Source organism: Bubalus kerabau, chromosome 4, assembly GCF_029407905.1.
Source record: "Bubalus kerabau isolate K-KA32 ecotype Philippines breed swamp buffalo chromosome 4, PCC_UOA_SB_1v2, whole genome shotgun sequence".
NCBI classification, from domain to species: Eukaryota; Metazoa; Chordata; class Mammalia; order Artiodactyla; family Bovidae; genus Bubalus; species Bubalus kerabau.
The window spans coordinates 108,849,670-108,921,758 of NC_073627.1; the positions used below are offsets into that span (position 1 = coordinate 108,849,670).

At 42.3% G+C, this 72,089-nt stretch overlaps 1 protein-coding gene across 11 annotated transcripts; it reads right to left on the bottom strand.

Annotated features, from left to right (window-relative positions):
• Positions 1-4,410: 4,410 nt before the first annotated feature.
• Positions 4,411-56,422, bottom strand: DMRT2 (doublesex and mab-3 related transcription factor 2). Of its 11 annotated transcripts, XR_008713569.1 has the most exons (8): positions 56,015-56,154; positions 54,657-55,216; positions 52,899-53,001; positions 32,448-32,508; positions 26,121-26,243; positions 18,433-18,492; positions 6,798-6,959; positions 4,411-4,977 (listed from the first exon to the last, which is right to left on the bottom strand). XR_008713569.1 is itself a non-coding variant. In XM_055578224.1 (5 exons), exons 2-5 carry the CDS (start codon positions 55,170-55,172, stop codon positions 26,228-26,230), a joined length of 696 nt encoding a protein of 231 aa, XP_055434199.1. In that variant the 5' UTR covers positions 55,173-55,216; positions 56,015-56,154; the 3' UTR covers positions 25,663-26,227. The 11 variants fall into 11 exon arrangements, 8 of the variants coding, with proteins under 8 accessions (XP_055434199.1, XP_055434197.1, XP_055434198.1 ...); XR_008713568.1 differs by lacking the exon at positions 4,411-4,977 and having other exon boundaries at positions 6,659-6,959; XR_008713570.1 differs by lacking the exons at positions 4,411-4,977; positions 18,433-18,492 and having other exon boundaries at positions 6,659-6,959.
• Positions 56,423-72,089: the final 15,667 nt, after the last annotated feature.

Genomic DNA, 72,089 nt, shown 5'->3' on the forward strand with positions numbered 1-72,089 from the left:
TGGATTGTAGCCCACCAGGCTCCTCAGTCCATGGGATTTTCCAGACATGAATACTGGAGTGAATTGCTGTTTCCTTCTCCAAATATACCACATTGGGAGGGAACTAGATGTCCCAGGATATTTTTCTTTGCATTGCTATTCCAGGAAAGCATGCTATTTCCTCAGTTCTCCCCTGGCCCATACCAGCAGATCCTTTGCCTCCTACTTCCAGCCACCAGCCAGGCTCACTGTGTCACTGTGACTGCTGCCTCTGCAAGACTGAGACACTCACACTTCAAGATGAGGGGGCTGGATTTCCTTTTGGCTGTGCTTGGACCTAGGCTAGGAATCCCTGCTGATGAGGGACAACTTCATATGCTTTATAACAAATTTCATCCTCAAAGCAATTGTCTGCATAGATCGGAGCCCACTGAAGTTGCTTGTACAGAGGGGAAAAAAAGAGAAACCTCTCTGAAGTTATAAAAGTGCTATACAAATGCCAAATGAATTCATGCCATAAGATTTACAGTCACCTTTATTAGTTATTGTGCTCAGAGGTAGGAAAGCTAGACAAGCACTGGTTTTGAGGTCAGGGAACCTGAGTCAAGTCCAGCCCTGGAAGGAAGTAGCTTTGTGACTTTGGGTGAGTCATTTCACCTCTTGAGTCTCAGTTTCACTGTGTGTTAACAGTTGGGCTATATACACTCAAAGATGCCCCCCAGCACCACTGGCCCCTGAGCTAATGTCTTATGATCCCATATTCTTTTCTCTCAGTTGCCTGCCAGTAAATTACCTGCTTTGGAAGATGTATTAATTCTTAGGCCACTAGGGTACGATTTAGCACATTCCTGATACAATAAATCAAATGTCCTTCTTTCCCTGAGCATCAACCTTGCATTTATTTTTTTTTACATCACTCGGGCCATGGAGGATTATGAAAGAGCAGGTGCCTCCAGGGTTAACAGCAGGGTGAATCCTGGAGCTGGAACCTCTGACTCTGGCTCTCTCATCAGTTTTCCGGGTGAACTGGAATCACTGTTCTGAAACTTATTCATTTATAAAGTGAGAAATAAGGGCTCCTATGAAGCAGTATCACTTAAAATCCAAATGGGGGACTGGAAGATGTGATGGCTGGGGAACTATACGCAAAGTTCTCTCCCCTCATTCATTCATTCAGTCCCTATACCCAGGACTACGTAATTTCTGGAACCTAGTGCAAATGAAAATGCTATATCTCTCTTTTTTTTTTTTTTTTTAAAGGTGGGGGGATATTATTAAAAGCTCTGAAATAAAAGATATTTTGTGTTCTATAATCTCTCTTGATCTGTCATAAGGGTTTTTTGTTATTTAATGCTGTACTCCCTCAGGCATAGGAATACTTTCAGGGAATTAAGACCCACATGGACATCATGGTGACCTGGAGCATGCATGTCAGTTTCCCCTTCCACCAGAGCAGGCTAGAGATACTACGCTATAGCAATGGTCTCAGAAGCCAGGCATTTCTCCTCCCCAGGACCTGCTATCTCAATCCATGGTAGGTAGGCATGGCTAGGAAGCCCTGGGTATATGGTCAAGAGGCTTACACCCACTAGATGACCTGCAAAATGCACAGTGGTGGTGCCAGCCCAGGGCAGTGATGGCCACCAGCATGCCCTGCTCTAAGACATGGTGGGAAACGTGGGGCCGGGAAAAGGAAGACGAGAAGGACACCATGTAGGGCCCTGGGTAAGGGGAACAGGAAGTCAAGACTCCCTCCTAGGGAGGCTGTAGGAGGTGAGACCAACAGCAAGCCACCACTCCAAGCTGCTAGCAAATGTTCAACTGTCCCATCAACCTCCCCTCCAAAACACAAATTCAAAGATACGATTACAAAGTATATCTAGACCATGACCACAGAACATCAAACCCCAAGCACTTCTGCACGGTTTTTAAGTCCAGGAAATGCATCCTTCTCATATCTGGAGAGCCCAGATTCTCTCACATCCCCAGGTCTTACATGAAATCCCTTCGTGCCTAGTGGGCCTGACAAACTCCTAACCATCCTTCAAAATCCATGAGGGCATCAGCTCTCCTGTAAAAGCTTTTCTGCCTGCTGTGCCCTAGGCCGCTGAATCTACTCCCCACTGTATCCTCGCATTATCTCAGGCATACTTCTAATACTATATTGTCAAATGTCATCTGCATTGATTTATTTCAGTCTATCCTTCCCAAGCGCCTGTAAGGAATCTGAAGGCAAGGCCTATAGATTATTCATTTTTCTAAAGCACAGTGCTCTGCTCTCTGTCTTTTGCAGCAGTAGGGTTCTGGGATGGCTTGGTCACTGCTCATTGTGTGTGTGTTTGCTGAAAGTCTGTGGCCGATAAGTTTGGGATCCCTTCTCTGGGCTCCCTGGGGCCTGGCAGGTGCTCTGTGCTCAAACGGCCCTCCTTCGGCTTGCACTAGCACAGCACATTCCTCAGAGGCCTGCATTCGCCTCCCCCTGGATTTCCAGTCCAGGGGGTGATCCTGCAGCCCTCAGTTTCTGCCTCGTCATGCCGAGGATACCCATCCTGATTGTGCAGCCAGTATTTCTCCAAGGGAGTTTCTGCTCGTTTTCATGCCACACACAGGAGCTAAAACAGATTTCAGACACACAGACTCCAGAAAACCAAGTCAGACCAGGGCTACAACAAGGCACAACCTTAGGAGGTGAAGTATTTCCATCAAAGTCTAAGTACATGGTGGCCTGTGGAGTTAGTTATGCAGTGCCCAACCTGCACATCTGTAAGCAGTAACCCAGACTCCAGGCTTCCTCTGCCTGATCCCATCACAGTGATGATTTTTTCAGATATAGAGGGCTTCCTATAAGTCTCCTCCTTTCCATCTTCCTCTCAGACCATGTAACATGTTCCTTCTTCAGGATTCTGACCTAGATGGCCAATAGAGCCATGTGTGTGTTATTTGCTCAGTCATGTTCAACTCTTTGCAACCCCATGGACTGTAGCCCACTAGGCTCCTCTGTTCAGGGAATTCTCCAGGCAAAAATAGTGGAGCGGGATGCTACTGTCTTCTCCAGGGGATCTTCCTGACCCAAGGGTCAAACCCCAGTCTCACGCATTACAGGCTTATTCTTTACCATCTGAGCCACCAAAGCATTAATTAATAGACCCATAACCCAAGTGATTAAATGCTATTCTGCTTCCGCATCCCTGTCTCCCTCCCCCACAGACCAACAAGGAAGAAGGGACAAGCATTCTGTTTCTTCCAATCTGTCTGCTGCTGCTCCTGCTGCTGCTGCTGCTGCTGCTAAGTCGCTTCAGTTGTGTCCAACTCTGTGCAACCCCATAGACAGCAGCCCACTAGGCTCCTCTGTCCCTGGGATTCTCCAGGCAAGAATACTGGAGTGGGTTGCCATTTCCTTCTCCAATGCATAAAAGTGAAAAGTGAAAGTGAAGTCACTCAGTCGTGCCCAGCTCTTAGCGACCCCATGGACTGGAGCCTACCAGGCTCCTCCGTCCATGGGATTTTCCAGGAGTGGGGTGCCATTGCCTTCTCCGAATCTGCCTGCACCTCCCCACTATATGTTTCCTCATGGAGACTACACCTTAAAGTAAAGGGGTGGCTTTTCTACATTACAAAGGAAATCTCTGGTCATCAGGCTTACAGCCTATTGTAGGAGTAAGGAAATTGACAAAGTAGTAGGAGGCAACAGAGGATGAGATGGTTGGATGGCAGCATAGACTCAATGGACATGAGTCTGAGCAAACTCTGGGAGATAGTGATGGACAGGGGAGGCTGGGGTGCTACAGGCCATGGGGTCACAAAGAGTCAGACATGACTTTGCTGCTGAACAACAACAAAAGGAAATTGAGGAATGCCTTCTCTAATGTTGCCTCAATTAAGCATATTGCTTTGCTCTGGACTACTCTGCATGTCAAAAACTGATTGCGGAAAGGTACCCTTAAGGCATCAGGGTGAGCGGTAGACTATGGCCTGGCTGCCTCGGTTCTATGACCTTGTAGGACTACTGTGAGGATGGAGTTAACACAGATAAAACACAGAAGAGTACCTCACAACCACTACGCACTATGAAAGTAGTGGCTGCTATTTCAGGTATACTTTGATTGCACTTTATGATACTTCGCAGATACAGGTTTGTGGCAACCTTCCATTTGTCAGATGATGGAAAACATTTTTTAGCAATTAACTATTTTTAATTAAGGTATGGAGTTTTTTTAAGACATAATGCTATCTTATACTTAACAGACTACAGTATAGTGTAAATACAACTTTTACATGAAGTGGGAAACCAAAAAAATTGGGTAACTCTCTTTATTGTGATTCTTGCTTTATTGCTGTGGTCTGGAATGGAACCCATAAGATCCCTGAAACATGCCTGTATTGGCTTTTGTCTTCTCTTAGCTTCTCTGCTATAACTTTCCTATCATCTGAGGCAAATGGATGCCCCTGGCACAACAGAGGTAAGTCATGCCAGAAACAATGCAAAAGAGAATTGGATATTTCAAATAGCATCTCTCCCCATTACATGCATTTCATTTAACATTCCAGATTTAAACGGCAGCAGTGGAGCAGCTTTGTGGAATAGCCAAAAACACACACATCTAATTTGCAGCAACATGAATGGACCTGTAGGTTGTCATCCTAAGTGAAGTCAGACTGAGAAAGACAAATAGCATATTATATCAATTACACATGGAATTTAAAAAAATACAAATGAATTTATTTACAAAACAGAAATAGACTCACAGACTCAGGAAACAAACTTATGGATACCAAAGGGAAAATGTAGGGGGAGGGATAAATTGGGAGCCTGAGATTGACATATATTATTGTTGTTGTTTAGTAACTAAGTTGTGTCCAACTCTTTGTGACCGCATGGACTGTAGCCTGTCAAGCTCCTCTGTCCATGGGATTTCCCAGGCAAGGGTACTGGAGTGGGTTACCATTTCCTTCTCCAGAGGATCTTCTTGACCCAGGAATCAAACTTACATCTCCTGTCTTGGGCAAGAGAGTTCAAAATAGATTACCAACAAGGACCTACTTAACACAGAGAACTCTGCTCAACATTCTATAACCTAAATGGGGAAATAATTTTAAAAAGAATAGATATATGTATATGTTTAACTGAATCACTTCACTATTCACTTGAAACTAACCCAACACTGTTAATCAACTATATTCCAATATAAAATAAAAGTTTTTAAAAGTGAGGTTGTCATGCATATATATGGAATTTAGAAAGACAGTAATGACAACCCTATATGCAACACAGCAAAAAACACACAGAAGTAAAGAACAGACTTTTGGACTCTGTGGGAGAAGGTAAGGGTGGGATGATTTGAGAGAATAGCATTGAAACATGTATATTACCATATGTCAAACAGGTGACCAGTGCAAGTTTGATGCATGAAGCAGGGCACTCAAAGCTAGTGCTCTCAGACAACCCAGAGGGATGGGATGGGGAGGGAGGTGGAAGGGTGTTCAGGATGGGGGGACACATGTACACCCATGGCTGATTCATGTCTATGTATGGCAAAAACCACCACAATATTGTAAAGTAATCAGCCTCCAATTAAATAAATTTTTTTTAAAAGCAAGGTTGTCAAAAACTCTTCCTTTCCTTTCCTTTCCCTTTCCTCCTCCCCTCTTTCTACACACTCCCTCTTCTACCTCTCTATTTCTCTCTTTCCAACAAAAGCCTACTCTACAGACAGTCTTTATCAGTCTGGTAGAGACAGTGGAGAAAAAAAAAAGAAACCACAGACACTGAATCCTACAAAACAGAGCTATCGTCATAATTAAATGAGATTATATATACTATTGATCCCCATTATCACAGATTCTCCTGCTCACTAGAATTTGTAACCCCAAAGTTAATACTTATGGCACTTCTATAGTCATTCATGAACATTTACAGCACAATGAAAAGTGAGTTACCCCAAGCACACAGACCCAGCTGAGGACAAACAAGGCCACACTCTGCCTACTTATTAGAGCTCTCATACTGAAAACAAGTGTCTTTTCAGGGTATACTTAGTGTGCCAGGCTTTTCTCATTTTTGTTTCTGATTTTGCTGTTTAAAATGGGCACTCGCCGACCCAAGCATAGTACTGCAGTGCTGTCTAGTATATTCCTAAATGCAAGAAGGATGTACGTTACAGAGAAATACATGTTAGACAAGTGTCATTCAGGCATGAGTTATGGTGCCACTGGCTGTGAGTTCAATATTGATAAGCCAACTATATACATTAAATAAGGGATCTTTAAACAGAAGCACAAAACAGGGTGAATATTGCTTGGTTGGTAAAAATATTTTGATTAGAGACTCACAGGAACCCAACTCTCTAGCAACTGCTCTCAGCAACTTTATAGAAGAGCCATGAAAAATGTGAATCAACTTATATCCATAAATGTGTGTATATGTGTATGTGTGTGTGTGTTGTGGATAGAGATACAAAATGTACAGCTGGCCCTTGAGTAATGCTGGGGTTAAGGGCACCATCTTCAGAGTTGATAATCCAGCCAGCCCCCTCCATATACGGGGTTCTGCATCTGCAGATTCATCCATCTATAGATCAAGTAGTACTGTGGTACATATTTAGTGAAAAAAAAGTTCTCATGAAAATGCGTTTCAAACCCATGTTGTTCAAGGGTCCACTGTAGGTAAGTACACATACATATGTATATACAAATGTCTGGCAAGCAAAAGGTAGTCAACACATAATCGGTATCATTAAACAGATTTCAAGATGAAAAAAACGAAGCTTTACGAACGTCAGATCCCTTATCCAAGGCTGTCCAGGTACCCATGGTAATACCTGTTCTACTTCTCTGTTGTCACATAACAAACATTCCCACACGGAGTGGCATGAAACCACCACCACCGTTATTTTGCTCATGGATGTGGCAGGTCACAACCTCTGACAGGATACATGGGCGATGACATGTATCCACTTCATGATGTCTGGTTTCTTCCATTTCTACCAAGATACAAAGGACTGTTAAAGAGGAAAAATATTCTGGTACAGGCCATTATGTGAAGATTTTTATCTAGGCCCAGATTCTTCCATGTGATGGAGAAACATAATTATGAAACAATACAAAAGACAGATTTCAAAGACAATATGGGTGAATGTGGTTCTGAATCAAAGCACAGACACCTCTATAGAGATACGTTGCTATTTCTTTAATTGCAAGATTGCCTGTTGTAATCCCTCCTTATAAAGAGATGGTAGCAAGTTGGGACATTCATGCCCCTAGAAACACTCACTTTGAAACACAGATGCAAATGGATTACCTTCCCGCAAAGCCCAAAGTAAAATACGCCTTATGCCAGGTGATGGATTAGAATATTCCAGCATGGGTTTATGTTGTCAGCCCCTATCAATACAGCACCAATCAGAAGAGATTAGTCTGGCATTGTCAAGATTCTTGTCCAACAATTGTAGTTTAGAATTTAAAAGTGTGCTGTCTCACTTTCTATCAACTTCACTGTTAAGTAATATTGAATAAATAGAGAATAAATTGTATGCAGAGAATAATTTTTTGACATGCAAGTTTAACGATAACAAAGAAAACCTTTTAAGATGTCACTGCATTCAAATAAGAAAACCTGTCTTTTATCACTTTGACCACGTGTATGTAGATGTTTAAGAATTCAAAAACCTCCTGGTAAAGTTTCTAATTTTTTAAAAGATGACATTAACTCATGAAGGAAAGAAAATTCACCTTTCTCCAATTTAATCTACACATGCTTTAGAATATTTGATACTTTGATTCATGTTCTTCCTAGTCTCACCTTTACAAAGAGTCAGTAAAATATATACCTGTACTAACAGAAATTGGTTATCTTGTATCAAGAAGTTCCTTAATCCCTTTGAAGCTTTAGAAGTTGAACTCTGGCCCCTGAAGGGGCAGATTTGGGTCATTCTACAAACTTCTGTCCAGACATAACACAAAAAATATCTCCTTATTCTGGCTACAGATGAGAAGATACTTCCCTTGACTGCCAGAATCTTAACCAAAAATTTAAAAAAAAAAAAAAAAAGTCAGCCTTGTGGCTTCAGTCTGATCCAATACCATTTATTATTAAAAACTTTTATGGCTCCTCTCCCAGAGAAGAGGGTCTCACCTACTTAACTTGTTCTAGAAGGCCCCTTCTGATCCAATCCTGGCTTCGCCTCCCACTGCTACTCATTCCCGTTCCAACTAGGAAGCCTGAATCCTGGCCACAATGAGCTGCTGTTGTTCTCCAAACATCTCCACGGTCTTTGGGGCCATCTCACTCTTGTTCTCTCTGCCTAGAACTCCCTTCCTCTACTTTTTCAGCAAAAAAGTGACTACCTCTAAAGACTTCCCCATCCAGCTCTTACACACTATACAAACACACACACAACCTCACAGGTAGTTCACTAGTCTCCTCCTGGATCACCAAACTTCTCCAGTACAAGTGTTTATCACACTGTTGTAAGAATCTCTCTCCATCTCTAGAAACAATTTACTTGCAACCCCCAGCACCTAGTAAAGCACCACTCAGCCTTCCCTTGGAAAATATTTACTGTGCATCTCTAATATCTCCTGCCAAGTTCCCTAGGGTCATCCTGAGGGTGATGGGGTCCACAATGGATCAATCACAAAGATCTCTTCTTCTTGACAATGTTGAGATGAAACATCCGCTTAAAATGAACAACATGGGCCACTTGGGAAGTTTCAGAGCTCAAAGGAATATTTGGAATCACCTAGTGCTGCTCAACTCTCATCTATAAAGATAAGGAAACTGAGGTCTACAGAAAGGAAGCAATATGCTGATAAGAGATATGGTGAATTAGCCACAGTTTTAAAGCTAAAACTCACATCCCCTGACTCCTACCAGGTTCAGTGGTTCCCTCACCACCACTCCACCATGATACCTGCTCCCAGTAGTTCTGAACCACTTCTAAATATCACATCTACCTCACAGGATGAAAATACAAAATGTAAAAGAATGTGCCTCCAATTTTCACAGTCACTCCAATAGTCACTTTCACAAAGGACAAAGAATAATATCAATTAAGATCACCAGTTGTATGTGACAGGAACCAACCCTGAACAAATAGAGATTAAACTGCATGCAGAGAATAATTTTTTGACATGCAAGTTTAACTATAACAAAGGAATCCTTTTAAGACGTCACTGCATTCACATAAGAAAATGTGTCTTTTATCACTTTGACCATGTATAAGTAGACATTTGGCTAATTTGAGCAGAAAAGGAATTAACTAAGAAGACTGAGGGAATTTCAGAGAGTTCCCAGGAAATCTGAAGAATTGGGATCAGAAAGCAGGTAGAAAGAAGGGAGACTGGGAAGCCAGAAAGTAGCCAAAACTCGTACCACAGGAACACTGCGGAGGAATGCTGCTGCCAGCCCAGCCACTGGACAAGTGCAGCTGATCACTGGCCAGCGGCACTGGTCAAGGCCACAGTCACCCTGTACACTGGATGTTGCTACAGCTTCCCCTGCTTCCATGATGAGTTCTCCAAGGTCCCTCCACCTTTATATCATTCGTGCTAGCTTTAAAGTCTGGGTAGAATGTCTTGATCAAGCCTGAGTACACTGGTAAGTCAGGCACCCAGGCCTCATGGCCAGGAGAAGCTGCCTACAAAGGATGCCGCAATTTAGTGGCTTAAAAATTATTATCTCTTCCAGATCTGGGGTTGACCGGGCTCAGCAAGGCACCTCTTACTTGAGGTCTCCCCGTGTCCTGAGATCAGATGCCAATTAGCACTGCCCTCATCTTAAGGGTGGACTGGACAGACACCTAGGGTGGTCGCCTCAATGCTGGCAGGCGCTCCTGGCTGCAGACCAGAATAACCATCCGGGGCCTCTTTGTGTGGTTCGGGGTCCTCACATCATGGTAGCTGAGTTCTGAGAGGAAGCGTCCCAAAAGCCAAGTGTTCCAAGAGATAAAAGGCCCGTCATGTCAGACTCTGAAGTCACACAGTATCACTTCTATCATATGCTATCGGTTGCAAGTGAGCCATGTGTCCAGCCCTCCAGGTTCAAGAAGAGGGAACCACACAAGAATGGGAAGGCTGGGAGGCATAACTTATGGTTTTTAAGACCAGCTACCACACAGAGGAAAGCAAGGTCTGGCCTTTGGTAATCTTTTGGTAGGGGAAGGGGAGAAATGGTGACAGCACGCAGAAATGTGCAGTGCTAGGTAACCAAAAACACTGCAAAGCCATTCCATGCTATAATAAATACAGAATTTCTTCATGGGCATAGGGGTTCACTCACAGAAAGTTAAAGTACCATCACAAATAAGTGCTTTAGGACATTTTGAGTAGAAATGGGGAAAGCCATCTGTACCCACACACACACTTGTTCCCTCCTGGGTGGTATCCAGTGCCCAGCGCCAAGGACTCTTCCACCTCAGCTATCAGGACTCTGCACAACTGCCCCAACTTGCTCCAAGCAAAGCCAGCCCTCTCACAAGTCCTACTGCAGGTTCATCTGCTGGTCCTGGGCAGTCTGAAACTATGGTCAAAAGAGACTGTCTCATCTGTACATGGCAGGAAAAGAAGAAAAGAAAGAGGAGGAGGGGAAAAGAAGAAAAGAGGAAAGAGGCAGAAGAATCTAAAGGATTAGCTTGAAAAGGAAGTGGACCAAGAAAAATCTAGTTGTCCTTGTACCTGTCCCAACCAGACTTTAAATTTTCTTGAAGTTTCATTTTTAATTTAGAGCCAAAAATAACAGCCTCTTGATAAAGTGATAGAAACATGAATATTGCTTTCTTGGAAGAGTACAGAACTTCCAAAAAAAGTCAGGGTGGTATCTGGAAGAAGCAATGTGGGAAAAAAAAAAAAAAAAAGCTGTGTATCCCTGTCATTTGGCCACCTTCCCCACTCCATTGCCCAGTGTGAGAGAATTTCCCAGCCACAGTGAAGCTACACTTCCACTCCTCTGTTGATGCGTTTACAGCCATTATTTCAATAAGCATCTATACGATGAGAGAATTCTGGGTTCTGAGGCAAAGGCTGTCAGTCAAAAGCTCTCAGCAGATGTGCTGGAGAAGGGATAGTTGTTCCAATCATGTTCCAAGAAAGATTCCTATCCTAAAGTGCTTATATAAATGAATGAAAGGTGATATACAAAAATGCCAACAACAGCTATTTAGGGTGGCAAAGTTATTCATGATAATACCCTTATCTGTGTTCAATGTTTCTGAAATAAATTCTACCAGATAAGATACTTTATGGGTTGACTTGTGTCCTCTGAAAAGATGCTGAAGTCCTAATCCCCAGTACCAGTAAGTGTGACCTTGTTTGGTAATAGGGTCTTTGCAGATAATCTAGTTAAGATGACATCATTAAGGTAGGCTCCAAGCCAACATGATTTTGACCTCACAAAAAGGGGAAATCTGAACACAGATAGGTATAGAGAGAAGACACAGGAAGAGTGCCATCTATAAACTGAGGAATGCCTGAGGATGCCAGGAGAAGGCCGTGGAACAGATATTCCCCCACAGCCTTAAGAACCAATCCTACCTACATTAGGATTTAGGACTTCTAGCCTCTAGGACTGTGAGATAATAAAATTTCTGTTGTTTCAAGCCACTCAGTTTGTTATGGCATCCTAGGAAACTGTTATAACTTTCATGATTAAATTTTTAAAATCTTTAAACATTTAAAATGTTTAAAATCTAAAGATGAGTTTTTCTTTTTCAACAAATAGCAATTAAAAAGACATTTTGAGAAAGCAATGTTTATTATGGCTGGAGATTAGAAGAAGAAAGGGAAAATGGGCAGGGAAAAGGGAAGGCTAGAAAGCCCTAGAGTGTATATTTGGAGTGTTTTAAAGGCAGAAGGAAACCATTTGGAGATTATAAGAAGAGGTATGCCCTCAGGTATGATTTGTGTTATTAGAAAACCAATTCGGGGACTTCCCTGGTAGTCTCACGGTTGGGAGTCCACCTTGCAATGTGGGAGACATGGGTTCGGACCCTGGTCAAGGAACAAAAGCCCCCACATGCTGCAGAGCAACCAGGCCCACACACTGCAACAAGTGAGCCCACAGACCATAACTAGAGCATCTGTGAGCCACGGTGGAGGATCCCACATGACACAACCAAGATCCTGCGGGCTGTAACTAAAACCCAATGCAGCCAAATAAATATTTTTAATGTACGATTTATGGTATATCAGTTATGCCTCATCAAAACTGATTTTTAAAAAAAGAAAAGAAAACCCATTCTGTGTGGAGAATGAATAGATTTAAGAAAACCAAGACTACAGTCAGGAAGGCCAGTTAGGAGATTGTTAAAATGAACTAGGCCATCCATGATGATGGTCTGGATAGGATGGAACCAAAGAAAATGAGAAGTAGATAACCAAGAAATACATTTAGGATGTTGAACTAATGAAACTCAGTGACTGACAGGTCATGAGGGTGAGAGAGAGTCGAAAATGACATTCTAGCTTCTGGGTTTTGCAGCTGGTTGGGTAGCAAACCTGCGTTGTCTGCTCTCTGATTCAATGCACATCAAGAGATCATCACTGTTGACTGACTCAACCTGTCATTCACAAGGTTAAGTCCAAGTCTCCCTCTCTGGGACACTCCAGTGAACCTCGCTGTTCACTCTCCATAAAGAAGCCAGTATCACAGTCCAGGGCCACACTCGGCCAACCTGCCGTAACACCCTGCAGCAGCTGAGGGTAGCAGATGCTAGGGCCAAACTCTGGCCGTTGAGTCCTGGCTCTGACACTCCGGACCTTGGGCGAGTTCCCCAACTTCTTTGTGCCTCGGTTCTCTCCACTAAAAACCGATGCTGCTAATCATATCCACCTCATCAATTATGTTAATGAATGAGTCAACATACAATGGAGTGCCTCAAACAATAGCCTGACTCACAATAATATGCCCTAAATAAAATTCGTCATTTTGATGAAGGTGATGCTACTATTACTTACACAAACCCGAAGTCCCCAAATGTTGATCTGTGACAGTTTCGGTCTGCTGCAAAATTATTAGTTTAACATTTCTGTCTTTCCTTTGGGAAGGATTATCCTATCTCTGGGGTTATAGCCTTCAAAATTGGTCAAAGGAGAAATCACAAGGAAAAATAGAATGTATTGAGATGAATGAAAAAATACAACATACCAATTTTTACTGGATATGACCAGTGATTAGAGGGAAATACATAGCTGAAATAATAGACTATACTGAAAAAGATCTAAAAACAATGTATCTCCCACCTTAAGAAACAGGAAATAGTGAAACTAAACCCAAATACAGCAGAATGAATAAAATAAAAATTAGTATACAAGGAAATAAAAAAATTCTAATAGAGAAAAAAATCACTGACACAAAAAGGTGGGTTTTGAAAAGAATTTACAAACCTTTAGCTAGACTCACCATGATGAAAATGAAGATGAGTTACTATTTCAGAAATTAAAGAGGCAAGACCATTACTGACAGAATGTGTGTGTGTTTATAAAATGAACAACTATAAAAAATTAGACAACTTAGATGAAATGGACAAATTCTTATACAACTACTGACACTAACAAGAATTAGAAAATCTCAAAAAATCAAGTAAAGAGAGTGAATCATTAATTTTAAAAAAAACCCACAAAAAAAGCCCAGGTCCAGATGGCTTCACTGATGAATTCTATCAAATATTTAAACAAGTGTTTATAACAATCCCTCACAAACCCTTCCCAAAAAACAGAATTGGAAGCAACAATTAACAACTCATTCAGTGAGACCAGTACATCCAGATTCTAAAACCCAATACTGGATGAAGTTGTCACAAAGAAAAAACTTTAGACCCACATTTTATGAATATAGATACAAAAATCTTCATCAAAATACTAGCAAAATGAATCTAGAAACACATACAGAAGATTATATTCATATATAATGGTCAAGTGGAGTTTATCCCTTGAATGCAAGGTTGTTTAACAACCAAAAAAAGATCAACACAATATACCACAATCATGCCAATAAAGGACAAAAATGGCATGACCATCTCAATAAATGGAGAAAATCATTCACAAAATTCAACAAACCTTCATGATAGAAACAGTCAACAAATCAGGAATATGAGGAAACGTCTTCCACCTGATCAACGGCAACTACAAAAAAAACCTGCACCTAAAAATTACACTTAATTGTGAAAGGCTGAATGCTTTCCCCTGTAAGATTACAGACAAGACAAAAATGACTACTTCTATTCGACACCGTACTGGAGATTCTAGCCAAGACAATTAGTCAGTAAAGTGACATATTAGAAAGGAAGAAATGAAGCTCTGTATTCACAATGAACATAATATTGTCTATGAAAAAATCCTATCTAATCTGCTAAAAAGCCTTTAGAACTAAAGAACAAGTCAAGCAAGATTTTTAGAATAAAAGATCAATATACAAAAGAAATCAGTCATAATTCTACAGAGTAGCAATGAGCAACCCAAACATGAAGAGAATTTCATTTACAACAGTATCAAAAAGATAACTAGATCTAACATAAGAAATACAAAACATATTCCCAAAACTTCAAGGTTGTTGAAGGAAATTTAAGAAGACCTCAATAAAAGGAAGTCAATAAACTTCCTCAATAAAAGGAATTAAAAAATAAATAATAAAGAACAGGAAAGCAAAGGTACAAGAAATAGCAGCTCTAATTTATTTCTCTATGAGAGTCTTAGGTCTCCTTAAATGTTTTCCTGTTTTGGCTCTTCAAATCCAACCTAAGCTAAAGTGAAGAGGTATGGTAGATGCTGTTACACATACGCACAGTTCCCAAAGACCCTAGTAGGGTAAAGACCAAAAGGAAGCAAAACTAAAAGAAGATAAAAAAGGAGAGCTGGGTTTGATCCCTGGTTTGGGAAGATCCCCTGGAGAAGGGAATGGCAACCCACTCCAATATTCTTGCCTGGAGAATTCCATGGACAGAGAAGAGCCTGGTGGGCTACAATCCATGGGGTCGCAAAGAGTCAGACACGACTGAACGACTTTCATTTATTCACTCAATAAAAGGAAAGATATTTCACACTCAGATCAGAAGACATAATACTGTTAGGATGGCAATACTTTATACAAATTGAACAGACTCAATACAGTCTCTACCAAAATCCCAGCTGGCTTCTTTGTATAAATTGACAACTGATTCTAAAATTCATACAGAAATTCAAGGGACCCAGAATACCCAAAACAATCTTGAACAAAGTTGAGAGACTTACACTTGGCAATTTCAAAACTTACCACACAAAGCTACAATAATCAAGATAGTGTGGCACATTCATTTCAGTGGAACATAACTGAGAATCCAGAAATAAGTCCTCATGTTTATGTCAACTGATCATAGACAAAAGTACCAAGTCAATTTTATAGAAAGGAAAATCTTCAACAAATGATGCTAGGAAAATACATGGAAAAGAGTTGGACCCTTACCTCATACCATATAAATAAAATATACCCAACTAGAAAATGTTTGGGCTTCCCTTGTGACTCAGTTGGTAAAGAATCCACCTGCAATGCAGGAGACCTGGGTTCGATCCCTGGGTTGGGAAGATCCCCTGGAGAGGGAATACCCACTCCAGTATTCTGGCCTGGAGAATTCCATGGACTGTATAGTCCATGGGATCACAAAGAATCAGACATGACTGAGCAAATTTCACTTTCAGAAAATATTTTCACCAGTTATTTTGTTAGTCCTTAAGGGAAATGTGAATCAAAATAACTTCACACCCATTCAGTTCAGTTCAGTTCAGTCATTCAGTCATGTCCGACTCTTTGTGACCCCATAAATCACAGCACACCAGGCCTCCCTATCCATCACCAACTCCCGGAGTTCACTCAGACTCATGTCCATCGAGTCAGTGATGCCATCCAGCCATCTCATCCTCTGTCATCCCCTTCTCCTCCTGCTCCCAATCCCTCCCAGCATCAGGGTCTTTTCCAGTGAGTCAGCTCTTTGCATGAGGTGGCCAAAGTATTGGAGTTTCAGCCTCAGCATTAGTCCTTCCAATGAACACTCAGGACTAGTCTCCTTTAGGATGGACTGGTTGGATCTCCTTGCAGTCCAAGGGACTCTCAAGAGTCTTCTCCAACACCACAGTTCAAAAGCATCAATTCTTCGGTGCTCAGCTTTCTTCACAGTCCAACTCTCACATCCATACATGACCACTGGAAAAACCATAGCCTTGACTAGACGGACCTTTGTTGGCAAAGTAATATCTCTGCTTTTTAATATGCTATCTACGTTGGTCATAGTTTTCCTTCCAAGGAGTAAGCATCATTTAATTTCATGGCTGCAATCACCATCTGCAGTGATTTTGGAGCCCAAAAATATAAAGTCTGACACTGTTTCCACTGTTTCCCCATCTATTTCCCATGAAGTGATGGGACCAGATGCCCATTAGGACTGCTAAAATTTAAAAGACAACAATAGTATGTGTTGGCAAAGATAACAGAAAAATTAGAACTCCCATTCATTATTGGTGGGAAAGTAAAAATAGTATAGTCATTTTGAAAGAGAGTCTGGCAGTTCTACAAATGGTTAAACAGAGTTGTCATATGAGCCAGCAATTTTACTCCTTGGTATGCATCCAATAGAAATGAAAGTGTTTATTCACATTAAAAAAAAAAAACTTACACATGACTACTTATGGCAATAAGCCAAAAGACAGAAAAAATCCAAGTATCCATCATTTGATGAATAAATAAATACGGCATATCCATACAAAACAGTATTACTTGGCATTAAAAAATGAAAGTTTTAACACAAGCTAGAACTTGGATGAAACTTTGAGAACATTATATGAGTAAAAGAAGCTACTCACAAAATGTCACATACTATATGATTCCATTTTTATGAAGTACCTTAAATAGGTCAACCTACTGGTGGCTCAGATGGTAAAACGTCTGCCTACAATGCAGGGGACCCAGGTTCAATCCCTGGGTCAGGAAGACCCCCTGGAGAAGGGAATGGCTACCCATTCCAGTATTCCTGCCTGGAGAATTCATCGTCAGAGGAGCCTGGTGGGCTACAGTCCATGGGGTCATAAAGAGTCAGACACGACTGAGCAACTAACACTTTCACTTTTCACTTTCACAGAGAAATTATATATCTAGATATAGATTTATTTAGATAGAGCCTACTAATGGGTACAGGATTTTTTTTAAGTCATTAAAAATGTTCCAAACTTATACTGTGGTGATGGTTACACACTGAATATAATAAAAAGCTACTGAATTACAAATTTTAAATGAGTGTATGGTACATGAATCTTATCAACTGTTTTGTGTCCCCTCAAAATTCCTATGTTGAAGCCCTAATTCCTCATATAATGGTATTTGGTGGTGGAGTCTGTGAGGGAATTAGGTTTAGATGAGGTCATGAGGGTGAGGCCTCCAAGATGGGATTAGTGTCCATATGAGAAGATGCTCTCTGCTATGTGAGGACAGCTAAAAAAGCTGCCACTAGAGAGCTCTCATCAGACACATAATCTGCTGGCACCTTAATCCTGGACATTCCAGCTCCCAGAACTTTCAGATAGAAATGTCTGCTATTTAAGCCACTACCCGCCCCCCACTCCCACGCCAGTCTATGGTATTTTGTTAAAGCAGCCTGAGCTAAGACAGGGAGTTACCTCAATGAAGGTTTTTGTTTGTTTGTTTTTTAATGAAGAACCACTTGAGTAACAAAGGAAGAGAAACTCACTCTACCATACAGAGAGTTTTCAAGCAAAGACACAGGACAGAAATACTCAAGAGGCCCATGGGACTAGAGCAGTTAGCGAGGAATACTTAATCGGAGAAAACATTGAAAATATAAGTTTGTATCTGACTCACTGGCCCTCAAATGGCAGGCAGAGATGTTCTCTGTTTCCAGAGCAATGAAGGGGGACACGTGGATGTTACATTATCTCTGCAACATTTCCTCCCCCAAATAAACAGAGCAGTTTGCTTTTGAAAGCAAACCACCATGAGCTGTGACTAGGGTCGAATTGTCTTTCAGAAATAGAGGACTTAGTAAAACAATCTCCTTACTAACAAATACATTCCCATAGTAGTTTTAGGTTTGTTTATTTTCCCCTTAGCACAGCTGCCCAAGTTCTTCCAACCCACTCTTTACCATATGGATGAACATCCCTGAACGCTCCACTATGAGCACCCTGAGTTGTGTTTGCACTGAAAATGGCTGAAACAAAGTATCTGAGTGAGTGAAAGAAATCTGCTCTCCTCACCCCTTTATTCCCACCCCCCAGTACTAAACTATATTGGCTTCATTTTCTTCTCTCTCTCCTAAGAAATACCACCAGTCGTAAATATTGTAGCTGTCCCCTAGACTCCAACTGACATTTCATGCAAAATTCATTTTAGAGAACATCTACCTTTTAGTGATTTATAACCAAAGTGTTAGGGATTTCAGAAAGCGCAAGATTTGAAATACAACCAAACAAAGACCTCACCTTGTCAGTCACCGTGCACTCTTTTTCCGGTGGGTGGTGGTGCATTGGAAACTTATTGTTCTGAAATTAGAAACAGAGCAAAACCTCTATGTTCTTGTGAAAGGGATTTAACTGTCATTATATGAAAGATAGAGAGGAACATTCTTGCCTGCCTTGCTATCAACCTGAGGGCTAGATATTTCACTACATCTTAGGGGACCCCAATTATAACTGAGGAAAAGATGCAACTACAGTCAACTTCACGGCAATTTTCACAAGAGATGCTTTGATAGAAGGAGTCCTGTGGGGAAAGCAGGGGTGAAAAGTGGAGATGGAGCCTGGAAACTCAAGTCTAGGCCTTCTTGTTTCCAGTTTTGATGCTAAACCAAGTAACTTTTGGCTTATTATTTAGCTGCCCTGTCCCACAGTCCTCACTTACAGAATGGAGATCAAACTAACCTATCTTGTGCCGCACAGAAGCATTAGTTTAGAAAAAAAGAAAAAGCATAAACATCAAAAATTCTGTACAAAGAAGCTATGTCATACAAAGATGCTTTAAGCCATGCAAACACACTTCAAGAGGAGTTTGGGGTGTAACGGGAATAACTATTTTCATATATACCTACACACCCACTCTCACTTTTTATAAAGAACCAAGAATCTCAATTAAGATGTTCAAAAACTACCAGCTATAATGTGTTTTCATACAACCTTCTCAACCTTGTCTGTCACTTTAAATATTTAGCCATTTTAAAAAAAAGCACTTGAACACCTGTGATACACAGAGACTATTTCATTTCCCTACTAGAAAAACAATCGAGTGAATTTAAATAAATCAGCTCAATGTATCTCCAGCAATGGCCCAGCTGCCTGGTTATTTGTCCCTGACTTGTCATTAGATTCAAGTTATCCCTGCCCAGAAGATTTATCTATCAAAAGTACAATGTGTTGTTGGCATTCTTTGGAATAAGAACATCTGAAAAGCTATACAAGGAAAGGGGAAGTGACTTTGCTATAACTAAAAGACAACCTCTGTTTACACAGATTCCCAGTTCACTGTCCCCCTGCTCCTCCACGATATCCCGGCTCCTAGCCTCCACCCCCTCACCGCCCATTTCCAGCACCCCCCCACCCCCATGCTCAGAACAAAATGCTGTCATGCAGTGGTTCTCTCAGTGAGGTCCCTGGACCAGCAGCGTCAGAATCACCTGGGAATCCGTTAGAAACTTAGAAATGCAGATTCTCAGGCCCCGCCCATGATGTTCTAATCAGGAATTTCTGGGTCTGAGTGGGACCCAGAAATCTGTGGCTGGCCGATCTCTCTCAGAGATTCTGATGCTCTCCCATTTGAGAACCACTGCTGCAGCATAAAACAGTCATACAACTGCTCCAGTCACATCCGTCTCCAATCTTCTTACCCACACAATCTCATAGCTACTACTCTAGGACCATTGCAAGTCACCTTAATTTGGACATTATTTTTTTACATTGATAAAGCAGCTATAAACCTACCCAGAAACTTTAAGTTGTTTGGGCTATGCTAGGCTTTTGGGTTTTTTCCTTCTTTTATAATTAGACCATCACATATGCTAAGCAAAGACATCAATATCCCTCAGAAGAAGGAGCTGAGATCCTCACATGCACTCTCTCCAAGCAAGTAGGCCAGAATAATTTCTTCAGTTCTTGTCATGCAAGCATCTTCTCAGCAAGATGTGAGCCGAGCAAGGAAGAAAGCAAGGAAGCCCGCACTATGGAGAGCCTCTTCCACCCACAGGCGTCACCTAGTGGGCAGTGCTGAGACGGAAGTGGCCTCAGAGTGCTCACCACAGGCCTGACACCTGGCGACCTGGCTGCAACCACTGAGACCTCATTTTGCAGCAGAATGACTCAGGCCATGGGGACAGGCCAGGCTGGCTGCAAAGAGGGGTGGGCAGTTCTAATCACAGTGTTTAGTTACCCTGATGTCAACTGTGAAGATGAAAAAGTATTTTTAAAGAATATATTTAAATATACCTTATTTGAAAGCAAGACCTGAGATTGCAAGACAAGGCAGCTTCCAGGTTTCAGATGCAAAGACTATCAAGATAAAGACACACATCTCTGGCTTGGCTCTAGCTAAAGTAACACAGCCCTGGTTTTTCTATCAGGGTGTGTCCTGTAAAAACTCTGGACTAGGCGGTCTACTTTGTTCCAAAATTTTAGGATGCTGCAATTCCCCCAGGATGCCCTGATGTGGGTATTAATCTATGACTCCCAGGCCCTCGAGATCCCTAAACCATGGTCCCCACCTTCTGCCTCTTTGATTCTGCCGCTGGATCCAGCCACCATGCAGCTCTCTCCCTCCATGACTCATGGGCGCTGTAAACTCGGTTTTACAGTGCCACTAAGACCCTACTCAAGTCAAGTGAATGAGGGCAGAGCACTGCTAACTGTAGCAGGACTGTTTTATAGGAAAGGCTGGCATGACTCTCACAACGGTGAGAGCGGGGCTCCCATGTGGTCAGATTGGGCCTGATTAAACAGCAGGCTTTCCATGTGCACTGCCGCTCACACGTTTCATCGGGGATGGCTGTGTCAAATACTTATGGAACTGCCAATTTTAATTTTCAGTGCTGCAAAACACCACTCTCCACCCCTCAAATTCTCAGGTTAGAAAGGAAGCGAGTTGCTGTCTTTATGCTTTGAGAATTGTTTAATATTTGAAGAGAAACCGGTAAAAAATCTTCATAGAAAGGTGGCTAAATTTCAGCAGGCTGGAATACTGGAGCTGTGAGCACCCGTGATTGGGCAACAGGGTGACCCCCGACCCACGGAGAGGAAACCTGGGAAACCGCCTGTGACCCAAACAGCCTCATACTTCAGTGAGAGAGGAGAGCAGGGCTCGACGGAGGAAACTGGGTACCCCCATGCCAGCCCCACACTTCCTTGAGCAAATGACCTCTCTTTCTCAGTTTCCATTTCCTTATTTCTGAAAGGGGGAGAAAATTATCTTGAGGAATAGGAGGTGTTTGATTAATATCTTTCTAAGTAGTAGATAGTAATAAAATAATCCACTTGCATTCACCCCTTGAGGAAAGAAATATTAGCAGTATCTTTGAAATCCCTATATGCCCATCTCTGTGCTCCACCTAGAAAATTATCAACTATTCTTCTTATGCTCTGAGGTCTGCCCCGTCAACCAGATGAACTGGCTTAGCACTTCACAGACCAGCACTATTTTATTCACTGGCCAAGTAAAAATCATAAGAGGCTTCAAAAAAAGGGCTTCACTTCAGTTGTGAACACTCCCATTCCTGCACGCTTTGGCCCCAGTGCATTTCTAACCTTTATCTGGTTTTTGACATACTGCCTCATTTTAAGCACAATTTTTCCTTGGTTTCTGACCCACAGCTTCTGGGATCTTTCTGATCTAACCCGTGCTTTACCCCAGCCCTCTCAGTTCCAACTTGACTTAGCTTCCCCAACCCTGAATTCAGTTGCCACCTCTGTGCAAGGTCTCAATATGATGCATTATGAGAGGGGGCAGTGAGCTCTGCTCATGCTGAATGGACTGAGGGCAACAGGAGGCAAGGTGGGAGAAAGGATGCTTGGAAAACAGATTATGAACCCAGAGACACAAGCGATAAATCTTCCCTCTGGTGTGATGACAGTGAAAAGTTAACCTGACTGCAATACCATTAAGATAGTGTCAGGTTGAGAATCTACCATTCCAGACTAAAAGGCCATGTTTTTATAAGAAATTGCAAAACTCTGCACAGGTGTGTTGTGGTTTCAAGATACAGTGAGAGAGTGTCATAGCACAATAAAAAATGGATGTTTCTTTCCTTTCCACATTCACTTGCTCCATCTCTCCCCTCTCTCTATCAATCTTCCCCAGGCCAACAACTCATTCATATGTCCTTGGAGCCATTTATATGGTGCCGAGTCCACACAGCCAAGTGAAACCATCTGGTCCACAGTAATGAGACCTATTTTCTATTCTCAGCATCCCAGGACATACCAAGAAAGGAAGAGACCTGGCCTGGGCCCAAGTGATGTTTGCAACACACCAGCAATATGATAAGCCTAACTACTAAATATAAGTCAGGACCCAAATTAAGGAGCTAATAGTTCATACGGGGTCAGTTAAAGTCATGTAATTTATTAAGCCCTATGGAAATAGTTCTCGCAGTGTGGCTCTCAGACCACCAGCATCAACATCACCTGACAACTTGTTAGAACTACAAACTCTCAGCCTCCTCCAAAGCCTACTAGATCAGAAATTTGGTAGGGGGCAATTGTTGCTTCAACAAGCCTTTCAGATGACTGATGACCAGTACAATTTGCAACCCTCTGCTCTACAGCTGAGTTTCTCAAACTAAGCACTGACATTTTGAAGCAGATAATTAATGTTGTGGATGCTGTCCTGTGCGTGGAAGGATGTTGGGGAGCATCCCTACTAGGTGCCAGCAGGAACTTACCCCCAGTCACGACAATAAAAAAGTGTCTCCAGTCATTGTGAAATGTTCCCGAAGAACAAAATAGCCCCCAGTTGAGAACTACTGCTTTATGGAAAAGTGTTCCCTGATGTGAAAAGAATTATTAAAGACAATATCACTACAGGATGTTAATAACAGTGCACAACACAAGGGCATACAGTTATTCTCTTCTAAAATATTTAAGGGAGACAAAAGTCTGCACAGACTCTAAAAGAGTAACAAATCAATCAAGCTCTTGGAAAAATTCTACTTCCTGGTAATCTCTGAATTATGGAGTAACAGGTGACTACTATCTTATTCTCTGTACATTTTTTGTTTTCAAGTGTTGCATTCCATATGTGTGGTATAACCAGAGCAGAACAGAGGACTTAAAAGACATAAAAGAAAAATGACTGGGATAAACACTGAGGTGTTTTTAATTCAAATATTTCTTCCTTCACTTTAGCAAAGGAAGTATGAGTCCAAAATGACACTTGCACTTTCTTGCCAAAACTGCTCTCATCTGACATTCAAAGGGGGAAACTAAAATGTGTACACAGTGCATATTACCTGCCACCTGCCTGCCTTTATAAATCGCCTACTGCTTTCACATACATCTTGTTTATCACAACAATCCTTTAAAGAGTCTGAAGCCCCAAGTTTCGTCTACTAGTAAGTTTCATATTGTTAAATTTTAGTGTCAAATGATATTCCAACAATTTTCTCCATCATAACTAAGAAGCTTTGCTGTTCGTGGTTTCCCAGCCCCTAGGACAGACTCACAGTCTAGACCCTTGCTAAACCAAGCATACTTTCCAGACAAACAGCACAAGCATCACCCAGGAAGTATTTGCAGTGTAGAATCTTGGGGTCACTTAAAACCTCATTGGTCAGAATCCATATTTTAGCAAAAATCCTCCTGGTCACATTAAATTTGACCATCACTGACTTGGACCAGGGAGTTGATAGTCATCTAAAGGCTAGCGTTAATATCTTATTTATTCATATTTCCCAATCCGTAGCACCTTCTGGTATTTTCTCAATGTATCAGGTTTTTTTCTTGTTGCGACAACAAATTATCGGGAGTTTAGTGGACATAAGCAAAAAAATACATAAATGTATATATGTATATATATATATATATGCTTATAGTTTTGAAGGTCATCCAAAATGGGTTTCACTAGACCAACAGCAAGGCGTTGTCACGGCGACATGCCTTCTGGAGGCTGTAAAAAAGAATCCATTCCCCTTGCTTTTGGGCTTCTAGAGGCTACCTGCCTTCCATGGCTTATGGCTCTCCTCTTAGACTTCAAAGCTAGCAGCTCTTCAGATCCTTCTTTCTCCTCCCCCTTCACTTACAAGGACGCTTGTGATTACACTGAGCCACCTGGCTGCTCTCCCCATCTCAAGCTCATTAACTTAATTATACCAGCAAAATACAAAGTAGTCGATTCACAAATTCTAGGGATCACAAGGACAATTTTTTTTGAGGAGGTAGGGATTATTTTTTTTCTATGACACTTGATAAATGTTTGCTGAACAAATGCTGATGAGATGTGGAAAAAAGGGAACCCTCATATATTGTTGGGAATGTAAATTGGTGCAAACACTTTGGAAAATAGGATGCAGGTTTCTCAAAAAAACACAACAAAAATAATGTTGTGTTGGATATCCTGCATTAAAAATAAATTTTAAAAAAGAGCAAAAAAAGTCCCACTAAATATAGAACTACCATATGACCCAGAAATTCCACTCTGCATATGTATCTGAAAAAAAAGAAAACACTAATTCAAAAAGACACAAGTACCCCAATGTTTATGGCAGCATTATTTAAAATTGCCAAGATATGAAAGCAATCTAAATGTCCATCAATAAATGAATGGATAAAGAAGATGAAAGGATATAATGGAACATTACTCAGCCATAAAAAAGAGTAAAATTTTGCCATTTGCAGGAACGTGGATGGACTTAGCATTATGCTAAGTGAAAAAAAGTCACACAGACAAATACTTTTTTTGCATTATATGAGTTATATGCAGAATCTAAAAAATAAAATAATGAATATAACAAAAAGAAGAAGACTCACAGATACAGAGAACAAACTGGTGGTTCCCAGTGCGGAGAGGGAAGGGCAAAAAAGGGGCAGAGGATCAAGAGGTATAAATTCTTAGATACAAAATAAGCTACAAGGATATACTGTATGACACAGAAAATACAGCCAATATTTTATAATAACCATAAATGGAATATAACCTTTCAAAATTGTGAATCAGTATATTGTACAGCTGTAACATATAATATTATACATCAACTATATTTCTATCAGAATTAATTTTTAAATAAATTTTTAGAAAAATTTTAACAAATGTTTGCTGAATTGGACTCAAATTGGCTGAACTGATCTATGGTGGCTCACTTCTGCCCTGACTCCTACTTTCTTGGGAATATCCTCTCCTTTCTAGTCACTCTGGTGCTTCCTGCAAGCCAGCCTAGCTCCCTGCCCCCTTTTCCACTTTCCTGTCCCTGACCTGGCCCCCTTATTTCATCTTCAGTGAGACTTCCAGTATCAGCACTCACTTCCTCCCACTCTCCTTTCACCTGCCCAGTCTTGTCCATTAGCCACTGCCTATACCTCCTCCTTTTTCTGCCCTCTTTCCACTGTCTTCCCCAGAACATCTACTCCAGAGGTTACCTTCCTGGCAGGAGCCTGATGGCCCAGCTACCAGGCTTTCCTCTTTCAAATCTCCCTGAATATTCACAATGTTACCATCCTGGGAAGATATCATTTCTGTATTTATTCTCCAGTCAAGCTCACAAAGAAAACTCAAAGTAAGAAACCACAAATAAATATATGATTTCATGTTTACAAAGCACATTTCCATGGAGATTCTCAAAAGTGCATAAGGTGGACTTCATTATTGCCTCTACACCATGGCGAGTAGATTAGAAGGCTAAGAAAGGCATTAACTTCTGGATGAGAACACAGACTGAAAAACTTTTGTACACAATGACAGCCAAAGTTTACTTTCAGAGTTCACCTCTTAAGTGCGGTTTTTCCCAGGAATCAGTCCATCAGATTAGCTTGATCACCACAGAGTTCCCAGGGGCAATGGGACATAGGAAAATGTTAGGATTTGGGGAATTTGGAAAGCATATCACATTGTGGGAGAGACCAAAGCAGGATGACAGAAACTTAGTGAAGTGGTAGGATTCAGAGAGATACAAATGGAAAAAGAGTAGCTATTCTCATACCTACAAAATAGGGCTGATAAGATCTCCCAAGGTGACTTGGAGAAATAGCTGAGCCAACATGAGTGAAAAGTACTCTCCAGCTTCAGTTTGTTATAGATGTTAAAGTACTAATGATGACAATAACTGTAAAAAAAAAAAAAAAAAAAAGTACATTAAGTTATACAAGAAAAAAAAGAGAACTCAGACTAACAGCTTTGCCCACGGTGCCCTGACCATCTTAGCCTAAAATCACTAGGGGCAGGAAAAATTACGAAGCTGGGACAGACACATTCCACCTTACTGACAAAATTCCAATTTAGTTTTAAATAGCTATGTACTCAACTGAAACATTCCTCAGCCACACTGAAGCTATGAATGGACAAGGGAAGTTCTGGACATTGAGGCATAAACAGAAACCAGACAAAAATGTCTGAGAAAGTTTTGCTTTCCTGTCATAAACATTGACCTTTCCTCTTTATCTGCTTCCATGAATACGTGTGTGGAGAGCAGGTGTAATGGCTGGAACTGCAGCAGCTATATTGTATGCATGACAGAGGGCAAAAATTGACAGACCTCAATACTGAAATCCTTGAGCCACTGGATCAATACAAATAACTTTCTATCTCTAGAGTTCTTTTTGCATGAGAAAAAAAGTAAGCCCTTAATTGTTTAAGTAGCTATTATGCCCATTCTTTGAATTTTCTCATCCTTGCACCCAAACAATTCTTTACTGATACAGAAGCCTCAAGTAGGCACTAGAACTGGTCCTGGGAAAACTTGTGCCTTTGATAAAATGAGGTTTTGACACTTTCCCAGCTTCACTCCCAAAGTCCATCTCTTTCATGATATCCCCTACTCTCTCCTCATTGGCCCACTTCTCAGAAAGCTCAAATCATTGAGATTTAGTGCAGTCCTGAAAAGTATCACTCTATTAGATTCCACCACCTAACTTATGAGACCTCTCTGTCCTCATGCGATTAAATTAATCTCTAGCATTTCACAGTGTTTAATAATTGTGGGAAATTATTTTATTTTATTTACATTATCTCACTCCTAAAACAAATCCTTAGTGCCATTATTTTCAAAGTGTGGTCCCTGGCCTGAGCAACATCAGCACCATTGGAAGAAATGCAAATTCCTCAGAAACCTTGAGGATTTGTGCAGCAATCTGTGCTTTATCAAGCCATCCAGGGGATTCAGATGTGTGCTAAAGCTTGAGGGCCATTGCTATAGAGTATTATGCACATTTTTCATATAAAGAAATTGAGGCTTTTGTGAATTATATTGATTTATCAAAGACCTCATAATAATGGGTTGGAAAAAGGCCTTCTGGCTCTTATCTCAGGGTTAGATTAAATACTACAAGTAATTTTCCATCCATATACATGCCATTCTAAAGGGAGCTGTCATTTTGAGAAAAAAAGAAAACCTTATAAACTTTCTCACTCTGGAGTACTGATAACCTGATAATATTTGCTTTTCCTTCTCAAGGGAGTTTGCATTTAAAAGAAATCCAACTCAAATCACAATGAGATATATGCAATAGGATGACTGCTAGTAAAATAAAATGAAATAACAAGTGTTACAGAGGATGTGGAGAAATTGGAAGCTTTCTGTACTGCTGATGGGAATGTAAATTAGTGCATCCACTATAGAAAAAGTATGATGGCTCCTCAAAAAATTAAAAATAGAATTACTATATGATCCAACAATTCCACTTCTAGGTATATATCCAGAAGAACTGCAAACAGGGACTTGAACATAAATATGTACAGCAATGTTCACACCAGCATTGCTCACAAAAGCCAAAAGGCGGACAAAACCCAAATGTCCATCAACAGGTGGATGACAAACAAAATGTGGCATATATGTAGTAGAATAATATTCAGTCTTGAAAGCAAAGAATATTTGACACACGCCCCATGGATGAAACTTGAAGACATTATGCTAGGTGAAACAAGTCAGTCACAAAAGTATAAATATAGTATCCACGTATATGTGGTACATAGAGTAGTCAAATTCACAGAGACAGAAACTAGAATGGTGGTTGCCAAAGTCTGGAAAGGGGTGCCAAAGGGGTGGGGAGAGGGAAGAAGGAAGTTACTGTTTAATAAATGCAGAATTTCAGCTTTTCAAGATGAAAAGATCTGTGGATGGAAGGCGATGATAGTAGCACAGCAATATGAACGTACTTAACGCCACTAAGCTGTATGCTTTAAATGATTATCTTATAAATTTTATAGTATACATTATATGTATATCATCACAATTTTATATGTATTCACTATAAATTTTAAATTCATTTTAAAGAAAAAAATAGAAGTATTATGCAACTTACAGAATTTCTGTTCACTTCTAAGCAAAGCATTGGTGATAACACAATCTGGGTGACTTGCTTGGCACCACACAAAACACATCCCCAACATGACTCTGAGCTCCATGCAGAATCCTGGAGCACAGCAGAGACTAAACAAAAGTCAGTGGTTTTTCACTCCCCTCGGGTGCAGGGTGTCACTGAGGGTTGATTTCTTAAAGATTATTATTATAAATACATCAAATTGGGAAACAGTCTTGGCAAGGCTTAGGCTTGGCATCCACCATTCTGAGCAAAGGAAAACAATAAAAACCTCTATTCACTAACAAACGCCTCCTTTCTTTTTAATAATGGTACTGAATTTACAAGCAAGAGAAGGCAGATAACCAACAAGAAGCTTTCTGCTTCTAGAAAGTCCATCTCGGGGACAAATGTGTAATTTGGGAGTGTCCGTCATCCATTCTGTGGGAAAACACAGATGGTACGGGTCAAATCTGTCAGTACTTTCGACAAAGGGCTTTACTAGTTCTTACTCAATATTTTTTTCATTCTGAAATAATTTCATAATTTCTGAAAATATGCAAAAATTGTATAGAGAACTTCCATATTGCCTTTACTCAGATTCACTAATTTATTACCATCGTGCCACATTTGTTTTCTCATTCTTCTACCTGTACATATTTTATTATTTATTTCCTTTCTGAGCCATTAGAAAATGCTCCATTTCCCCTTAATATTTCAATATATAGTCCTTAAAAGCAAAGTGTTTATATGGTGCTACAATTGCTATCTAATTCAAGAAATTTAACACACAGTTTTATCTCATCTACAGTCAATAATCTAGTTTTATCAATTGTACCAAATGCCTTTTTTTTTTAATAACATTCCTTTCTCCAGGATAGGATATAGTTAAGGATCACAAACAGTATTGAATTTTACATGTCATGTCCTTTTCATCTCTTTTAAACTGAAACAGTTCTCAGTCCTTCAGGACAGGTCAGCTATTATATAGAATACTATTTTATAAAATATTCCTCAGTTTGGGTTTGGTTCATGTTTCCTTATAATCAGATTTGGTTATAGACCATGATGCTGCACCCTTGAAGTATCAAATCTAGAGCCACACAAGCCCATTTTTGGTGAAAATGATTTTTATTACTAACTTAAGGTGTTGTCCAATTTTTCCACTGTATATTTATTATTTTCCTTCCTTGCACTAAAGGAAAAAAAAAACACCTCTGGACAGACATTTCAAGACCATGCAAACATTCTGCTTCACATGGGAATTTAGCATCCATTGATGATTCAAGCCTAAAACAATCTCTGCAGTGATGGCTGCAAAATAGTGATTTTCCCAACTACACCACTCCCTCCAGGTTTATCATGTGTACAAAAGGAAGAATCTTTTTTTCTATTTCAATTTATATATTTGTTAGTACAGACTCATGGATTCTCACTTTATTCAATGGACTACAACTAATTACTGTTCTTATTTCTTTTGATGCTCAAATTTTTCCAGATTTGACCATCAGGAGCCCCTTTAGCTGGTTCTTGTACCCTTTTGACAGGTCCCTATCATTTTTTACGAGAACTTCTCTTACTTTCTGGCAACAACATGTTCCAAGATCATCTTGTACCTTCATGGTCCCAGTCCTGAAACTGGTAATTTCTCAAAGGAGCTCTAGTTCATTTTTCTTTTCCCCAAATTTATAGCATATTGAGATGGAATTATTTTGTTTTGCTTTTGATGACTGACTGGGTTTCATCTTTATATCTCTTTTATATTATCAATAGAGATTTTTTAAGGAATACAATAACAGTGTGTGGGAAAGACATGAGCTTTGGAAAGAGATCTGAGTCTGAACACTAGCTCTATTGCTTGCTAAGGCTCTGATGCTGGGAAAGATTGAAGGCAAAAGGAGAAGAGGGCGGCAGATGACCAGATGGTTAGATAGCATCACCAACTCAATGGATGTGAGTTTGAGCAAACTCCAGGAGATAGTGAAGGAAAGGGAAGCCTGGTGTGCCTGAGTCCATGGGGTTGCAGAGTCAGACGTGACTTAGTGACTGAACAACAACAACAAAAGAGAATCTGTGAAATTTTCCCTTTTACTCCTTTTCCCCCATTTCCTGGTTTCTCTCCTCAAGGCAATCAGCATTCACAACATTCCAAGAAAACAAGAAGTTATTCAACTTCTTTAAGCCTTTGTTTCTTCTACCTTAAAATGTGAGAATAATTCCACCTCACATGGTTATTATGAGGCTTAAAGAGACATAACAGCTCTAAAGTTGCAAACTAAGATCCTGACACACAGTAAATACCCAATAAATTTACTTTTAATCACCATATTATACAATTTTAATGAGATTTTTTTTTTCTCTCACAATCCCTTCAACTGCTTCCTATGAAGCCCTAAAGAGCCATAGATTTAACTGCCCCTGGTATTGTTCATTATCTCCAAAAAGTCTGCCCATAATCTCCAATTCTCACTTTATCCTCTCAGCATTCTTTGACATAGGACAGATGCTTAATGATGTGATGTGGGAAGGAAGGAAGAAAAATCATGTGATTACCTAAGAACATGCAAACAAAGCATTCAATAAAGATCAGTGATCCAAGAGAACTGTTTCCCTGAGTTTAAATAAACTACATGCCACACACCTATATTAAACATCACATATAATAGAGAAACATTTCACTTATTTCCACTAATAATGAATACCAAACAAGAATGCCCCATATCACTTCTTCATTTAACAAGAGAAACTGACAAATGCTATAAGGCAAAAAAGAAAAAAAAAAAAAGACTTAAGAAGTATAATGATTAGACAAAGAAGATAAAACTTACTGTGCTAAGATAATAGCATTATCCACAGAGAAAACTCAAGAGTTTCAATAAAGTATTAATATTAGAACTTCTAGAGTTTAGCAAGAGTGTTATAAGATAAATCTACAAAAGCAGTTAATATCCCTCTATGCTGGCAATGATGAAGTAGAAAGAAGATGCCATTTACAATAACAAAAATTACAAGGTATCTAGGAACTAACAATAGATGACCTTTATAAAATAAACACTAAAAATATTCTATTAAAGTACATAAAGGAAAATCTGAATAAATACAGAAATACTGGAATGATGTCAATGCTTCTCAAATTAATCTATGTACTCAAGGCAATCTCATCAAATTTCCAAGGGGATTTTTTAAAGAATTCCATAAACTCATTCTAAAATGTATATGGGAAAGTGAAATTCCACAAATAGCTAAGGCGATTTTGAAACAGACAGTCAAGGAGGAGACACTCACCCCACCAGATACTGAGACATATTACAAAGCTGTGCAGACAGCATGGCACTGAACCAGGAATAGGCAAACAGACCAATGGCAAAGAACAGAGTTCTTAGAAGCAGCACCACACATACACAGGAACTAATGTGAGATAAAGCTGGTGCCACAAAAGAAGAAGAAAAGGATGAATCGTTTATAGTAATAAATTCTAATGGGAAAGTAGGTCACCAAGATAAGGCAAAATAAGGCTGGACCTTATACGAGACTAGTAAAAAAAGGTGTACTTCAGATGGATTAAAGGCACAAATGTGAGATGTAACTTTATGAAGAAAATACAGATGAGATATGAGGGAACAAAAAATGTAAAGAAAATGTACAATAGTACATTTTTTATATAGGGTTAGTGGAAGACTTCTGGAACAAGACACTAAAAACATAAATGCTAACATTAAAAAACTGATGATTTGATTGTGTCAAAATAAAGTTACTCGGGAACAACAAAAACAAAAACAATAAAATGTGTTTCTTGGAGAATAAAAAAGATGAAAGAGAAATAGGTGGTGGTAACCTAATGATTCCCCTGTGCTCCTGGCCCCTGGAATCCTATTTTGTCATCATTGCTGGCTAGTTTGTTACAAATTAGAAAAACAGGAAATTTGCAAGTTAGAAAAACAGGAATTTCGCAAGGCTGACTTCTGGTACAAATAGCGATGCTAGAATTTTTCAGGTAGAGAGGACAAAGCTACCTTGATGTTGTCCCCCAACTGAGACGAGATGGATCATGGGAGGTGATGAGCCACTGCCCACCTGGAAAGGAAAAAAAAGGATTATCAGTTTCCACTGTCAGATGGAAATTGATCATCAACAATCAACTTCCCAGGGGAGTCTGGGGGACAATTGGTACATTTGGCTGAGTCCTTTTGCTGTTCACTAGAAATTCACAATATTGTTTGTTAATCAGCTATACCTCAATACAAAATAAAAAGTTTAAAAAATAATAAAGAACACCATAGACAAATTAAGAAATGAGAATTTAGGGGGAAATACTTTTAACACAAAACCAGCAAGAATTTTGCACCAAATAATATCCAAACAACTCCTGAAAATCCATAAGGAAAAAGTGGGAATTCCAATTTTAAAATGAGCAAAGTATTACAAAGGTAATTCTCAGAAACAGAAGCCCGAGTAACTAAAAAGAATATTAAGAGATGCTCAGATTCTTCAGTAAACAAAGAAATTTAAGTGAAAATAAGACTATTACCACTGAAGAAAATTAAAAGTAGCTAATTCTAGAGAAGGCAGGATATAGCAAAATAGAAACTTTGGGATACCTTTGGGGAAACTGTAAACTGGTACAGTCTTTCTAGAAAACCATGTATCCTCTATGATTCCAAAATCTCCTTCTAGTTCTATTAAGCCAGAGAAATTCTTGCACAGCTTCATGGGGGATCTATATGAGGTCAGTGGTGGTGGTAGGGTTTGTGGTACTGGGACTTGCAAATAGCCTCCGTGTCCATCAGTAGGGGAATAACAAAATTCAGTAGATGCAATGGTGGTTGCCAGAGGCTGAAGGGAAAGGAGAATGCGGAGTTCGTGTTTAACAGTTAACTTTTGGTTTGGTAAAATGAACAAGTTCTGCAGAAAGACAAGAGTGATGGTTGTAGAATCATGTGAATGTACCTAATGCCAAAGAACTGTACACTTGAAAATAGTTAAATGGTAAATTTTATGTGATGCATATTTTACCAGAATTTTTAAAATATTTTTTAAATACAGTGGATGCTGACTATACAATACCTTGCAGTAGTTAAAAATACTGAGCTAACTAGCTACAGCCATATGATATTAAATACAAGATTGAATCACAATTAAAAACACAAATATGTTTCAAACAGCAGTCTATATTTTAGTAACACACACACATCTTTAAAGACTCATTATCAACATATTAGCTGGAAATATATTGGGGAGAGGGAACTTGAAGCGGAGGTTGGGGAATTAGGGGGAAAAATAATAAAATAAGAGGGAATTACATGGACCAATAATGAACAACAGTAAAGTATTATGAACTGAAAAGTTTGCACCTTAAAAAGAAATTACATCATACACATGAAAACCCTTTGAAATGATATTAAGTCTTACAGTTTATAGTTCATTATTTCCTTCATTGACGAGGAACAAAATAAACCAAAACAGATTTGACTCCTAATTTTTTGTATATTCAGTGAATTCTGAAAAATGCTGATCCACACATTGGATAAGCATCACACATTGGAAGTTCACCTATATTTTATGAGCTTGTAAATGTCTCCAGTGATCTCTCATTACCACAAATTTCTTTTTTTCTCTTTTTTATATTCTATTCCATACTGAGCCAGATTAAGAGGTAGGTCAGGAAGGAGTTGCCTGGGGTGCTAGTATTTAAGAGGTGCTAAAAATATCACTAGAATTATAGCAAGATGGAAAAAATTATTTTTCCTAGCACTCATGTTACCGAGAGCACTTTGCAAGGTTAGAAAAGAACTGAGTTATAAATTGTGTGAGGTGGGACTGTGTGTGGCCCCTCTCCCAGGGAAACACACGAAAAATAATAAGAATTATTTAAACTCAGGGAAACAAGATCATAATGCGAAGTCTGCACAACTCCAGCAGATGTCATTTACATATGACCTGCAAGGCTGTCCATGGTGACCTTGTTTAAACTGCCACCATAAGAGGCTTGCTCAATCATTTAGGTGAACAAATAACCCTACTCAATCAGAATGCAAGGCTTTGTTTCAAAAAGATAAGTATGTTTGGGGCTGAATTATTTGGGAAAAGAGAGAAGCAGAGCACCACTCATGCTTCTCCCATGCAGCCTGAATAACAATTGGACACATATTTACAGAGCATCAAGGCACCAAGTATGAGACTGCCTGGGAAGCCACCTGCTCCTATCTAGCTCTGCTCCCCAACAAAGAAGGACAGATTCAACAGAAGCTCCTCTAGTTTGGAACACTGAAGCCCCATGTGCCAGACCTTCAGAGTCTAACTACCCTTCATCTGGCCATCCTTCCTTACATGGCAGGAAGAGGTAGGAGTAGTGGATGGCAGCTGGCCAACAGTGGTCAAGGGGTTCTCTGTGGATTCCATTCACTTACTGAGCAAAGCGCGCATAGCCATGCAGAAAACCAGGCCAAGAATCCCGGCCTGAGCCTACAAAAAGGGTGTTTTTGAGAAGAGGGATAGGCATCTTTATTTGATCCTAACTCTTGGGGAAAAATAGATGTGAGCCATTACTAATTCCTAAAGGCATTTGGGGACTATCAAGGGAACAGTTTGTTCACTAGTTTTGTTTGTTTGTGCATATTCTGTAGGATGTTTGGTAACCACAATCATTTAACCTCTCTTCTCAATTTAACACATCATAATCCTAGGTGTAAAGCAGACATCTAAAAAAGTATTTCCTAACAGCCTAAGAATGATTAGGGTTTCAACTGCACTGTCATACATCAGTTAGCAGTTTTCCTTCAAATATCCCATTTTTTTGTTCAGTACACATATTAGGCTGCTTAGTAATTTGTCTTATATAATAAGAAGTTCACAATATTTTGTTCATTGACTCTTCAGAAAGACATAAAAGCTGAAACACAAAGCAAAAAAATGATCTCTTCTGGTTAAAGTTTAGCATCCCTGAGTTTCATTTACCAACTGGACAAACTTTCACTGAACGCCAGGCATCATAACAGGCATTGAATACACCTCTGGGGGCCCTGCCCTGGTGGCACTTAGAGTCTGACAGTAGCATGGTTTAGCAGGAGCACCATGCTAAGGCTGAAACATGTGCCTTTTCCAGCCTATTATGCCCATCCTTTCCTGGGAAAAGCCACTGCCTCAAAATCAGGAAGTCTCTCAAAATGAGGAAGTCGAACCAGATCGTTTCAAAGGTCCTTTCCAGCTTTTGAATTTAAAAAGTTGAATGAAGCCTTTCTTATATGTAATGAATTCTAATTAAAAAAAAAAATACACTCTACACTAGAGCATAAGAAAATCATTTTATGCACACTACTGTTATTCAGTAGGCTCAGGAGGTAAAGAATCCACCTGCACGGTCAGAGCCTCAGGAATGGCGGGTTTGATCCCCAGGTCAGGAAGATCCGCTGGAGGAGGAAATGGCTATCCATTCCAGCTTTCTTGCCTGGAAAATCCCATGGACAGAGGAGTCTGATAGGTTTCAGTCCAAAAGGGTCACAAAGAGGTGGACAGGACTGAGAGACCGAACACAGACGCACGCACTGTCATTCATCCTAAAAGTTCTCCGAGGCAAACACAGATAGGCCCAGTTTTTAGGAGCAGAAACTAAATAACTTCCTCTGACTAGCAAGGGCCGGGTGGAACACAACCCAGGTCTTCCGGGACAGAATGCAAGACCTTGCACTCAGTGCCTTTTTAAACTGCCTCTGAGGTTTGTCCCTAGTTTTCAACAGTATTGTTTCCAGGCTCCGCTTGTGACCTACCAGTTGTCAAATGTCGGTGTTTCAGCTCTGTACAGGACAACCACTTACTTCCTCTCTGTGAAATAAGCAGCCAGCCTCCAGAAGTGCATCCCTTTGTACCAAGCTCCAGCGAATTGCTGCTGCTGCTGCTGCTGCTAAGTCGCTTCAGTCGTACCCGACTCTGCGCGACCCCATAGATGGTAGCCCACCAGGCTCCCCCGTCCCTGGGATTCTCCAGGCAAGAACACTGGAGTGGGTTGCCATTTCCTTCTCCAATGCATGAAAGTGAAAAGTGAAAGTGAAGTCGCTCAGTCGTGACCAACTCTTAGCAACCCCGTGGACTGCAGCCTACCAGGCTGCTCTGTCCATGGGATTTTCCAGGCAAGAGTACTGGAGTGGGGTGCCATTGCCCTCTCCCCAGCTAACTAGAGGAGCTATAATTTCAGGGAAGTGCCCTGGTGACTGACAGCAGCGTGGCACATGCTCCTTGAGGCTCTCCCCACTAAGGGTTGAGAGGCATTCGCATACTTTACCTGCTCCGCTTGAAATATACATGCTGAAGCACCAGTATGATACATCTGTTCCCTTGACTTTTTAACCAAAGAGTGCTAGTTTATTGCTGAGCTTAAGGATAAAAGAAGCAAGAAATGAAAGTGGTTGATTTTTTTTCAAGTTTCCTCCTCACTAAGTACAATCAGATGTTGGACTCTCAGACCCTGTTGCTGGGTGGATGTTCATTTCACTTTGCCTTGCAATTTATCAGCTCGTTTCTTGAGGTAACACTTTTCATCACAATAGAAAACCCAGGACTCTATACAAATATTTTCAATTAAACGGATCGAACAGCCCTAATGTTGTGCCTGAAAAAAAAGTCAAATCAAACAAAAACAATATCAAAACTGATTTATGAGGTTTTGTGGAAAAATAACTGTCCTTTCATCTCTGGAGACACAGTTTATCTTTGCCCTGGAGTACTCGCTGGAATTCTGAGCAAAGGGCACCTATTCAGAAGTAATCTATCCAAGACCTAAGGAGCTCCATCACGAACCAGAGATCAAACATGTTTTATGTTCTTTCTGGTCCAGGATTAAAACTGCAGACCTATTATATTTTCATGCACAAATAAAGAATCAAGCAGGGAAATCTGCTGCCTCAGCAAACACCTTCATCCCAAAGAAAAAATTATTTGTGATATCAAAGCCAGTGAGTGTCTCCACTGAGTATTTCAAAGATGGGGAGGTAGGATGAGCCTTTGCAAAGGAAGTTAGGGAAATGAATGTGTTAGTGGTTTGATATGTCTTTTTATGGAGAAAAGAAAATGCCAAAGTGCTCATGTTCACCCCGGCTCTAAGAAATGTGTGTTCCTTTAGGGTGTGTGGTGCGAGAAATTTCTCTACATCTTTATCCTATGGCCAAGAGGATCTTTTCCCCTGGGCCAGAGATTATTATGTGGTCTGCAGGTACATCATCCAGAGTTCCTCCAGATTTCCATACCTGGATTTCAGCATAGGAACATACCAAGTATATAGGATTTTTTCAGGAAATGAAGAGATGCCTGAGTACCTAAAGAGACCTAGGACTAGCAAACTGTGGTTGGTACCAAATGGGGTCTACTTGACTCAGGAGTCTCTCTTCTGGTCTCTGGTAGCAATGCGTAGGCCCTATCTCTTCATCTTCCTGGCTAGGGTTGATTGGTCCAAGGTTGGTACTTTACCCAAGCCTGACCAATCAGAGTTCTTTCCCAGGACTTTTAAATGGAACAAAGGTAGGAATTCAGTATTCTCAGGGGTGAAAGCTATGAAATATGACGCTTGGGAGGGACTTGGTCTGCAATGAGAGCGAATGAAGGAAGAATACCGCAAGAAGAAGCAATGATAGATGTTAGACATGAGAGAATCCGGTACAGAGATAAATGTCCCAGTTCCAGTTGTTCCTGAAGGGAAGCCTGAACATTTCCTTGCTTCTTTTGAGATTTTATTTATAAATCCTTCTTCAATTATATAAGAAACCCCTGTATTTCAAATATTCTTCATTTCTGTTTAAACTAAATGCTTAAGGGTTAGATTTCTGTCACTTGCAACACAAAGTATTCTAACACAACACCCAGTATACAGTCCTGTCAGCAGGAGCTGGTGAGTGGATATTCTTTTCCCAGGCACATATCAGTTTATGGAGGGCAGCGGTATTTCTGCAAACCCAAAATCTAGTCTACATCAAAAAACTTTCTTTTTTTGATGCCCTAAATCTGCAGGATACACTATCAAAATTATTCAAGATACATTGAATTTTGAGAACAAGCATAAATGAATCATGAATATGCCTTTCAAATACCCCTGCCCCTACCTTCATTTCAGTGTCCTAGTTTATTCTGTATTATTTAGGGTTTAGGTCTCCTGCGAATAAAAGACCTAAGGATTACAGTAAGAGTCTGGAAAGAGGTACATTTCTATCCTGTCCTGATTTGGCAACATCTAATATCTGGCATTCTCATCCTCAGTAGGCTTCACCTTGAGTATAAGCCATTTTCAGTCATTACTTCATTATCAGAAAATTAGATACTGAAAAAAACTGAATTATTCTTTGCTCATAAGTATCCATGTTTTTATAGCAATGAATTATGAAAAAATTGCATCCTTTACCTTCTCAGAAAGAGTGTTGGATTCTGGTTAAGTGTTTCAAAATAGTATAGTCTAGGAAAATACAACTTGTTTAAAAATCAGCACTATGTCTGGCAGTGATCTGGGAACCTATTGGTTATGAACATCCACATTCTAAAAATCTTTCTTGATCACAAAGATAGGCTGTAAGCTAAAAGGCTTTCCCACAAATAAAAAAGACAGGTTAGAACACAGAATATAGCTGCCAGGAAAATCCATTTTTGCAAAACTATGAACATCGATATAATAATTATCCAAAGTTAGCATATACTTATTGAGTGCACACAATACAAGACCTAATTTAAATCTGTGTGACATCCTGATGACATATATGTAAGTAATTCCACTTTATGGACAAGAACAGAAAGGCATAGAATATTCGTTATCTTGCACAAAATTATACAAAAAGTATGTACATCCCAATAAGAGGTTTATGAAGCATGTTCCCTTAGTTCCCCTAGCTGGATGGAAAAGCATGCCAATCCATGTTTCCTCAGTATCTATCTGATCCATGAGACCATAACTAATCACCACTGCCTGGTAGCAGGTGCACCAAAAGGCAAGCAGAGCTCTGGAGTTAAATTTATAAACTCCAACCCCATGAGTTTTCAGTGGGAAAGCTACAAGAGTTGTGAGTGATGAGGAACTGATTCATGAGATTATGGAGGTTGAAATTCTTTCCATCTGCAAGCTGGAGACCCAGGACAGCCAATGGCATAATTCAGTATGAGTCCAAATGCCTGAAAACCAGGAGAGCCAAGTGTAAACCTCAGTCCAAAGGCAGAAGATGAGATAAGATGTCTGAGTTCATGCAGTGAGGCTGGAAAAAGGGACTCATTCTTCCTTCCTCTGTCTTTCATTCTATTTGGGCCCTCGATGGACTGGACAATGCCCATCCCCAGTGGGGAGAGCAGTCTACTTTACAGAGTCCTCCGACTCAAATGCTGATCTCATTGGGAAGCACCCTCTCAGACACACCAAAAATTATGTTTAATCTTGGGCACACTGCGCCCCACCAAGATCACATGGTAAGATTAACCCTTTGTCAAATTGGCATCCACATGCATCTCTTTAAACCATACTTGATCTTTAAATAAAACAGTAATAAGGTAATAATTCTGCCTAACATGATATAACTATCTTGTGTAGGCTGAAGTCACAGTAACCTCCACCTCAGAACAAACCGGAGGTAAAGTCCTTAAGTCATGTTTACTCTTCATTGTATCCCATAACTTATAAACTATGATGTAAAATAATAATAAATAATAAAATATTAAGTAATAATATTTAAATACTGATATAAAATTAATACATTTTATGCTACATGATAAGGGAATAAAAGAGGAAAGAAAAAAAGATTATACATACACTCACATACACACACATATTCAATGCAAAATAGGGAGGAAACATTTATGACACTACCTGTGAGCAGGGAGTGCTTTTCAACTTGCCAGAAAAAGGCAGATCCTGGCCGGAGGCAGCCAGCCAGCATGGCTGTGGCCACATTACTATGTCATCTACTGTTCACAATCCACTGTCATGGACACAGCCTTAGGATCCACTGTGATTCAGTGCTGCAAGACAGGCCTTGCAGGAATCTAAACCTATAACCTAAATGACAAATACAGTGGTGTTTTCACTGTGAGTGAAGGTGGCTCGAATGATTTTGTCTTCCAAGTCTGATAAGGGAGCACATTCCAGGGGAAAGAGGGAAATGAAACTGGGCAACACATGCCATGGTTTAAAAGAAGGAAGTGGGATGCTGACCAAGTTGGCTGACAGGTTTGGTTCTTACAAACAAGATGTCACTTAGTGGTGTCATTCTGAGAGAGCCTACAGACTGGGCTGTCATCATGAAGCTGTGATGCCCTCACCACACCTGCAGGCAACTTTGACCCACACTTCCTAACGACCCATCTTCCCAGCCACCCTCACCTCTGCCAATACAACACAATGTGCCTTTCCCTCAAGATTCAACAAAGTCATTTGTTTTACTGGAAGTATGTGTGTGCACACTTAGTCGCTCAGTCGTGTCCAGCTCTTTGTGACCCCTGAACTGTAGCCCACCAGGCTCATCTGTCCATGAGGATTCTCCAGACAAGAATACTGGCGTGGGTAGCCATGCCCTCCTCCAGGGGATCTTCCCAACCCAGGGATTGAACTCAGGTCTCCGACGTTGCAGGCAGATTCTTTACCGTCTGAGCCACCAGAGAAGTACTTCACATTTAATCAAAATCTAATCACTTTACACCACTTTGCATCCTTTGTCCCCACTTTCCTGAAACTCTCACCTCTAAGAAGGAGAGAGAAAGTTGGGTGCAGTGCCAAAGGGTATGGATTTTAGAGCCTGAGAGAACCAAAAACCTTGAACAGATTCTTTACTTAAGCTCACTCTCCTCATTTGTGTCTGTATCTCTTGTTATGACTTTTAAATGAAAGGCTTGTTATAACTTTTAAATGAAAGGTACCATGTCACAAGTAGTAGGTATTAGCTAACTCACTGGCCAGTGTGCTCACACACGTCTGTGCACACACCTATACTCATCCACAGCTTGGTGACAAGGAAAGCTCACCAGAATGAAAATTAAGGGATCTGCAACCTTGAACAGTTCACACTCCTGTAAGCCAGTGTCCTCCTCTACACAGTGAAAGTTTGCACAGGCCTCTCTCTCTGTATACAAAGGGAATGGATGGGGAGATTGGTTCTGAGAACCCTGACAGATACCAAAATTTGTGAAGCTCAAATCCTGTAGATATAATGGTGCAGTACAATGAATACAGTCACCCCTCAGTACTGAGGGTCCTGCATTCACTAATTCAACTGAATGGCAGCTCATTGGTTGAAACTGTGAATGTGAAATCCACGGATATAGAGAGTGGACTATACTGTGTGTTAGTCGCTCAGTGGTGTCCAACTCTTTGCAACCCCAGGGACTGTAGCCAGCTAGGCTCCTCTGTCCATGGAATTCTCCAGGCAAGAATACTGGAGTGGGTAGCCATGCCCTTCTCCAGGGGATCTTCCCGACCCATGGGTTGAACCTGGGCCTCCTGCATTGCAGGCGGACTCTATACCATCTGAGAAGGTTATCTCTGAGAATCTAGTTCAAGACACAGAGTCTACATTAAGTCAACATTAAAGCAGCTCAACATGAATTGGCATGGAATGTGTCCCAGGATACAGTACTAAAGACAAAGTGCAGAACTCTGCACATGTCATCTCCCATTCACGCATCTGTGTTCATAGATTATCTCTGGAAAGATATGTAATGAATGAGCAATAGCAGTTGATTCTGAAGAGGGGATTCAGGAGCTTACTTTACAGTGTATATCCTTTGTAGTCTTGCACCATGTACATTCTTCACCTATTTTTTTAATAGTTTAAAATCTAGAAAAGAAGTCCATATTATGAGTGGGTACAAAATGGCTCATTTTTATTATAGCATTTATTATATTTTATTACAGAATTTATTTATTTTATTATACACATGCTATAATAAAATGTTTATTATGTTATAAAATTAAATGACATAGTCTACAGTTCTGTAGAATCTTGAGGCTAAATTTTTCCATCTTAATAATTAGTCTTTAAAACCATGTAATTCTTGTAGACTGTTTGAAGTTACAGACTCTTGGTGCAGAGAAATACCTTCTAGGGAATATCACGGGTCAAAGGTAGGGAAAGCAACTTGATTTGGATCAAGCCCTTTATACACATTAAACTACCTAATCCTCTGAACAATTCTGATGTTATTGTCTCCACTGCACAGAAGGAAAAGAGGAAGTTCAGAAAAGTGAGATGACTGGCCAAGGATGAGCTAGATTTTAAATTGCTTTAACCTAACTCCAAGCCTGTATGCATTCCAGTTTGCCATGCTGCCTCCTGCAAGCAATCTAAGGGAACAGGTTCATATTAAGAATATGGTCATTTAAGTGAGTGGAGAAAGGAAGAGAAATGCCATATAAAAAGTAGACTAGCGCTGACTTAGTGACTATGAGCCATGTCTGTTTCCTGTTGGAGGCTTTTCAGCATCAGGGTAAGCTTCTTAAACATATCCTCTGGTTCATGCTTCAGATGTCCCCCTGGACAATTTAGTTTTATTCCACATAAAGTGGATTTTAAAGAGTCTCTTTCCAGAGGATTAACACTACAGATGGAGCCCAGGATGAATAGACCAGCCAGAGCCACCACAGCTCAGGGGTTCTGTTGAGTCTTCTTTCCACGTGACAAGCATGTGGTCCACCAGGATTCAAACTCTGCCTTTCAACAGCCAAGTCTTTCAGGCCCATTTCACCAACCCTTGTTTTACAGATGGAAACAAAATCTGAGAAGTAAAAGGACAGAAAGAGGAAGCATGAATTGGAACTCACATCTCCCACCTCTCTGTCCTCATACACCAAGATATGGGCATGAAAAGGAGCTTCGTTTCATTTCTGTGAGGTTGCATAAGATGCAGGTTAAGAGTACACTCTGAAATTCCAGTGACCTGGGATTCTTCCCTACACAGTCAAGTCCCCAGTGTGTGATCCTGGGCAGGCTACTTCACTTCTCTAAGCCTGTGTTCTTACATGTAAAGTGAGGATAACAATTATATCTACTTCACAAGTTAAACTTTGTGTGAATTAAATGAAATAATGCATGAAAAGTTTCAGACAAAAATGAAGAACATAAGTTAGCTCTTTTATCACTGTCATCTGACTTAGAGTTGGATTTTTGTAAAGAACAAAACAAAACAAAAAGCCCACTAAGCATATGTATGCTTCTGCTCCAGTAGGCTCTGAGCCCTTAGGGTGCAGGGACCATGTCTTATTCGTATTTTTAACTAATCTGTAAGGGGATATAGTATATTAATATTCCAAGAGCCCCCTATAGCCAGTGAGAGGTTTCCTAATGAGAGCACCATGGCTTATACCACAGGACTCCCCATGGAGACCAAGTCCAAGTACCTTACCTGTAAGGCTTGGATGAAAGAAGACAACAGGAATTAGCTGAACTCATCGGATCCTACTCTTGGTATGGAGGAAGGAGTTACAGTATGATGGAACAATAGCAGAGAAAGAAGCCAAAAGATGCACGTAGAGACAATAGTAAAGAAGGGAAGGAAAATTAGAGAAAAGAGAGTGGGAACAGAGGAAAAGCAGGCAAGCAGGCACACCCAGCAGATGCTTCATCAGAATGGAGGAACCCTCCCCACTTTATCAAAAGGGATTACATTCAGCTGTTTGTAACCATGAGCCAGTGACAACAGCTCATGCACATGGTATCTCCCATAAAAAATGAACAGAGGAAAGCAATCGAGGGCTGCTATAGCAGATCCTCTAAAGAAACAGGCATCTAGACTTTTTTGATTTCTCTGCTTCAGCCTCCTTTGAACATGGCTGCCAACCTAAATGTCATCACGTGCTACAGGATTCTTCCAAATTCCAGGAATAAAGAATGCAAAACAGAAAAAATCCAAATGTGCTCCTCCTTGTGGTTTCCGTCCCTGTTCGATACCCTGCAGTCTACCCATGGCTGTCCACCCGTGTCACAACAGCCACGTGCATGCGTGCTAAGCCTCTCAGTCACGTCCAACTCTTCTGACCCATGGACTGGAGCCCGCCAGGCTCCTCTTTCCATGGGATTCTCCAGGCAAGAATACTAGAGTGGGTTGCCACACCTAGATGCAGATCAGCCTGGAAATGCAGACTTTTAGCTGGGCTTGTCACCAGTCCAAATAAATCGAGGGCTCTGTCACTAAAGGAGAGGAGAGTAGATATTGAATAGGCAACTAGCACTTTCAGTTACTTTCCCTAGGTCACACAGTAATTGCCAAGGGAACAACAAGGAAGCAAGGTTGCCAGACCTGGACTGAACCAACTTTTAGTGTTCCGACCATGTCCCAGTCTTTAGGAGACCTGCTAAGTGCCAAGATTTCCATCCTCCTTATGTCCTTCTCTTTAAAATAAAATTTTATTTAAAAAAAAAGAAAAAAAAAAAAAAACAAGTAGTCTTCTGGGTTCTTTTTTCTACTTAAAAGAACCTAAATAATATAGGCCCACTTATCAGCATGTATCTGGCATACAAAAAGTTCTTAGTCGATGTTCATTAAACTGAATTCCATGAATAACCACATACTCTAAACATGTTCAGATATAACAAGGTAAAAAACAACATAACTAAGGATGGTAGAGTACGATAAAAGCTTGGTACAAGCATTAAAATAAATATAAGTGGGTGCCACAAACCAAAGTGTACAAACTGCAGAATCCAGCCATATCAAAAACTAACAGCCCTAGGGCTTATTAAGAAATAAGCCTAAGCTTACAGACCTAGAATAGGAACAAAGAAAGTTAATCCAAAAATAAATAAAATCAGGATGGCTAGTAGAATTCTAGTCCCAATTGAAAATCCAGCCTCAAAATGAAGTGATGTCTTTATTATTCTACAGGGAATTGCAGACTCTCCTTTTCTTACTTCATCCTGACCTTCAGCCATTTCTTTGCTCTTTAGCACTGCTGAGACTTTCCAGAAGACATTCCAGAAAGTTTCTTAATACAAGTTAATGCAAGTCTTTCAGTCTACAATTAGAATTAAGCTTTTAAATGAAGATGATGTGATAACACACTCACTTAAACTCACATTAAAAGGTACATGACTGACACTGGAGCCTCTCTGGGCAAAGCAGAGCTAACTTGGTGAGGAATGAAGATGGTTCACTCGCTAGGAGACAGGAAAACCATGTGGGACGGGTGTACACTTGAGAAAACGGAGTTCTTGAAGCTGGAAAGTGAAATCAGGAAGTGGGGACTAGGGGAAGAGATAGCTACACACCCACGTTTACAGCAGCATTGAAGCAACCCAAGTGTTCATCAACAGATCAAAGGATAAAGAAAATGTGGCATACACACGCAACAGATACTACTGTCTTACAAAGGAAGGAAATTCTGACATATGCTACAACATGAATAAAACTTGAAGACAATATTCTAAGTGAAATAAACCAGTCAGTCACAAAAGGACAAATACATTATGTCTCCACTTATATGAGGTACCTAGAATAGTCAAATTCACTGGTGGCTCAGTGTTTAAGACTCCGCCTGCCAGTGCAGGAGACACTGGTGTAATTCCTGTTCTGGGAAGATCTCACATGCTGAAGGGCAACTAAACAAGTGTGCCACAACTACTGAGCCTGTGCTCTAGAGTCCAGCAACTACTGTGCCCATGCATCACAACTGAAGCCTGAGCACTAGAAAGCCTGTGCTCTGCAACAGAAGTCACCACAATGAGAGGCCCACACACCCCAACTAGACAGGAGCCCCTGCTTACCACAACTAGAGAAAAGCCCCACGCAAAAGCAAGGAAGACTCAGCACAGCCATAAATAAATAAATAAAAGGAGAACGGAGTTTGTCAAGGGCTGTGGGGAGCAAGGAGTTATTATTGTTTAGGGGGTAAAAGGGTTTCAGTTTTGCGAGAAGAGTTCTGGAGAGGGATGGCGGTTATGGTTGTACATAATGTGAATATTCTTAAATACCACTGACTGTGTACTTAAAAATGGTTAAGATAGTGATTTTTATGCTATGTGTATTTTATCACAATTGCAAATACATATTACTTTTTAACCAAATTGAAAGAATATCTAGGCATTAAAAAAAAAGGGAAAACAGAAGCAACTTGTTTGCTTCATGACTTTGCCTAGGTCTTCTACTTCTGCCATCAAAGGGTCAGAAAGAGAGGGAACTTTCGTAACCGACATGGCAAAATTGAGGGGACAGTACAGAGATCTCCCATGTTCCCCCTTCCCCAACACATGTATAACCTCCCCCTTATCAATATCCCCACTAGCGTGGAAAGTTTAACTCATGAATCTTCACTGTCACATCATAATCACCCAAAGTCCATAGTTTACATTAATATTCACTCTTGATGTCAGATATTCTATGGGTTTGGAGGGAAATTTTTTTTAATAATTCATCGTTACAGAAAAACCCAAATGAACTTTTTGGCTAACCCAATGTTAATTCATAATGACTCTATTGCATTAGAACCTAACATACACAGAAGAGTGTGTTAAATGTGTATTAAAATAATAGAAATGTAAACATTTGCTATTCAAAGTGTGGTCTAAAGACAGCAACACAGGCAGGCCCTGGGAGGAATGTTAGAAATGCAGAAGCTCAGGCCCATTCCAGACCTACAGAATCAGAATGTGCATTTATCAAGATTCCCAGGTGACTCATCATGCATTAAAGCTTGAGAACCACTGTTGTAAAGGATTCAGAACTGCTTGATCCATTGAGATGGAAGGAAAATAGGTTATTAAAGTGCATTATTGTACTGTTGAGTCAAATTGAGGGAAAGGTCCATGTTTTGCTATTCCTTAAGTTCTTAAAAATGATTAAAGCCAAATCCATTTATTGTTTTGAACATAAAAAATACTTAAACTGAAATTTTTATTCAATTTGTTGAAGGTAGTATTCTCTGAAGACTGTATATAGCCAAATACTAGCTTTTACAGAAGAGAAAAGATTAAAAGAAGCAAAGTGCCAAGCACAAAGCTCTCACTGAGTGGCTGATGGTAGATGTGAAATTCCAAGAACTCATCATTACAGCAGAATTAATGCATGGTAGAGTAATATATTCACCAAAGAAAGTACTGACCCTCATAAATGTTCAAAACAGTGAAATTTTGGTCACTGGCAATGTGAGGAAAACTACTAATATTCACACCCAACTGGATTCGCTTAATGAGATTAAAATGATATACAGAGAGGTCAGAAAATATATGCTCAAATGTCCAATGAACACAAAAGGATAAAAAATTTGACATATATATATATATATATTCCCAATACTAAAATGTGGTAAGAAAAAGAGAAAAATCCATGTGTGGATTGAGAAAGCCTTCTCAATGGGATTTTTTATGTGGTTTTTCTAATGTGATTTCCCCTGTTACCTCTGCAGCAGTTAGTTTTGATGCTAAGTTTACACTCAATGTGTGTGTGCATCAGTCTCAATCGTGTCCTATTCTTTGCAACCCTTTGGACTGTAATTGGCCAGGCTCCTTTGTTCATGGGATTTTTCAAGCAAAATTACTGGAGTGGGTTTCCATTGCTTCCTCCAGGGGATCTTCCCCACCCGGCAATCGATTCTACATCTCCTGTGTCTCCTGCATTGCAGGCAGATTCTTTACCTGCTGAGCCATCAGGGAAGCCCTTATACTTAATATGAAGAATAAATTCCTAATAGGAGGAAAACAATTAGTAACTGTAAAGATAAAACGAAGATGACTGGGGGTGGGGGCAGAGGGGCAACTGCAGTGCAAGATTCTGTCTCTGACACCAGGACTTCATGACTGGAAAACACTTTGCACTTAATGAGAATCTTCAACAGTTATTGGGATCGCCACCTGCTTTCATTTTCTTTTTTTCTGGCGTACTTCCATTCACTCTGGCTCTTGCAACAGTAAAAATAAGAAAATCTGACTCAACTAAATCAAGTGTTATTTTACAAGTACAAACTGAAAATCAATCTACAGTCTGGCTTGTTTTTGCAACTGCTGTTGATTTTAAGCAACAATCCAGAGAACCCCTTGAGCCTTATATGAGCTTATAAGTAGCAAGAAAATCATTCTTAAATAATTTTTAATGTTTTTCAGAGTGAAAAATTCTTCAAACTACTGAATGTCTTGGCACATGCCATATGCCCACCTAGCGTTCCTGTTACCCAATGAGAGCAGAGTTGAAAGTAAAAACCTCACTCCATGGCAAAATTAGAGGTGGATTTGGCTCTTGATTGTTTGAAATGACCATAACATCTTAGTACTTGATTCCAGGTCCACAGGTGAAGTCTTCAAGGATGAATTTCATACTTTAATAAATGCCCTACTGACATTTTATCAATCTTATAGAACAACAGATAACATTTTGTTGAACAAAACAAGGGGATAACAACTTAAAAACAGGGAGAAAGTTGTAAGAAACAAGAAGCCACCCTTATGTTGTGATAAACATCTGCAGGCTTCAGCAACTGTCTGCTGAAGCAGTTTGAAGACAAAATGTTTTTATCTCAGAAGAGAGCTACACTGAAAGCTACACCTTTGACACTGGCAAAAATGTGGGACACATGAAGCTGAGAATCCCAGATCAGCTGCGAGTTGTGACGAGGTCTGCTGCTAAATGCCTGCTGTCACCAGATCCCAGGAAAGAACAAAGTAACGCAGAGCTGAGTTGGGGTTCACCATGTGCAGGGGAACCTGCTCTGTGGCTTCCAGCAACCTAAAAAATCACAGAATGAATGTTCAACCTAGAAAGGAAGCCTGAGGCCCATCAGCAAAGGAAACTGGGACCCATGCCAAGAACCTGTGTCATATAAATGATATTAAACTTCATTTCCCTTCAAATTAATTCTACTTTGTCCAATCACATGAAATGAAGATTCTATAAACTAAATCTTCCTTATGTTCTCCTTAGCTATTTTTGCCTCAGTCTTAAATACCTACACTTAGATGACCTCCAAAATGCACAACTAAGGCATTATAAGTGTTCCCCTATGGCTCCCAGAAACCATTAAGAGCACCTGAAAATACACAGAATCACAGAAAAATAAAGAACACATTTCATGGACACTGCTTTTTTACCTAGACAGAGAAACTATTTACTTAAGCAAATTCTGGGTCTTTTAGAAAACAGTGTCAATTTTATTGCTTTTTGAAATGGTATGTAAAGCCTGAAAATTTGCACATAAGCAATTTCCATCTTTAAATATATTTATGTGGTAAGGTAAAGTACATGCATAAGAATATACAGAATTTTTTTAATCATCATCATTTACATTAGAAATTTCTTTATACAACTTCTATCTTTAAAAAAATTAGTGACTGGTAAGAATCCTCTGAGACGGCAGCAAATCCAGCTTTCCATTTAAGCAGCCTTTCACTGAGAGACATGAGTGATGGCAGATGAAGGCCTCTTAAGAATAGACTCAACAGAAAATGACAGGGGTTCATTCACTGAGAGTTTTGTTCCGACTTGTTTGGCTACAAAAAGGTCTTTTGCACATCTATCTATTGTAAATGTGTATTTCTGGTTCTCCTTGACTAAACACTCCCTGGGTTTCTTAGGGGCCTCTTCAAAGGCCTCTTTGACAGATGATGTTTTCAACTCGGGACCTGATTTGTCATTATGAGTTTGTTGGAATAATGAGTGGAATGGATTATGTTTAAGTGGCAGAGGGTGCCTGGTGCTTTCTTTGCTGATCTTGGTTAAGACGTGCCCTTGAGCTGCCAGGGTGTCCGTGTCAACAACAGGCGAGAAATTCCGTCGGGGTGGGGAGAACGCAGACCTCTCCGGGAGGGCCTGGTGACCCTGAAGGTCACTTCTTAAGATGTGGCCCTCAGGAGTGTGAGGCAGCACCAGAGAGCCTTCCAATTTCGGTGGCATCATGTCATGATCTGCTCCAAGTCCATCCTGCAGTCGTACTCCCTTCAAGTCCCAGCTGGTCCCAGGCTTCAGGGCCTGAACTGACGTGGTAGTGTTCAGCAGGCACTGCTGGTAGAGGAGGGTGTCACTAATGGGGCCACACTTGGGCCAAACTAAAAGTCTCGAGGATAGGGGATACTGTCTGTAAGTCGTGGCCACGCTGACATTGGAAGAAATTAGTTCCATATTCCCAGAGCCTGAATACTGCATGGTGAGATCAAGGCAGGTGGGCAAAAAATTGCAGAAGTCTTTGCTTGGTGGTTCCACTGGGGTGGGGCTGTAGGCACTTTTGTAGGAGCTGTACTCAGAACCGTGCACCATGCGGTTGGGCAGGAATAAGGCAGCAGCTTGGGAAGCTTCCAACATCTCCCTCTCTTTATATTCTCTCTCCAGCATAATGTTCTCCAACTCTTTATCAGCAAAGGCCCGCCTTTTCCTCATCCGGTCACTTACAGGGGGAGGTAGAGGTAAACTCCCTCCCACATAAGTCTCTGGTGGAATGGGGCGATAGCCTAAAATAAGTAAGCATTGCACATGACAGAGATTAACATCTAACAAGGAAAAATCTGGAAATCCAGAAGGCAACAGAAACAATACATATCAGCACAACAGTTATGTACAATTCCATATTACTAATATTTTTATACAGAAAGCAAAAGTATGGGTTCAATTTAAAATGAATCCCTTCCCAGGGAAGAATATCCATACTGTAACTTTTTGTTGTTGTTGTTGTTGTTATGATAGGTTTGTTTATTTTGACAGGCATACTTGACTGGTTGAAATTTTAATATTCTCCCCAGGCTCCTATATATTAAGAAGACAAGGCTGCTCAGCTTGCTTCAATCAATTCTTTATTACTATCCATGTCACCTTTTTCCATTATTTAAAAAAAGATATCTATACCTAGAGCTGATGTCACTTTTATTTTCTAAAGTTGGCTCATTATGTACACATTGTTACAGTTGCAGAATAATCCAAGGAGAACTAGGGAAAAAGAGAAAGTTAAAGAAGATTAGTGAGGAGAAAAAGAGGAAAGACTTAAGGAAACAGAAAAGCATAGAAAATTGAAAAGAGCTGTTAACTAAAGAGACTCGGCAGTGAACAATTTAACCGGGCCCCTACCCCCACCTCTGACTACCAGTACAAACAAAGGCCAGAGTACCCCCTGCTATACGGAAAATAACTGATCTAAAACATTTTTCACCAGTACTAATCACGTTGGCCAGATACCAAAATGGTTGAACAAGCAATCACTAGAACATAGATTAAGTCATTATACATCTTATAAATAGGGATAAAGTAAAAAACAAAGATTAGTATAAAACATAAATAGAATTCCTGGCAGCATAAAATACTTGGAGTATTTCATCAGCCCCAATCACTCGCCACTGTCAAGTCTGTTTGAAGGATTCATTTGTGATGTTTGTGTTTACATAGTGACAAACCCATCATACTCATTTGCAAATAAAATATAATTTGAAAATGAATGTGTACATTTCTATGGTGAGCTCTTGCCAGAAAGTTATTTACTTGGATTTTCTATTCCATTTCGTCCTCCCACTTCTCAAGTTGCTTTGGCACAATTTCAATTTATCAGTGTGGTCCCTATGGTTATAAATCTGTTTACCCAGTTTGTAACCAAATTCATTTTGAATGCATGAGAAGCCATTCTAAGGTCAGAAGTATACAGCGCAGGGTGAGACATGAACAAACTTTAAAACCTGTCCAGAAACAACTCAATTCAGAAGCCACATAGGAAAAACAATTCAAATGCCTACTTTAAAAAAAAAAAAAAAAAAAAAAAAACCTGCTTTTCAACCTGAGCCTTATGAAATGGCAGCAATTAGAGCAAATATAAACTTTCCCTTTCTTTAAATGGTGAGAGACAGTCAATATATTATTATATCAATAAATAAATTCCATACCCAAACTGAACCATTTTTAAAAATTAGTAGTATTGTAAGAAAAAGTAATATATTCCCAAGCTTTAGAGAAAACAAAAACACACGGAGAGACATCACTCTGTTCAAATTCAACCTCCACTTCTCTTGTGTGATTCAAAACTTTTTCCACATTCTACAATCTATAAACTGTCAATATGGCAAAATGAAGCGTGGAATAACTGCAATTTAAGTAGATACTCCAGAGAGAAAAGGAGTACAATTAAAAAGAGAGGGATTAAAGGCTGGATTGCCCAGACTAAAGGCAGTGGGTAGCTGTTAAACTCACTTGACTCATTCTATTTGGTTCCAAATGAAACTAAAGATTTCTTTTCTTTTAATTTATTTCCTTCCAGGACATCTGCTCTGGGATCACTTGGCAATGTATCTGTACATCCCTCACACTAGGGCAAATTTCACATGTACTCCATGTTAACCCATTAACTACTAGGCAGAAAACAAAATTACCAGTGAAAAAAAGGAGGTATGTGAGATTAATTTTCCCAAATCCTGATTTCCTTCCCAAACCCAAACTTTCCAATAAAAAGCAATTCCCCCTCAGATTGCTCCTTCACAGATAAGTGAAAATGCCATGTGCCTGAATAATGAGAATCACTGAGAACACAGTTTAAAAGGCTAAAGGATAATTCTGCGTTGCTTTACCTTCTAAAATGCTTTTGGCCAGCAAACTGGGTGCCCTGACTTGCCTCTGATACACTGCTTTGCGCTCGAAATTATTCTGTTTCCCGGAAAGCCCCTTCTTGTCCTGTAAATACAAGAAACATAATCAATAGAGCCCTGGGGAGGTGGGGGGGAGTGTAAGAGAAGAGAGAGGAATGAGTAATCTTCCTCGTTCTAAATGTATTTATTTTCCCATCCCATGTAAAGATGATTCTAAACAAATTAATATCAGCACCCCTTAGTTCCAGCACAATGAGCTAGATGCTCTGTCTGAACCCTCCAATTGTAGGGCAAGGGCCCGGGCTTTCCCTGGGGCCACTTTTCGAGAGTCATCCAGACGTAGTCCACATTCAGAAGTGGAGGGACAGCCAGGGAGGACGTGAAATCCACAGTGGATGAGATGGTAGGAGCCGGGCCCTAAAACAGAGCTGCGGCGAACCGCTGTAACCTCGGAGCCCAGCCTAGGGCCATAGACGCTGCAGGGCACCCGACGTTGGTCAGAGATGTGGAGCAGGTTTCTCCTCGAAGCAGGGCTGATGGGATCCGGTACAGAGAGTTGACGCGGAAAAGTCCAAAGTTTTCAGGTCTGCCCAAAACTCCAAGCTGTTCACTAGGCACCCGAAGGTGAGCACAACCAGAGTCGGGCGCACCCTTTGTCACCGCCCGGTAGGTGGAATTCCGGGCCCTTCCCCACCCGCGTCCCCGCCCGCAAGCCGCGGGGAGCGCGAGCGAACGCAGAGCCCGCCTTGCAACACGCGGGACACCCGAGAAGGCCGCGCCGCGGCCCAGGCACCTCTGGAGCCCAGCGCGCCGCGCTCTCTAGGGCCTTTGGGAGGCTTCCCATGAGGATCACTGCCCAAGGCCTGCCTGTGGTCCACTCCCCGGCGCCTTCTCGCCAAAAAGTAGTATCAAAAATTCTCCATCCACCCCCAAGTGGGAGCTGCCCGCTCTCTTCGGAGCGCGCTTGCACAGGGACACAAGAAACACACAGTCCCAGGCCCAGGTTCAAGAAGACCCTTTCCCTTAAAGAAGATTCAGGCTCTCCTCACAGCCATAGCCCCGCTCTGGCGGCAGAGATCTGTCAACTGGTTCTTAGGTAGTTCTCCTCGAAGTCAGATGTCTCTTCAGAATTCCCACGTCACTTTTGCTCTCATTTGTAAGAAACGGCAACCCACTCCAGTATTCTGCCGGGAAAACCCCCTGGACAGAGAAGCCTGGTGGACTACAGTCCGTGGGGTCGCAGAGTAGGACACGACTGACACACACATAAATAGGCAGCACTTTCCTAAGTGGCCCATGACTGCGGAAGTGCTGTGAGCTCTACGTGCTGGGTGGTTCTTTTTCTCGATCAGCTGGGTAATATGCCCATGGACTTAGGGAGCTGCATCGGCCTCTGTCCTCCGCTTCCCAACATCACCAAAATAAACAATAAAATATAGAAAATCGAAATGAAATTATGTCCCATAATGTCCCCAAAAGAACTAAACCATTTTCAAGACCTCTCTGCCTGCTTCTTCACACAAAATCTTTTCTGCCAAGTTCCCCAGCGATGGCCATGGCTTCCTGCCTCCCGACACCGCAGGCCAGCGTGGGCAGAGGTGTCCTCATATCCTTCTGAGGCAGGGCCAGGCGCCTCGAAGACCCGGGCCGGAGAGTGTGCGTTACCCGCCTCCCCGACTCCCGACCCCCACCGCGGCCCGAAACACCCGGGAGGGGGCGAGCCGGCTGGCAGGTACGCACCTCCGTGGCCTGCTGCCTCCGGAGCGCCACCTGGGCGGCCATGACGCGCTGCCGCTCCACCACCAGCAGGCAGTTGGCGCACTGGCAGTCACGCCAGCGGCAGAAGCGCTTGTGGCCCTTGAGGCAGGACACCACGCCGTGGTTGCGGCAGCGCGCGCACTTGGGCGTGCGACTGAGCTTGCGCGGCTCCGCGCCGCCGCCCGCGTTTGCGCCGCGCTCCGGGGGCCCGGCGGGCGCCTGCGAGGCCTGCGGCGCCGTGGGCGGCCTTGGCGCCAGGGCTACCTGCCGCTCCGGCCGCCCCGGCACCCCTGGAGATGAGGCCGCCTCCTCCCCGTCTCCCTCGTCCTCCGCGTCGATGTCGTCCTCGTCCTCCGCGTCGTCGTCGTCCTCGTAGGCAGGCGGCGGGCTAGGCCCGGGCGGCGTTGGCGGCGGTGCCCCGCGGCTGTCCTCCTCCAGCTCCAGGCTCTCCACGTCGATCTCCCAGTCCACGGCGGGACCCGGCTGCCCGTCCGCCATGGCGCACCACGCCTCGCCCGGGCCTATGCTCAGTGGCCTGCACTCTGGAGAGACAGGAAAACACCCAAAGACCCACCGACCGACCGCAGTCAGGCACCGTCCCCAGGCTTGGGGCCCAGAGCGCCTGGTCTGCCTGCCTCCGACCTCTTGAGAAGCCCACTTCTCTACACGTCCTTCACATCCAGACCACACGAGCATTTATTTCTTGTATCTTTAGGCCCCCTCACGGTTCCCCATCCCAACAAGGTTCCTATCTGTGCATTCTAAGTGCTCTGTGAACACCAGCCCTCTCTAGCTTTACACACACACGCTTTTGGGACAAGTCCCTGGGTAAAGATAGCGTGTTCAACTACCACGGCCTTGGTCACTAGTCAGGCTTTGCCATATCCAACTAGTATAGCCATGATAAATATAAAAATGTCCATGGAAGAACTGTTTTCTTGCAGATCACAAGGGACCTTTGGACCCTGCGAGGTACCACCCACAATTCCCACACACCTGTCATCCTCCTACACCTGTCGGGCTTGGAGAGATTCTCTTATCCTCCCCAAACCCACCCCACACCCCAGCACACTCCTCCCACCCCAGGATACTCCAGATTTAATCAACTAAAAATCAAAGTTGTTTTGCTGCCAATAGAGTCCCATGGGGACATTGAGCACAGAGCTGCAGACACCCGTCCAGCATCAGCAGTGTTTCAGCCGCGCAGCACTAAGCCAGGCGGGCTCTGTGTACATCGTTCATGATTTGCACTTAAAGACAAGACATACAAGTAGAATAGGAAAGGTAGGGAAAGATGATTCACGCCCTTTGCCCACCCCAGCAACATCACATCAACTCACCAAGACTCTGAGGCCAAGGCTAAGCAGCCTAGGCAAAAGAAATCCAGACTTGGGACCTTGCTCTTGGGCTGCTGGCAGGGCTTGCAAACAGAAATCGGGGTAGCCACACCCTGTCACGAAATCTGGGGCTGACAGCTGGAGGCCCGGAGTCCAGTGGATGAGGAGTGGAAGAGAAGGAGCATGGAGAAAGTGAGTCAAATTCTTAGCGACCAAGCTCCGCACATCCCGGACTCTGATCATTCCTCAGCAGCCAGGCGCTTCACCTCGCTGAGGCTGCTTCTGGCTTTCTCTGACCTTAGCTGAACTGGAAGGTTGGGTCGTCCTGACCAGGTTTCGATCTCGAGTTCCCGGAACGCGCGGACGGGCGGGTGCAAGCAGCAGCGAACAGCGCACTGCCCCTGGCTGAAGTCGCCAGCCTCGGCTCCCTTTCCTAGTATTATCCGCTTGGGCCCCCGAGCTCTGTGCCCGCTGATTGGCCGGTTGTCAGGCGGTGTGCACGCTGATTGGCCGAGGAGCTTCGGCCCGGCGCTCCCCGCCTCCTCGCAACCGCCGCGCCCCTCCCGCCGCGCTCCGCCAGAATCCTTCCTGGCGGCCTTCGGTGCAGCCGGGAAGTCTGTCCCGAGGTTAAAACCGAAGTGTGACGGCGCCGGCGGGAGCGAAGTTGCCATTTATCTCGTGGGCTAGAAAATAAGCAGACAACAGTCTTACAAATCACGTTGTCCTCAAGAGAAAGAAACAGACGACAAGGCAGCTTTCAGAAAAATTTAAGTCATCAGCATCACCAGTGTGTCTGCGACTCAATCATTAACCCAGTGTTAGGAGCGGAAATAAGAAATAGGAGCGGAAATAAGAGAAGCGCACGGAGGCATCCTACTTTCTCCTGCAAGAATAAATCAATGGTTACCTCGCACCCCAGCGCCGGCTTAAGAGGACATAATGACCTGCAGATACTTTGGGGGCTAGCGCACTCATCCTCAAGGTGAAAAGTGGTTCCTCGTTAACTTTCACCACGCCCGTGAGACAGGCAGGTCACCAAGTCACTTATATTTTTCTATATGAATTCCTATGAGTTGATTTGGGAGAGAACGGATATACGTGCCATTAAGAGATCTAAGTACAATATATTCCCTCTAAGCATTTTTTTTTTAAACGAAACCGCCTTTTAAAGAGAACTTTTTGGTATTCGTGAATGTATTTATAAGAGGGAAAAGGGCTCCTTCGTAAATCTCTTACGTTATGTTTTCATAACGGTTACGTTTCTGACATCCTGAAAAAGGGAATTAGTCTTCTAATTCAACGCTGCATTTTATCTCTTGAACTAAATATAAAATCACTTGGACACTTTTCTAGTTATACCTTTAAATAATCATTGCTTCTTAGGATTGGTTTAGAAGATTAGAAAACTGAATGCCTGTGCACTGAACACATAGTAGGCCCGCTACAGATATTTGTTAAACAAAGGAAATTACTGAAAGTTAGAAGTTAACCGCTAGTGGTAAAGAACCTGCTTGCTAATGCTGGAGACTCAAGAGACGTGGGTTTGATCCCTGGGTCGGGACGATCCCCTGGAGGAAGGCATGGCAACCCACTCCAGTGTTCTTGCTTGGAGAATCCCATGGACAGAGGAGCCTAGCGGGTCGCAAAGAGACGGACACGACAGAGCAGCTGAGCAGGTAGACAGGCAGGCAGAATTAACCAAGCTCGAATAGATGGGAACGAGGCAGCTTAGGAAAGACTACTGTGAAACTAACGCGATGTGCTGAAGGCGCAGGTATTCCAAATCCTCTGGCGATGCGGAAAGTTCTTCCCTAGTTACCAGGCACTGGGATTTCTCTCTGTGCGGGTTCTTCTCTCTCGAGCCGCTTTCCTTGCCCAGCGAAGGAAGTAGAGAAACAGTTCTGTTATTGCTGTCGGCTGCTCAGTCCCTCTTGGCATTTCGGAGGGTGACATGGGAGCTGTGTCCGCTCAAACACAGGACAAAGAGCCAAGCAGACTCCTGTTTGGCACCATCTAGAAACACTGTGATTCTTAACCTTTTGCGTAGTTTCTTACACTCATCAGTGCGCATTTATTCACCATGTTAGAGAGTTTGAATTCTTGAGCGCAGAAGTGTGTTATTTGTCCCGTTTTTCCCAATGATGAAACTGAAGTTCAAAGAGGAGCCCTGGGTCACGCAGTGGGAGGGAAATGGACTGGTATGCAAGGTCCTAGGTCTGCCTCTGTTCTGAAGTCTCAAACTTCGAGAAGCCCTTCGTTTCAAGCCAGAAAAACTCACAATGGTTTCGTGTTTTTTATTTCCCTGCGCGGCTTCTGATTTTAGTACCTGCCCTTCTGCGTCTCCCCTTTAGCTACGTTTTTACCTTTGTAGCAATAGCACCCCACTCCAGTACTCTTGCCTGGAAAATCCCATGGGCCGAGGAGCCTGGTAGGCTGCAGTCCATGGGGTTGCTAAGAGTAGAAAACCACTGACTGACTTCACCTTCACTTTCATGCATTGGAGAAGGAAATGGCAACCCACTCCAGTGTTCTTGCCTGGAGAATCCCAGGGTGGGGTAGCCTGGTGGGCTGCCGTCTATGGGGTCGCACAGAGTCGGACACGACTGAAGCGACTTAGCAGCAGCAGCAGCAAACAGCCTTTTCATTGCTTCTACCGAGACATGCTAACGAACTACAAACTTCCAACACTGCTGGCTGCGTGGGCAAGCAGTTGGCCGACTGGGTTTTTATTTAATTTAGTGCTTTTACCGCGGGAGGGGGCGGAGGACAGGAAATCATTAGCCCTTCGCTAGTTGTTTTAAATATTAAAAAACAAAATTAAGAAAGTAGGTTTGCTAAACTAGTGGTTACCCTAAGAGACGGAAGGCACAAAAAAAGTTTGCAAATTTCGGGTAACTCGATTGAGGGCAAGGGGAACCAAGACTGAGTGAAAGGGGAAAGGGGGCGGGATCTGCTGTTTCCTAAACAGAAAATAAACAAGACGGGCAGCCCTTGAACTAGTTCGAGTTGTAAAAGCTGCTACACAAGGAGGAAACACGTGGGATTTGTGAACAGTAAACCGTGCGGGCTGAAACCAGGACAAGGGATTGGAGTTGGGAGGAGGGGTCACCTGAGGACCATGAAGGCAGCTCCTGAAAGCGTACGGAAAGTGCGAGGCCCTCAGAAGTCTGAGCCCGCTGTGCCTTTCCCTGCGCCGCATCTGGGTAGATTTGGGGAAAGCAGAGCCCGAGAATTTTCTGGAGGGGTGGAGTTCTCTGGATCCAGGTGGGTGGGTCCTGGACCATTCCCTCCACTGCACGCAGGCCCCCATCCTTCCTCCCGCATTAAAAACCTACACTACAGCCCTATTGCTTCCTCCGGACTTCCCCACCCACCTCCAGGTACCTTCACCAACCTGTCCTATTCTCTTTGCACCCCACCTGTGGTACTTTGGGGGCAAGCAACTGTAATCGTGATCCCGTTGAATTACACTCCATTCCCTGACCCTGAGCTCCCCAAGAAGATCAAGATCCCTCCAATTGCTGAGAGGTGAGATGGTGTGGGAGTGGATAAGTTTTTATCTTAGGAGGAGTTTAGGAAAACCTGAGGAACTCTAATATTAAATCAGAAATTATCTGGACTGCACAAACTGGTTAGTAAACTAAATATACAGAGGCAGCAGGAGTGAGAGAGCCTGGGCTGGTTGTTGGTTGTTCCATCCATTACCTGATTTGGTTAATTATATCCCTGGGCCTCAGTTGCCTTATCTGCAAAATGGGAAGAATGTCCATCTTTGGCCCGTTGTAATAAAGAGGACAGTTTTCACACTATGGGAGTTTAATAAACGTTATTTGGCCAGCGGGCGGCCGCCCTTGGCCACCTAGTGTCTCCCAAACTTGCCTGACAGGCGAGGGCGCCAGGAACCCAGCTCCTTTCCCCAGGGCCCTCTCTGAAAAGGGGTCAGGCCCTGACTGCAGATCTATTAGGCGAAGAAACAGAAGTTCTTTTGGCTTGTAAACCAACACCAAATTACAAAGTGCAATTCGGCGTCTCTCTTGTAAATTACAAAGCTGCGGGCCGCCACGGTCTCCGCCAGTCCCCCATGGTGGGGGTAGCTTTGGGAGTGTCTTCTTTCTGAGCTGGCCGGCGCTGGGGGTCCCTTCTTCTCCCTCTCCCTTTCCTCCAGCTCTCTCTCATCTCGCACCCCTTTCCTTTCTCTTGAATTTCGGACACACGCAATGCTAACTTCCCCCTACCCCACATCGAGTCAAGCAAGGGAACCTGGGCGGGGGACAGAAAGGGGGCGCGGGGAGTTTCCCTTTTTCAAAATGATAGGGGCTTTCTTTTCTGTTCTCAAAAAATAAATAAATAAATAAATAAATAAAAGCATGTTTCAAATTGGCCGCGCTCGCCCGTTAATTCCTTGCTAAGAATCGCAGCCGGCCGCCCACCACGCGAGCTCAGGTCCCACTTCAGTACGCCTAGCTTCCCAAGCCTGGCCCGGCCACTTCCCGCCGCGTTCTCTGAGGCCCCGGCTGCTAGAATGGAGCGGGGTTTCTGGGTCCAGGCTCCTCTAGGGTAACCAGCTTGGAGGCCGAGAGTCCGGGTTTGGGAATAGGCCCTCAGGGGTTAAAATGCTTGATCTGCGATTCCCTGGCTGGGGACATCGAGGAGGGTCCTTAACTCCCTCTGCACCTCACTTTGCACAACTGCAAAGTGAAATTAACCTTAAAGGAAAACATAGGTGCAGAGTCCTTGGCACGGTGACCCGCCCGCACTAAACGGTCAGTACCTAGGAGTTATTTGTTTCAGTTTTATCATTTGAATTCAAGGCACTGGCCTGCGGAGAGCCCAAAGGAGCCCGAAGCCGGGAAATACGAGGCCGATTTCCTGGGTCCTCGCCCGACTTTCCAGCATCCAGGCCGGGAGGTGAGGCCTGCGCTGTACCGCCAGCCTGAGCGGCCTCGCGACGTCAACCTGCCGGCAGCGCCCGGAGTGGTAAATGGTTTTTGGAACCGTCTTAGCATCGCAGAAGAGCTCTGCTTTGGCTGATAAACGCTCCGGTTTCTTTTCAGAAGACGACCTCAAATCCACCTCCTCTCGCGGAAGGCTACTCTTAACGTTATATCGTCTCACAACTTCGACCGGCTGTGGACTCAGCGAAATAAATAATCCCAGATGGGACTGCGGCGATTCGATTTCCCAATTTGCTTTGCGTAATCAAATATATGACCTGTCAGAAGCCAAGAGGAGGGGGCCGGGGGATGAGGCAGCTAGCGGAAGATAACTGTTCTCCGCGAGGCTTTAGAAGTCTCCTTTTCCCTGCTCCCTGCTCTGCATGTCTAGGGAAAAAATGCTGAACAAAAAAGGACAATGTGATCTGCGCTCTCATCCCTCCTCCGTGGGAAGCAAGGTTTAAATAACAGTCATTTATGACAGAAGGGGACGCACTTAGTCAACGCCGCCTCGTTTTACAAACGGAGAATAAAATTGAGTTTTGGAGAGTGCATGGGACTTGCTAAGGAGACACGCAGCTCCACAGTGACTGCGTGGGACCAAAGGGTCCACAATAACTCCCCCTCTACCTCAAAGTCTTCACACCATTCAAACAAACAAAAATGTGCCCTTTGTGGGATGCGAATGGAGTTAGATGTTGGGTGTGTGAAGCAATCCTAGAACATCCAAGGATCTGCCAGCCAGCCCGACCCAACCCCCAGGCAGCTTCCATCCTCCATGCTGGGAAATGTGGCTCAATTCACTTGGGGGTCAAGTAGCTTCTAGAAGATGAAGCAACTGCAGGCGTCCATGACTTCTCAGTACCCATTCCAAATGGCCGTCAGGGGAGGTATAGGCTCAGGCTTGTAGTGGGGCCTGGGTTCCATCCCGGGGGCGTGTCCTGCTTGTTGCCACATCGTGAGGCACACTGAGCTCCTGCTGGGGGCCTCCCTGAAGCCCCTGGGGGCCTCATGCTTACCTGACCATGAACCCTTATCCCTGAGAACTGCTCACCTCTACTCCCATCCCATACTGGGCCTTAACATTTCTAGAGGACAGCCTTTAACCACACTCAAATCACTCTCCATATTTCCCCAACAGTCCAACTATTAATATCAAGTAGAGAAGAAGAGGAAAGCAAAGTGTTTGTGGTGCAGGCACTATGGTGAAAATTTAATTCATCCCTGGTAGGGCCCATTGGGTAAATCCTTTCACTTTCCTGGGCTTCCAGTTTCTTGACTAAAGTGAAGAGTAAATTTCATTGGTTTCCAAGTTCTCTCTCAAACAGTAACAAATGTAAACTACCATTTGATGGACTCATGGTTCAGATCATAAGGGCATGAAGAAAGTCCAAGAAGGACAAGAAGAGGAGAGAGGAAAAAGAAACAAACAAACTTGGTGTTGATTTTGACATCTTGGTGATATTCTGCTCCTGCATATTTCCGTTACTGATCTTATCTAATCAAAATCCAAGTCAAGTATGTGATAATAAAACCCAAACATATCAACTAGTGAAAGAAAGGGACATGGAGTAATTTCACAAAAGATTCAGTTCCCTAGAGCCCAGATCCAGTGTGGTGGATTCATTCAAGTGACAAAGAGGGTTCTCACATGTCATCAAGGTTCCATGATGCTGCAACTTCCAGATTCAGTCCAGATGGCTGAATTTTAAGGAAAGAAAAGAAAAAAAAAATTACCAGGTCACTTAAATAGGCCTCCTTATCCCTATCCTGGGAGAAGGCAATGGCACCCCACTCCAGTACTCTTGCCTGGAAAATCCCATGGACCGAGGAGCCTGGTAGGCTGCAGTCCATGGGGTCGCATAAGAGTCGGATACAACTGAGCTACTTCACTTTCACTTTCACTTTTCACTTTCTTACATTGGAGAAGGAATTGGCAACCCACTCCAGTGTTCTTGCCTGGAGAATCCCAGGGACCGGGGAGCCTGGTGGGCTGCCATCTATGGGGTCGCACAGAGTCCAACAAGACTGAATCGACGCAGCAGCAGCAGCATCCCTACCCTGTGTGCTAAGCTCCCTCTGGGGTTTGAGTTTGGGCTCTGGAGAGGGCCAAAATATTTTCTTTGCTGTTAACCCCAGGAAGTCTCCCTGAAATGTGTCCTTGCTGGCTGGCTGAATTCCTTCCAGTTTCTACCAGAAGCATCCCTATGGTCAAGCTTTACTCTAACCTAGTAGAAGATTCCGACAGTGTGACACAAAGAGCACAGATGCTCCTCCTGATGGATTGGGGGTGGGGAGGGAGTGGCTAAGAAAAGAGGATCAAACTGTACTTGGCTCCTGCTCGCCCTGGATTCACATAGATAGCAAGCAACTATCCATACATCCAAGTGACTGAAGTGTGATCACAGGTCTGGAAGCCAACTGGCAAAAACACATACACTTCTACACAGCACTTGACCTGCCTGAGACAGTTCTAAGATTCTTTTCCTCTATGAAATAAGCAGTGTAAAAAAAAGTAGAAGAGTCTCCAGGGATTTTCCTGTTCTAGTCTTGGTTTTGCCAACTAAAGTAACCCTTGACCTTGGGCCAATTTACTCACCATTACTTCTTTAGGCTTTGACTGGCTACTCTGCAAAATGAAAGGCTTGAACCAAGTCACCTCTAAAGGTCCTTCCCATATTTTTTAAAAAATACTTTTGGGTGGGGTGAGAAACTGAAAACGGCTTGTGTGATGGTTTCTCCATGGAGGTGTGTGGGGAGAGAGGGGACCGGGGAAAGACGAAAGCCCAGCTTGAGCGCGCAGCCCTCTTACAAAGTGCTTACATAAACTTGAAGAGCCAGGAGGAAATACTCTCTTTGAAACGCTGACCCCAGACAGCAGGCAGGTGTTCTAAGGAAGGAAGATGAGTTTGAAGGGGGCAGGCAAAGGGGAGATGTCACTTGCTTCACACTGATTCAACGGGGCAGGAGTGCAGGTGCAAGAAACTCCCATTCTCGCCTCCTGGTCACCAAGCCTCCCCACCCCGCCCCCTGCCCTCCACCCCTGCCCCTTCTTTAGTAGAAAATTTATTGGCGAGGTGAGGCCAAGCTAACAAAACTGCAACCCCGGGTGCCTGCCTCAGACCCCGCAAGAATGCTTTGATCCTCCCACAGTGCCTAGTGGACCCTAGCCGATTGTATTGTCAAATGCCAGGGACCCCCCTGGGCCAGGCCACTGCCCAAGGATTCAGCTTCCTCCAAAACAGGGACGGGTGCATCCTCCCTACCAAAGGAAGCCACACGGGGGCGCCATGGGGCGGGCGCACTAACCAGCACTTGATAGACTCGGCTGAGACGCAGAGCACTGCTCGAAATCTCCCTGGCCCTCCCGTGCTCTTTTCTAGGTGGGGTCGGTGGTCAGAAGCACTGATCGATTGGAAGTCTGAAGGGTCATCAGCGATAAAGAGATTGTAAGCGGCATTTGCTTGTGGCGGGGCGGGGGGGTGAGTGGGGGGTTGGGGGGGCGGAGGAGGGAGCGGTTCTGAATCCCAGTCTTAGCCTTTTACGCATCTATCTGGAAGAATGGAGAGGGGCCTTTCTTGCATTGACTCTTGGACTGCATTTCCCAGGAAGGATAAGAGAAATAGGATTCACAACTACCGAGGGCCCACAGTTTGTCAGTTTTGGTGCTGGACCCTTCTAGGTTGGTGTTATCGACTCTTCACAGCTTTTCATTTGACAGTTAAAGATGCGGGTTCTAAGAGGCTGTCCTGTCCAGGGGGCTAGGACAGCAACAGAACCCAGATCTGAATTTGAACCACCCCATTCCAGCACAGGTCCCAGCTGCTTCTGAAGGAAACCAATCCCCCAAACTAAGAAATGACCCAAGACAAATCCACACAATGCCAAGGTTACAGGAAGCTGTGTAAACCACCCTAGGCTCTGAAAGCATCATTTCAGTTCAGTCGCTCAGTCATGTCCGACTCTTTGCGACCCCATGAATCGCAGCACGCCGGGCCTTCCTGTCCATCACCAACTCCCGGAGTTCACTCAGACTCACGTCCATCGAGTCAGTGATGCCATCCAGCCATCTCATCCTCTGTCGTCCCCTTCTCCTCCTGCCCACAATCCCTCCCAGCATCAGAGTCTTTTCCAATGAGTCAACTCTTCACATGAGGTGGCCAAAGTACTGGAGTTTCAGCTTTAGCATCATTCCTTCCAAAGAAATCCCAGGGCTGATCTCCTTCAGAATGGACTGGTTGGGTGTCCTTGCAGTCCAAGGGACTCTCAAGAGTCTTCTCCAGCACCACAGTTCAAAAGCATCAATTCTTTGGTGCTCAGCTTTCTTCACAGTCCAACTCTCACATCCATACATGACCACAGGAAAAACCAGAGCCTTGACTAAACAGACCTTTGTTGGCAAAGTAATGTCTCTGCTTTTGAATATGCTATCTAGGTTGGTCATAACTTTCCTTCCAAGGAGTAAGCATCTTTTAATTTCATGGCTGCACTCACCATCTGCAGTGATTTTGGAGCCTCAAAAAATAAAGTCTGACACTGTTTCCACTGTTTCCCCATCTATTTCCCATGAAGTGATGGGACCAGATGCCATGATCTTCGTTTTCTGAATGTTGAGCTTTAAACCACCTTTTTCACTCTCCTCTTTCACTTTCATCAAGAGGCTTTTTAGTTCCTCTTCACTTTCTGCCATAAGGGTGGTGTCATCTGCATATCTGAGGTTATTGATATTTCTCCTGGCAATCTTGATTCCAGAAGTCCTAAAATAATTTCCAAGGCTCCTGAGAAGTTTTGGTCAAGGCCCTTGACCTGTCTATGTCTCAGCTGCTCATTTATAACATGGAGATAAATACTTTTTCCTTACCAACACCAGTGGTTTTCTAAGTTTAAAATGAAAACAAACAAACAAACAACCCTGGAATTATTTGAAAAACATAAAGCATTTTGAACATAAGGTATTAATGACGCCCTCCTTGTCTTATTTTGTCAAATCAAGAACATCATATCCTGGGTAAGCAAGTTGATAAGATTATGACTGTGAACAGCCACAGAGGGGACTACCGTGCTGGTTTTATTAACGACTGTTCAAGCAATACCCTTCTCTGAAATGACACTGCCATTATGTTCCTTCATTTGCCAAATAAAAAAAGTACTTTACTTTCCTTGTGGCCAATGGGAAACAAAGTTTTGGAATGCTTATAGATTTCTTTATCTGTGTGAAAGCATTGAGAAGGAAATACTATTCTCACTTTGAAGAGCAGGAAGGAGGCTGAAAGGTAACAAAACCTTGCTAAATAAACACACTGACCCACAGGCTTTCCATTTCTCTTCCAAAAAATCCTTTGTGTCATTATGCAGGGAAGAACAGGTTCATCTTTAACGGTCTTATCTCAGTCTGCTAAGATTGGTTTCCAGCTAGAACTTTAAGCTAAACTGTTTTCCTTCCCTTTCTTTTTCTTTTGCTTTTAATAACGGAAATGTTAAACAATATACAAAGGCAGGTCAAATAGTGTAATGTCCATTAGTAAAATCCAACAGTGTAATATCCATGTTATTCATATATCCATATGGATACACAACGTGTATATATCCGTTAGCCAGATTTAACAGTTGTCATGGGCCAGTCTTTCTGCTCCTCCGTTCTCAGAAGAACACTTCAGAGAGTCCATTGCTTTTATGTCAATTAAAGCTTCAGCCCCATGGGCTGAGTTGGTAAGATTTAATTACAGTAATTGGATAGAATTTCTTGGGTCTCTGATCTGATATCTTCTAGAATTCACAACCTTATGATAAATCACTCCAGCAAAATACTCGTTTGAGCACTTGGCTTGATGCCAGTAGACTGGAATCAGAGACACAGGTGGCAGAAGTGAATCATGGCTCTAGATTCTAGGGTCTACAAACTGAATTCCTGCTTTTCTAGTGCAGCCTGCTTTTCTAACCAAGTTGGAGGACTCCCTCAAACACAGACAGTAATTACTCACTCTTTCAAAATGTTTAGAATTTTTACACTGTACGAGCCTGGAATTAGTTACTTTTGCAGTTTTAACTAAAGTAGTTCAGCACTGGTGTAGATCTAAGAACCCAGTTGGACTCTCTACACTCAGAGAATTTTACCTTTTGTCCAAGACACATCTTGAGCCCAGCCTAAGACATCTTCACCTGCCTCACACTGACATGAACAGACTGCCTCCCAGGGGTTGCATTGTCACTGTTTTCTTTTTAACGGTTTTTCTTCAGCCCAGTTTGCACCATGCATGCAGACATCGGCACACTTTACCTTCATCTATTTAAGAGTTACAAGGAGGAGAGAGGAACGACAGAGGATGAGATGGTTGGATGGCATCACCAACTCAATGGACATGAGTTTGAGTAAGCTCTGGGAGTTGGTGATGGACAGGGAGGCCTGGCCTGCTGCAGTCCATGGGGTTGCAAAGAGTTGGACACGTCTGAGCGACTGAAGTGAACTGAGTCAGTAGACTTGGCTTATCTTTTTCAAAAGAACTAGAACTGGCCTCAGTACACAGTCCACCATATGAAAGGACATAATCAGGTTCCAGTTACAGCATTCTCTATAGTATTCCCAGATGCTCTGGGTCATTTGGCAAATCTATAATGTAATAATATTGATGGTTCCCTCACATGTGGTGTTAAGATTTGCTCAGCCAAATATTTTTTTTCTGCACTCTCTTTTAAAAATATGTCACTAGAGTTGTCCTGAAATTTGTTTGTACTCTGGCAGCTTTATTTAAATGTCAACCAGATGCAGAATTTCATTGTACAGTTTCCTTTTTTTTTTTTTTTCCAATTTGTCCCTGTGGATTATTGGTGTTTTGAAACATTTTTTAAAAGTTTTTCTAAATATGTTGGTTGCTGACCGAAGATAAAAGATTTTAAAAATTAATGAACTTCCTCAGTTAACATGTTTTAATTTTCCCTTCTGGCTACAGGATCACAGTTTCTGAATTTCAAATGTTTTTCAAGTCAAGACAGAAGTAGAGGAACTGCCTCATTGAGTGCAGCCCAACATTACTGTAACGGTGACTTCTGCAGCAGAGAAGGGACGTGTGGCAACGTCCCCCTCCTCTTCCAGTTACACACACTTCCATTCAAAACCCTGTTCTCGCTCCTTTCGAAAAATATTCTTCTGGGGTGAAATTTTTCACGCATAAGCTCAGCTCAACCAGTGACTTTCTTTGAACAAAAAAAAGGAACTCTGATTATTCTGTGTTGTACTCAGAAAAGCAAAACAAATTTCAGTAAATTTAGAATATACAGTTAAAAATCTACATTGTAGATAAATTTTCCTGGAAGATATTAGGTGTGGAATTTTATCTAGAACTTTTTATAAATTTACACCATAATGAGATTAATGCTAGTTTTGCCTGTGTGTCTGTAAAACAAAGTTTATTAACCAGATTTCTCATACTTAAATTAGAAATAGAATTTAAAAGTTTTTCTAAAAGTACAGTTTAGCTTTTACTTCTTTTGTAAAATTATTTTCTCTAAAAACTATGAAATTAATTAAATTGATATGAAAAATACAAAGTGTGTGGTACCTGCTTTGGCGAAGGTGATGACTCAGTGGTGCCAATCATTTCATTTCTATTGCTTATTAACTGCTTTCAAAACTTTAAATGAAAAAAGCCACAATATGCTACTCTTAAAATTACTCAATAATTACAATAATCTAACAAAAGAACTTGGGAGTACAATTTATCATGTGCAATGGTATTCAGGATGACAGGCAAGGGATTGTTCATGCAATGCTGCTTGCCTTATGCTACTGTGTTATTTGATAACCATCCCCAGGGACCTGGGTCCCAGCCCTACCTTGAGTTGAATCTCATCCAGTCAAGAGATAATTAATCTCAATCTGAGTCAACCCTACTAAGCTTCAGCAGGGCCATACTGAAATTTGGAGCACCCACTAATAAAAACCCAGAATAGAGGGAAAAGCTACATGTAATACTGTACCAGTTATTTGCCTCTGGGAAAGCAGATCTTAATGGGCTTTAGAAGGCATTTCTATGAATGCATTTTTTCACTCTTACTTAGGTTTAGAACATTGAAGGCGTTTCCTTCCTTTGTAGGCAATAAATTTTTTAATTCAACTGTCGGTGAAATCATAAGAAAAATTCTAAGTCCATATTTGAAGGCTTGCCAAGATTCCAAGTCATAATTAGACCTCAGATATGCAGATGACACCACCCTTATGGCAGAAAGTGAAGAGGAACTAAAAAGCCTCTTGATGAAAGTGAAAGAGGAGAGTGAAAAAGTTGGCTTAAAGCTCAATATTCAGAAAACAAAGATCATAGCCTCTGATCCCATCACTTCATGAGAAATAGATGGGGAAACAGTGGAAACAGTGTCAGACTTTATTTTTTGGGGCTCCAAAATCACTGCAGATGGTGATTTGCAGCCATGAAATTAAAAGACGCTTACTTCTTGGAAGGAAAGTTATGACCAATCTAGATAGCATATTCAAAAGCAGAGACATTACTTTGCCAACAAAGGTCCATCTAGTCAAGACTATGGTTTTTCCAGTAGTCATGTATGGATGTGAGAGTTGGACTGTGAAGAAAGCTGAGCGCTGAAGAATTGATGCTTTTGAACTGTGGTGTTGGAAAAGACTCTTGAGAGTCCCTTGGACTGCAAGGACATTCAACCAGTCCATTCTGAAGGAGATCAGCCCTGGGATTTCTTTGGAAGGAATGATGCTAAAGCTGAAACTCCAGTACTTTGGCCACCTCATGTGAAGAGTTGACTCATTGGAAAAGACTCTGATGCTGGGAGGGATTGGGGGCAGGAGGAGAAGGGGCCGACAGAGGATGAGATGGCTGGATGGCATCACTGACTCGATGGAAGCGAGTTTGAGTGAACTCCAGGAGTTGGTGATGGACAAGGAGGCCTGGCATGCTGCAATTCATGGGATCGCAAAGAGTTGGACACGACTGAGCGACTGAACTGAACTGGACTGAATGTGTTTGAGAAATTAAATTCACATCCATCACATAGGCTGTTAGCAAAAGAACACCCAGAAGCCAGTCGAAGCAACAAGAAGTAATTCAGAGACTAAAACTGCCTTGATCATTTGGGTTTGGGGAGAAGGGAGCAGACCGTGTCTCCAAAGACATGAACAGATAATTCTTACAGGAGTAAGCAGTAGGCCATTGACCTTACAGGTCCTCCCAGACCAGCAAAACACCTGTCTGACTCTGATGTTACGCCTTGCCAGTGGAGCAGTTTCTAAACAAAATACACTTGTGAGCACTGTAGTGAAACAGCCGAAACAGTTTATAGGAGAGAGTCCTCATCGCTGTCTCTGGGCACGTGAGACTGGGGATGGGCAGGTGATGTAAACTACCTTGATGGACAGGCAGCCTGATGTAATTAACATTTAGAAAATATTAAATTTAATGCTCACATATTTTTTTTCCAGCTGCACTGCGAGGCTCCTGGGATCTTAGTTCCATAACCAGGTATTGAACCTACATCTTTGGCAGTGAAAGTGCAGAATCCTAACCGTGGGACCACCAGGGACTTCCCCCATGATGTATATTTTTTAAATATTCATAAAAGCCCTGCACCCAAGTCTCTGGCCCTCTACAAACCAACTCTGAAACTGCAGTTGAGAAAAGTTTTAAACAAACTCTTGCCCTTCTTACCTGGTTAAAGGGGCCAATGAACCATGAAATGACCAAAACACTAACTGTTAATATAGGGAAAATAAGACAGGAGGCCTGGATAAACCCCAAGCTGTCTAACCAACCTCTGTGTAATCAAGAGTTTATTTTCAAAGCCAGCCTTCCTGTCTGGTGTGTGGCTCAGTCTCCCATGCCCTCAGCCTGGCTGTTTGCACAGCCTCCTCTGTTGGCAGGTCTCTCCAAATTCAGTGCTCCTTTACATCAACAGGTGCATCATCTGAAAACATCATGTGGTCTACCCTCCAACTCTCACTCCCAGCTCAGTGCCTCAGGACAGTGCCACCAGCCCTGACTCTCTTCCAGCTTGCAAAGCCATCCACAACCTCAAATTCCGCTTTTGTCTATGAGAAACCATCCACCCATACTGACCCGCCCAATGCCCTCTAACATACCTGCAGGTCTTTACTGATACCTCCTCTCTGTCTGTCCGCTGCTACCAGCCCCTCAGTACTCCACCAATCACAATCCAGCATCTCTTAAGGATTTGTTCACATTTTATGAAACCTTCTCTGCCCAGCCCATCCAAGGAATACCCTTCTCCTTGACCCCTGATTTATCTCAATGTCTATGCTCTTTATATTCTACCTTGTATTTTTAGCTATTTTTATATTGTTTTGTTTGGGAGAAGGCAATGGCACCCCACTCCAGTACTGTTGCCCGGAAAATCCCATGGATGGAGGAGCCTGGTAGGCTGCAGTCCATGGGGTCGCTAAGAGTCAGACACAACTGAGCGACTTCACTTTCACTTTCCACTTTCATGCATTGGAGAAGGAAATGGCAACCCACTCCAGTGTTCTTGCCTGGAGAATCCCATGGATGGAGGAGCCTGGCGGGCTGCAGTCCATGGGGTCGCACAGAGTCGGACACGACTGAAGCGACTTAGCAGCAGCAGCAGCATATTGTTTTGTTTAGTTTTGTCATTTTTGGTATGTTATTTTTCTAAATCTAGACTGTAAGCTCCTTAAGAGTAAGGACCATATCTTAAAACTCTTTGTATTTCCAATAGCACCTAGAACACCACCTTAAGGAAGATATGTAGTGAGTGAATATGTGCTGATTAAATGATTAAGTCACCCGTTTGTGAGTGGCAGATAAGGGTCTTTCATTAATTAATTTAACAGACATTTATTGAGTACTTATCATATGTTAAGCCCAGTTCTAAGCTCTGGAGACACAGCAGTGAATAAAAGAGACTAAATCCCCTGACTTTATGGAAGGAAGACAGACAAACAAATAAGGTAGTACATAATATGTCAGATGGAGATAAGTGCCATGAAAAAAAACCCTAAGTCCTCTCAAAATTCACATATTGAAGCCTTAACCCCCAATGTGACTATACTTGGGAAAGGCTTTTAGAGGGTAATGAAGGTTAAATGAGATCATGAGGGTAGGGTCCTAGCTGAAAGGATTGGTGGACTTGTAAGACATGAGAGCAATCAC

Bases quoted from the DNA above. Each gene is read 5' to 3' on its own strand.
- DMRT2 (XM_055578219.1), bottom strand. From the start codon at position 55,172: ATGGCGGACGGGCAGCCGGGTCCCGCCGTGGACTGGGAGATCGACGTG. The intron at 53,002-54,656 runs GTGCGTACCTGC...TTGTATTTACAG, and splicing joins GGAGGCAGCAGGCCACGGAG to GACAAGAAGGGGCTTTCCGG. The intron at 50,808-52,898 runs GTAAAGCAACGC...TACTTATTTTAG, and splicing joins GGCCAAAAGCATTTTAGAAG to GCTATCGCCCCATTCCACCA.